At 33.8% G+C, this 71767-nt stretch overlaps 6 protein-coding genes and 1 long non-coding RNA gene across 13 annotated transcripts; 4 read left to right on the top strand and 3 right to left on the bottom strand.

Moving 5' to 3' along the window:
- The first annotated feature begins 16106 nt into the window (after positions 1 to 16106).
- LOC112283090 (uncharacterized) lies at positions 16107 to 17641 on the top strand. The gene has a single exon (XM_024521390.3). The coding sequence runs from the start codon at positions 16667 to 16669 to the stop codon at positions 17522 to 17524; it is 858 nt and encodes a 285-aa protein (XP_024377158.1). The 5' UTR covers positions 16107 to 16666; the 3' UTR covers positions 17525 to 17641.
- Positions 17642 to 29041: 11400 nt separating this feature from the next.
- LOC112283794 (metal tolerance protein 12) lies at positions 29042 to 32258 on the bottom strand. Of its 3 annotated transcripts, XM_090251284.1 has the most exons (3): positions 32015 to 32258; positions 31627 to 31686; positions 29042 to 31098 (listed from the first exon to the last, which is right to left on the bottom strand). In XM_090251284.1, the coding sequence occupies exon 3, from the start codon at positions 31011 to 31013 to the stop codon at positions 29478 to 29480; it is 1536 nt and encodes a 511-aa protein (XP_090107410.1). In that variant the 5' UTR covers positions 31014 to 31098; positions 31627 to 31686; positions 32015 to 32258; the 3' UTR covers positions 29042 to 29477. The 3 variants fall into 3 exon arrangements, with proteins under 3 accessions (XP_090107410.1, XP_090107411.1, XP_024378719.1); XM_090251285.1 differs by lacking the exon at positions 31627 to 31686 and having other exon boundaries at positions 32015 to 32158; XM_024522951.3 differs by lacking the exon at positions 31627 to 31686 and having other exon boundaries at positions 31748 to 32123.
- A 202-nt stretch (positions 32259 to 32460) lies between these two features.
- LOC112283795 (nuclear pore complex protein NUP35) lies at positions 32461 to 35328 on the top strand. 2 transcript variants are annotated; one of them, XM_024522954.3, is made up of 4 exons: positions 32461 to 32651; positions 33205 to 33939; positions 34145 to 34256; positions 34571 to 35328. In XM_024522954.3, the coding sequence occupies exons 2-4, from the start codon at positions 33281 to 33283 to the stop codon at positions 34874 to 34876; spliced, it is 1077 nt and encodes a 358-aa protein (XP_024378722.1). In that variant the 5' UTR covers positions 32461 to 32651; positions 33205 to 33280; the 3' UTR covers positions 34877 to 35328. The 2 variants fall into 2 exon arrangements, with proteins under 2 accessions (XP_024378722.1, XP_090107412.1); XM_090251286.1 differs by having other exon boundaries at positions 32472 to 32651; positions 33017 to 33939.
- A 90-nt stretch (positions 35329 to 35418) lies between these two features.
- On the bottom strand, positions 35419 to 36112 carry LOC149989156 (uncharacterized). Its single transcript, XM_090251287.1, has 2 exons — positions 35970 to 36112; positions 35419 to 35801 (listed from the first exon to the last, which is right to left on the bottom strand). The coding sequence occupies exons 1-2, from the start codon at positions 36072 to 36074 to the stop codon at positions 35565 to 35567; spliced, it is 342 nt and encodes a 113-aa protein (XP_090107413.1). The 5' UTR covers positions 36075 to 36112; the 3' UTR covers positions 35419 to 35564.
- Positions 36113 to 40133: 4021 nt separating this feature from the next.
- LOC112283769 (uncharacterized protein At4g15545) lies at positions 40134 to 44790 on the bottom strand. Of its 4 annotated transcripts, none has more exons than XM_024522885.3 (10): positions 44673 to 44790; positions 44170 to 44461; positions 43220 to 43288; positions 42795 to 42854; positions 42376 to 42430; positions 42015 to 42134; positions 41505 to 41741; positions 41297 to 41342; positions 41018 to 41096; positions 40134 to 40638 (listed from the first exon to the last, which is right to left on the bottom strand). In XM_024522885.3, exons 2-10 carry the CDS (start codon positions 44437 to 44439, stop codon positions 40543 to 40545), a joined length of 1032 nt encoding a protein of 343 aa, XP_024378653.1. In that variant the 5' UTR covers positions 44440 to 44461; positions 44673 to 44790; the 3' UTR covers positions 40134 to 40542. The 4 variants fall into 4 exon arrangements, with proteins under 4 accessions (XP_024378653.1, XP_024378651.1, XP_090107409.1 ...); XM_090251283.1 differs by having other exon boundaries at positions 40175 to 40638; positions 42021 to 42134; positions 44673 to 44756; XM_024522883.3 differs by lacking the exon at positions 44673 to 44790 and having other exon boundaries at positions 44170 to 44630.
- Positions 44791 to 45761: 971 nt separating this feature from the next.
- On the top strand, positions 45762 to 50701 carry LOC112283768 (alpha-1,2-mannosyltransferase ALG9). Its single transcript, XM_024522880.3, has 10 exons — positions 45762 to 46313; positions 47096 to 47189; positions 47432 to 47591; positions 47815 to 48038; positions 48264 to 48589; positions 48878 to 48995; positions 49378 to 49519; positions 49676 to 49872; positions 50069 to 50161; positions 50296 to 50701. The coding sequence occupies exons 1-10, from the start codon at positions 46054 to 46056 to the stop codon at positions 50437 to 50439; spliced, it is 1758 nt and encodes a 585-aa protein (XP_024378648.1). The 5' UTR covers positions 45762 to 46053; the 3' UTR covers positions 50440 to 50701.
- A 522-nt stretch (positions 50702 to 51223) lies between these two features.
- LOC149989155 (uncharacterized) lies at positions 51224 to 51845 on the top strand. Its single transcript, XR_016503340.1, has 2 exons — positions 51224 to 51358; positions 51557 to 51845. It is a non-coding gene; the product is annotated as an uncharacterized LOC149989155 (long non-coding RNA).
- Positions 51846 to 71767: the final 19922 nt, after the last annotated feature.

The raw sequence follows: 71767 nt of genomic DNA, 5'->3' as shown, positions 1-71767 counted from the left end.
ATGTATAAATAAGACTGACTAGGGGCTTTTTGGGCATCTGATCAGGTATGGCTTTGGACCTTCTCTCTTAGTAAAGTTTGATTTTACATCTTTTTGTTCAATTTTTTTTTTGTTCTATTTTCATTTCTATAGTTTTGTCTTTTGTGTCTTATTTTGTTTAGTTCTATTTAATTTTATTTTCCTCTATTTTGTCTTATTTTGTGATGAGGTTTTATGTAGCTATAGATTAAAAGAGTCTTATACTTTTAAGATAGATTGATTCTATTTTATTATTATCAAAATGAATATAAGATTTCTATTTGGTAGTGTGTCGATAGCTATCATCTAATTTGAGATCAAGTATTGTAGTCACATTAAATATAGTGTTGAAGCTACCTCAAGCTATTCTTAAAAAAATCAATCAAAAGATAAAAGGTATTATAATAGTAGAATTTAGAAAAAATTATAGCATAGGAGATATGGTGGAGCAATTCTAGATGGAAGCTCAAATACAACATCCTATAGGCCAGATAGCTACTTTGCAAGGGCAAATAGAAGCTTCTAGGATTGAAGAGAGTCAACATTTGCTAGTTTGAAATTGAGTAAGTCTAATACATACTCAGGGATTTTAAGACAAGAAGATGTATATCAATAATTCTTCAACATGTGACAATACCTCTAACTATTAAGGCAAATACCATTGAAGGAATTATATATGTAGCCAACTATTTGAAAGATGTGGAAACCATTTGATAGCAACATCAAGTTCAAAGCTATATAGCTCAAGATGGATTTTGTGATTGGAAGGAATTTGAGACTAAGTTTAGAATTCAATTTTGGCCCATCAATGCAAACAAGATAATTCATAATCAATTGGCCAATCTTACATAATTTAAGTCAATACAAGATTATATCTCCTAATTTAAGTCTTTTTCTTTTAAAATTCATAATATTTTAGAAGTAGAGATGATGGATTAATTTCTACGAGATTTGAAACCTAAGATCCAAAAAGACATGGAACTAGAGGATCTACAAAAGTATGAAGAGGTAATTAGGATTACAAAGATGGTCAATGCTATAGATTTCAAAAATTGTAGAACATGACCTATAGTACAAAATCTTATGCCATTGTTGTGTTTTAACATGACTATATGGTGAAAGATGATAATATGGATCTTATTATAAAAGAGCCAAGTTAAAAGAAAAGGTAGAAAAATATGGATTAAAGATAGGGAGGTAGTAAAACTTTTAGTAGTAATGCTGAAGTTAAGGTGTCTTTTTAAGATATACTACTATTATTTTGAGGATATAAGAAGTTTTATGATAGTTTCTAGAAATTGGAAGGTACAGCCGTAAGAATGATTTCAAGATCTATATCTTTTGTGGAAGAATTTTTACATTTGGAATTTGCATAAAGAAGTTATAGAGCATTAAAAACAACATATGTAATTCAAAGGTAATAAGTAAGTTGTTTTATTGATAGTATTGGTTGGAGCCATATCTTGAAATTCCAAATAAAGTTTTGGTTTAAAATTTCTAAAAGTGTGTATTATTAGGTTGAAAAGCTATATATCAAAATTTTATGGTATTTGAGTACTTATTTTGTGAGATATGAAGAAATTTACATACAGGTGTATGTAACTAAGGGTTTAAAGCTATAGTTAGAATTTTGGCAATATCTCAAGTTCCATAACAAATTTTCAATTAAAATTTGTTGTGATAATTATTAAAAGTACATATATACTTCATGTAAAATTTGGATTTGTTTGGATGGTCTGATCATGAGATATGAGCTGTTGAAGTTTGGAAAAAATTCACCTTAAGAATATAGAAGGTTTTATAACATTTTTATCATATTTTTGGTAATCTTTGATAATTAGGACTTATATATTGATGTAATTGCTCCTATAGAGAAATTTTATATATAAACTTGGTATTTTTTTTATTTTTTATCTAGAGGCTTAGTTGAACACTTAGTGATAGCCAGAAGTCTATCACTTTCTCAATATAATTTTTCTATATGCCAATAGTAAGTTTATAGTCTTGAGAATTTTCAAGCCAATAATGAAACAAAGTATGGAAATAAGGCTATCTAAAGATGGTGACACCTTGAAGTTGATCAAGAAGCTCATTCTTAATTAAAATGGATATACATTTTTAATAATCTGCTTATAGAGACTTTGATAGTTGATGCAAAGCCAAAGTCCACCATCCTTCTTGAGTGTAAAGATTATAAGTGCTTCCCATGGTGATCTGCTTTCTTGAATGAAGTCCTTCTCCAAGAGTTTGTTTAATATTTTTTGTAGCTTTTCAAATTTATTTGGTGCTAGGTAATAAATTGGTTGACTTGTTGGTTTGACTCCAGGCAATAGTTCTATTTGAAAAGGAGTATCTGGACCAGGAGGCATGCCACTAGCTAGGCCTACTAATATCAATGTCAAATGACTTGTTTTATTTTTTGGCTTTATTAATGCTCTAGCTTCTTTCATGGATTACATAAATAAATTATTTTTTAACCTTTTTGACAAGTATGTAATTATTTTCATTGACGATATCATTGTACATAGTAAAATCTTTGAGAAGCATGAGCAATATTTGTGAGAAGTGTTGCATCAGCTACAAGATAGTTACTTCTAATGTAAGCAATCAAAATATAAACTTTAGAAGTCAGAAGACACATTTTTAGAGCATTTAGTGTCTTCGAAAGGCATGTGCATGGAGCAAGATAAGGAAAAAGCAGTAAAAGATTAGCCAATCTCCAAAGATGCTTGTGAAGTCCGTTCATTTTTAGACCTCATTAGATATTATTGCCATTTTATTTGGTAATTTGCAAACATTTGTGCCTCATTGACAAATCTATTAGAAAATGGTGTTCCATTTGAATGGAAAATGGAAGAAAAAAGCACCTTTGATAGGTTGAATGAGACACTCATTACTACTCCAATATTACAATTGTATACTTTCAACCTTCTTTGTACACTTGATATTGATGCTTCCAGCTTTATTATTGGAGGGGTCCTTCAATAAGACTTTAGTAGGGGCTTTCAACTTGTGGCATATAAATCATACAAGCTTAAAAGGATAGAGTGCAATTACTTTGTACGTGATCAAGAGCAATTAGCAATTGTATATACCACAAATGTCTGACAATACTATTTGTTGGAAAAACTAGTGGTTGTTTGGACTAACCATCAATCCTTACTACACAATTTGCATTTAAAAATTATGAAATCATGACATCATCGTTAAAAAGAATAATTATAATTTTTTAATATCCAGCTTGACTACAAGCAAGAGCAACAATATATTATACTAAATAGCTTATCAAAAAGATCAAACTTAAAGGCAAAATTGAGAGAGAAGAAAAAAGTTGTTACCATCAATAGTTTCATTTCAAACTTAACCAAAGAGGCAGATTCGAAGAAAGCTACACATCAAGATGCTTATTTTAAGATGATTAGCAATAGGCTGAATATAGGCAATATATAATATCAAGATTATAGGCTTAATAATGGCTTACTTTATTTTAAGAATCAAATCTATGTACCTAATGATGCAATATTTTGAACATGCATACTTCAATAGGAACATAACATCCCAATATTTAGACATTTAGAGGAAAAAAAGACTTTAGAATAGATCTCAAGGATATGATTTTGGCTAAGTTTGGATCATGATGTTTGAGCTTTTGTGTGCTCTTGCAAGTCATATCAATGTAATAAAGCATGCAATCCAACGTTTCTTGGATTATTGCAGCCAATTCCACTATTTATAACATATTGGGAGTAGGTGACTATAGATTTCATTATGTGTTTGACGCAAATGCCTCATAATCACACCATGGTTGTTGTCTTTGCTGATCGACTCTCAAAGCAACTTTCACTTAATCATAGTACACTCGAATATTGATGCTCCAGCACTTGTATTGATCTTTTTTAATATTATCTTTTGTCATCATAGATTACCTTGTGTCATTGTTTTAGATTGAAATCTATTCTTCACAAAAATCTTTGGCAAGCCTTATTCAATCTATTAAGTATACAACTTGCCATATCTACAAACTTCTATGTCCAAACAGATGGACAAACAAAAAGTACAAATTAGATCTTAAAAGATATGTTACAAATATTTGTAGTAGTTTATCATAATGACTGAGATGAATACTTGATGTCCTTAGAGTTTGCTTATAATGATAGTATTTAAGCAAATATCAATCATTTATCATTTTTTCTTAATACTCGTCAACATTTAATTATGTCAATAATTTTCCATTGTTCCATCGACACCAACAATCAGCCAATGGAAGAGTTTATACAATAGCTTACAATGGCCTTATAAGAAGTTTGGCACTACCTCATTAGTCCACAAAATTGACAAAAGCACTATGCAAATAACCACCGGCAATACAAGCCCTTCCAAGAAGATGATAAGATATTACTTTCCAAGGCCAACTTGCAACTTGCTACATCAATCTAAATCCATAAATTAACACCTCAATGGCTTTGAATTTTTCACATTTTTGTAGTAATTTTTAATGTCGCATACTACCTTGAGCTTGTGCCACATATTTCGGTCAATCTAGTCTTTTATGTTTTGCAACTGAAGGAATTTCATACCAAGTCAAAGTGCTTTCTAGATCAATACCAATCACCACTACTATTAGTTATAGTTGATGATCAACAAAAATATGAAATAGATAGCATTTTAGAACATTGCTACTTTTTTTGTTGCAAAAGACGTCCACAACTTCAATACAAAGTTCTTTAGAAAGGTTATTTCATCTATAATGCAATGTAGGAATGTGCACAAAATCTCATCTATTGCCATGAGATAATTTGGAAATACCATTGGGAGTGAAACGAAGACATTCTACATCACTAGAAGGGATTTAACTGTAACATGGTATAGATAAGATATTTATATTATTGGATCAAAGGAATAGATAGTTGGAACTATGTTTGAAAAATTATAGAAGTTTCTAGAATTGAGGCTAAATTAGTAGACTACATAGGATCTACAGTAGAATATTCTAAAAAGAGCCTAAAGTAGTTATTTAGGTAGAATCCACCATAGAACCTTCTATAAAAATCTTAGAGTAGTTATTTAGGTAGGACCTCCTATAGAACCTTCTAAAAGGAGTTTAGGGCGGTTATCTAAATGGAGTTTATCATCTAAAAACATTCTAAAAAATCTAAGATGATAGAATAGGTATAAATAGAACTGGCTATGAACTTTTTGGACAACTAGTCAAATATGGCTTCAAACCTTCTTTCTTAATAAAATTTGGTTTTGCATCTTTTTGTTTAATTCTATTTTTTATTTTTGTTTATATAATTTTATCTTTCATATCTTATTTTATTTAATTTTGTTCAATTTTTTTTAATCCATTTTTTTATACTTTATAATGATGTTTTATATGGCTGTGGATTAGAAGAGACTTGGACTTTCAAGATAGACTGGTCTTATTTCATATGCCAAAGATGAAGAAGAACCTTTTTTTAGTGAGTAAACTTGTATTACATAGTTATAAGATTTAATTTGATATGAATGGATATTTTGTAAAGTCATTGGCTGAAAAATATATTACCAAAGGTATAAGAAATGACAACTTCTACTTCATCAATTATAAGAAGGTGAGTGGAGTTAAAATAAAGACATATGCTGAGTTTCTACAAAATGAAAATAAGTTTGGAATTTGGCATCAACAACTTGGCTGTTTGAATAGCAAAAGCATGAAGGAGCTTCAATCCATGATAAAAGGCTAGGATCTTAGTCAATTTAGTTACAATGCCACAACACTTACTTGTAAAGGTTGTATCTAAGGCAATCAACAAAGGATTTTATTTCCAAGAAGAATTGCAACATGTTCTACAAAATTATTGGAGATTGTACATTTTGATATTTGCAGAGCAATGAAGATCCCATCAATTAGAGGAGCAAGGTATTTTGTCACATTTATTGATGATTTTTCAAGTAAGGTGAGGATTTATATCTTTAAGGCTAAGAATAAATATTTCTTAAGTTTTAAACAATTTAAGGCACTTGTGGAAAAGGAATGTATGTATAAGATCAAAGTATTACACACAAATAATAGAGGTGAATATAAATTAAAGAATTTTGATGATTTTTTAAAGTTTTAAGGTATTGCAAGATAAATTTCTATTTCTTACCCTCTATAACAAAACGAAGTTGTTAAAAGAGCAAATCACACCATTGTGGAGATGACAAGGTATATGCCTTAAGTACAAAACTTTAGGCATAAATATTGGATAAAAGACGTGATTATAATAATGTATATATATATAATAAGTGCCTTACAAGTGCACTTACATCAATGACTTTACAAGAAGCTTAGAGTGGCAAAAAACCTTATACTTCATACATGAAGATTTTTTAATATATTGTTTATACAAAAGTATTGGATTGTATGAGGTTCAAGCTTAATGCAAAAGATATAAAATATATATTTTTTGCATATTTTGAAGGTACTAAGGCATATAGGCTTATGAGTTTAAAAACAAAGAAGATCATCAAGAATTGTGATGTAGAGTTTTTGGAGTATAAGAATACTTGTGAGTACTTAAAGATGTATCCAAATAGAAGTAATGATGTGTTTGTAGACATATCTCTAATTCCAACAAAGAAAGAAAAAAAAGATAATGACAATAAAGATAGTAGAAGTATGAATAAAGATGAAGTGCCAAAGAAGATAGATCAAAGTATGTCTATAATTGCTAGAATCAGCAATGAAGACAATCAAGACATTGAAGATGATGATAATAAAGAATATCAACTATTAATTAAAAAGAGATAAGTTTCAAAAAAAATTTGCAAAAGACCTTGAAGTACAAGAAAGTGAATCTTCATCAAGTAAAAGGAGATATCATTTGAAAGATAGAAAACAACTTGGTGAAAGGTATCATGGTGAAAGGTAGAAGAATCACATCTTTTCTCAAGTAAGTGAAGAACATATCAATATTACATTCCTTGTTGATCTATTGAATTCATATGATACAATAAAGTTCATGGATGCTATGAATAGAAGAATGCTATGGAAGAAGAGTACAAATCACTCATAGACAATAGAATATGGAAAATGACTCAACTTCTACTAAATCAATCTTCAATTGGTTGTAAGTAGGTATTTAGAACCAAGAAGGATGAAATGGATAATATTATGAGATACAAGATTAGATTAGTTGCCAAAGGCTACTCACAAGTTGATAGTGTAGATTTCAATGAGATATTTGCTCTTATAGCCAAATTTAACACCATTAGAATTATTGTGGCAATTGGTGCAATAATAGACTTAGAAATGTATCAAATGGATGTAAAGATGGCTTTCTTAAATGGAAGATTAGAAAAAGATATCTATATAGATCAACCTCAAGGATTTGTTGAAGAAAGCATGTAACACCTTCTTTGTAAGTTGAAGAAATCTTTATATATGTTCAAGCAATCACCAAAGACATGATATCAACATACGGACACATTCTTCTTCAATGAAGAGTTTAAAAGAAATAAAGTTGATCATTCCAAATACCTTTTGCATTTCAAATTGTGCCTTAGATATAATAATATTACTTTGTATGGTTATTGTGATGCAAATTAGATTGGAAATGCAAATAATAGAAGATCAACAACAAGGTATGTGTTCTTTGTTGGAGTGGAAGCTATTTCATGGAATTACAAGAGACAACCTATAATTGCAAGGTCAACAATAGATGCAAAGTATATGGTAGGAAGCTATGGTACAATAGAAGCAATATGACTAAGACAACTTTTAGAAGATATTAAAGTAGTACAAATGAAAGCAACTTCAATAGAATGAGACAATCAAGGATGTATTGCTTTTACAAAGAATCTAAAGTATCATTTAAGAATCAACTACATTGACATTTAACATTATTTTATAAGATAGAAGATTAAAATGTGAGTGATTGATATGAAGTATTCTGCAACAAAAGACATGCTTGCTGATTTATTGAAAAAGATATTATTAAAGCATAGACATCATATATTGATGAAGGCATTAAGATTAAAAGCCTTTGATCAATAGTAAAATAAGAGTGTTAAAATAAGTACATAAAAACAAAAGTAAAATAAGTTACATTGTAAAAGATATTACTTTAGATGAGTTGCTATTAATTAAAAGCTTGGCTCTTGATATGTAAGAAGGTCAAGAGATAAGATAGATGAAAAAAAAAAAGATCTTAAAGCTATAGAAGATATATTAAAGGCATATTCTTATAGTAGATAAGATAATTATGAATAATCTTGGTAGAATATTGAATAGATATATTCACCAAATGATGGAAGTTATCCATTAAGGCAACAGCCACTACCTTTAAGTAATGACTATTAGAAGTGAGAGATATCTTAGTTCATACTCTCTTACTGAGCAAACTTGCTGATGCTATATGTTGGTAACTTCAAAGGTTTTTTTATTCATTATACCATGCACCAACATCTTGATTTACTTGACCTTGACTTACTATCCTTGTACATGTACCATACAAAGCGCGATTGCAATCTTAAGTCTTTGAAATTCATGAGTAATCCCAAGGAGGATAATGTTTGCAAAAAGACATTTAAAGATCATTATCTTTACCCTTCTCGGGAACTGTTTAGAGATTTTATTTGTAGTTAAGTGAAGGGATTTCACTTCAAGTAGAAAGTGAATTATGTAAGCTTACAAAAACTTAAGGCAGTCGCACGTATATATATTCACTAACTCTCAAGATTTTGTAGGCTTGAGTGAGAACAAGGCAAATGGGACCATGTGGTAGGGGAAGAAGGGAGGAAGAGAAAGGAGGGCTAGGTGGCAAGGTTTGAGGATATGGATGGAAATGAAGTAGGAGATATGAAACTTGTACAAAATTGAATCATAAGGTAGAAAGAAGGTGTAGCTTTTATAAAGTTGGAATGTCGCTTTAACAACTTCTTATATATAATATTATTGTGAAGGACAAGAACTCAATGAAAAAACAATTCAGACGAGTGAGCCTTCACTCAAAGAGAGGTAACAAAATATATATAAACAAGTATATATATTGAAAGAAGAACTAGAATGGCTATTGCCAAAAGACAAGAAAACTAGAAACCCTTGAAACTAGACTAGAAGCAAGAAAGGAGTTGACAAGAGTGAAGAAACCTTCACTCTTGTCTCTATATATACTATCTAACTAGGGGCTACGTGGCGGCGTTCTATAGGACCTCCAATAAGTGTTGACTTTGTAGGACACATGCCTTGACTTATAAGGCAAGTTTTTCTACGTGTGGGCCACATAGTTAGCTTGATCATCAAGCTAACAACATGTGTGGCACATGGCCAACTTGTTGACCACGTTTCTAATCCAAAAAGTCAATTAAAGACACCTATGAAGTCAAAGCAGCGTCTATGAAGCTTTTAAGAAGCTTTCATATTAAATATTATAGAATTAACTTATTTTTATCTACTTTTACTTACTTCTACCTATTTCTATATGTAATTATTAGCTTACATGATTATAGCCGTGACATTACCCCCCCTTCTAGGGACGAGTTCTACGAGGAGCGGTCATCATATGTTGAGGAAATCTATGATGCGACGAATTGTATTCGCCACATACTCTGATCTCTATTCTCTTCGAAGATGATTGATAGGGCCTCTCAACCATCGGTAGTGTCCCATACCAGGGCGGGAAGACCACCCAGTTATTTGATCATTTTTGAGGCCTTCGTAACTTCCTTCGAATAGCATATTTGGAACACCATCAGGAGTTGTTCCTACCTCTAGTAAAATCACCAAACATCGAGAGTCCCTTCCCAAATCGTGATACCAAACGCGTTGTATCTCACCATCTATTCGAAGAAGAACATGTCGTTCTTGAATATCTTCATCTCGATTGCGTCGACTTGAAAGTTGTGACAATCGTAATGTCTCGTCCGGTAGGTCAGCAAATAAAGGTTCTTGAATTGAATCCGCTGGTTGTTGGTTCTCCATCTCTTGAGCGCCACTACTACAACGAAGCTATGAACAAAAATTGAAAGTAGAATGTTATCTTGCTTAGATGTTGTTTCTTTTATAAAGAAAGTTTTCATCTTGATTTTGATGGATGTCATCGATGAAAAGCCTCCACCGCCTTTGCTGCATTTGCAAGATTCTTTATTGGCTCCCATGTGCATTCACTAATACCATATTTGTGCCAATGGACAAGATATTCTAATTTATTTCGGCGCCGCCTCGAATCTAAGACTTCTTCTACTTCAAACTCTTCATTATTGTCTACTTCTATAGGAGGAGGTGGAGCTTGTTGTCTTCTTGATATGTCCACTGTCTTGTATGGTTCAAGAAGAGACACGTGAAATACTGGATGGATTTTCATTGACTCCGATAGATGTAAACGATATGCAACTGGATTGATTTGTGCAGAAATAGAAAATGGTCCCAGCCTTCGATAGTCCAACTTGTCACAAGGACGAGTGGTCTTGATATTGCGACGAAGTAGCCATACCTTATCACCGAAGACGAATGATGGTTGTCCCTTTCGATAGACATCCGCATTGGCCTTTTGTTATTGTTGAGCCTCTTTTAACTGTGTCTTCATTGTTGCATGTAGCTCTGATAAATGAATTGTCAAATCTTTCACAACTGGATTATCAACTTTTGAAAAGTCAAAAGTATCAAGTCGTGGATAATAACCATAATTAGCAAAGAAAGGTGTTTGTTTTGTAGAAGAGTGTACCGTGTTATTGTAAGCAAACTTTGCCAATGGCAAAAGAGTTGTCCAATCATCTTGTTGGTAATTAATGGTACATCTTAAATATTGCTCCAAAACTTAATTAACACGCTCCGTTTGTCCATCAGTTTGAGGATGGAATGCCGAAGATAGTTTTATATCCACTTTAACAATCTTGAAAAGAGTTCGCCAAAATCTTGATACAAATTGAGTTCCCCTATCTGATATAATATCCTTGGATAATCCATGATAGCGATAGATATTGTCAAGAAAGAGCTTAGCTGTTTCTTCACCTGTCATAGATTTTGTACATGGTACAAAATGTGCCATCTTGGTAAAACGATCTACTATCACGATATAGAGTCATAAGAACCTGAGATTGGAAGATCCGTGATGAAGTCCATAGAAACAGAAGACCATAGTTGTTCTGGAATGGGTAATGGTTGAAGAAGTCCAAAAGGTCGATGACGAGGAGTTTTTGATCTTGAGCAAACTTCACATGATTGTACAAAATCTTTGACTGTCTTCTACATTTGAGGCCACCAAAAATCCCTAGTTATCAGCTCCAAAGTCTTATTATATCCAAAATGTCCTGCTGCTGAGAAGTTATGACGAGCTTGAAGAGTATGTAAACGTGCTTCTCCTTTTGGAACATATAGGCGTCCTTCGAAATAGAGTAGGTTATTCTTGAATTCAAATTTAGAAGGATCCTGAGATTTAGAAGAATTATTCTTGATATCATGAACAAGAGGGTCTAAAGACATACTTAACTGGACTCGCTTAAGAAAAGTTAAATCAAAAGTCAATGTTGATTTTATTGCTCGAAGATGAAATTATTCCGGCTTCAAGAGAACCGTTCTTTATTGCTCAAAAGCTGCATCTCCTTCTTTTGGTGCAAGATAAGAACGTCTAGACAAGGCATTGGATAAACCTTGTTGTTTTTCTGGCCGATAAGTGATGATGAACTCGAATCTTGATAAAGACATGCTCCAACGAGCTTGGCGATGATTTAATACGCGTGCTGACATAAAATATTCGAGGTTCTTGTGATCCGTATACACGATGACTGGACTAGAAGCGCCTTCTAGATAATGATGCCATTCTTAAAAAGAATCCACAATTGCAAGAAGTTCTTTATCGTGGATCTCATAATTGATTTCTGCTGCTGAGAATTTTCTTGAATGAAAGGCTACTGGATGAAGTTTGTCATCTGTTCCCATTTGTGATAAAACCGCACCCAGAACAAAGTCCGATGCATCTGTTTCTATAAACAATGCTTTGGAAAAATCAACACGACACAAGATTGGTGCAGAAACAAACGATGTCTTCAAAGATTCAAAAGCAACTTCCGCTTCTTGATTCCATTGGAGTTTGTCTTTACAAGTCAAACGTGTAAGTGGAGCTACAACTCGAGAGAAGTCTTTGATGAAGATGCGATAGTAGTTGGCAAATCCCAAAAAACATTGGACATCTCATACCGTTTTTGGGATCTTCGAGTCTATAATAGTTTGAACTTTCTTAGGATCCATCATAAGTCCATCATTTGAAATGATGTAACCTAAGAAATCAACTTGAGTAGTGTGGAATACATACTTTTCTATCTTGGCATAGAGTCCTACATCTCTTAATTTTTGTAACACACGACGAACATGAAGTTCATGTTCTTTTGGATTCTTAGAATAGATCAAGATGTCGTCTAGATAACATACCACAAAATCGTCCAAAAACTCTCGAAAAACATCATTCATTAGATGTTGAAAAGGTGCTGGTGCATTTGTAAGTCCAAAAGGCATGACGTTGTATTCAAAATGTCCATACCTAGTTCGAAACGTAGTCTTCCAATCATCTCTTTCTTTGATGCATACTAGATTGTATGCTCCTCGAAGATCTATTTTTGTATAGATCTTAGCTTGATTCAATTGATCAAGAAGTCCGGATATTAAAGGTAGTGGATACCTGTTTTTGATGGTAATCTTGTTGAGTCCTCGATAATCAACACACATCCGCAATGATCCATCTTTTTTCTTCACAAATAGAATTGGAGCTCTTGTCGGAGATTTAGAATGGCGTATGAAATTCTTGACTAGATTTTCTTCAATATACCCCTTGAGTTCAGCCAACTCATTTTGTGATAAACTATAGATTGGTCCGAATGGCGGTTGTGCTCCTTCTTGAAGGTCAATTGAGCAATCATAGGGACGATGTTTCTGGAGTGTATCCACATTCATTTTTTCGAATACATCTTGAAATCCTTGATATTGGCTTGGAATGCCACTTGAAGTCTTTTCACCAGTAGAAATGCGTGTAGCATAAATAATGTATGGTGATTCTTTCATAGCAGCATGCAAGAAAGCTTTTGCACCTATAAATATGGGTTTAATTGAACTGGACTTATGACTCTCTACTTGCTTAACTACACTATTAGTTATACTTTCAGAGAAAGTGAGAGTTCGGAAAATCCAATCTATTTGAGGGTTGTATTTTTCTAACCACGATAAACCTAAAATGATTGGATTAGAGGAAGATCTAATGATATTAAATACTACAAAACTATTATGACCATTGATTATTACTTCTATAGGAAGGGTTTCGTGAGTAATATCTCGAGAAGACAATGGACGACCATCTATGACTTCTACATGAACAGGTTTAGTTTTCTTTACTAAAGATATGCTATGTCTTTTAATAAATTCTTCATCTAAAAAACACGTTGAGGCTCCTGAATCTAACAAGGCAGAGACTTTGTAATGTTTAGGTCCTAAAATAACATTTAATGTAAAACAAGGAGAGGGCTCTGAGGAGAGAATAGGACCTTTACTAGAAGTTGTGCAAGGTTCCAGCCGCACAGTCCCTATTGTAGCTGGACAAACTCGTTTTTTGACATATTATCTTCTTTCACAGCCATACTCCTCATTTTGTGATTGCGTCGTTTCTTTGAACAATGCTGAGCAGTGTGCTTTGGTTCTCCACAATATAAACATAATCCTTCTTGACGACGACGAGTCTTTTCTTGCTCAGTAAGAGGTTTGAAACGTACTGCATCAATTTGCATATCCTCTACTTCCGAATGTATGTGTTGAAGAGATGTTGGTATTGCCATTGAATTATAGTAACGTTGAGGTCCACTTGTACGGTTCTCAGATCGGAATTCAAAAAGGCGATTGTCGCACTTCACAGCAAAGTCAATTGCTTGACTCAATTTTTGAGGATCAGGTAAGTTGAGCATTAATTTTTTTACCTCATATTGTAATCCGTAGAGAAATTGGCTAATAAGTGCAGCATCATCCCACTTGATATCAGTTGCAAGTTGTCAAAATTATGAAACATATAACGTTACTGATCAATTACCTTGTCGTACAATACGGATCTTATTGGTTGCAACACGAATTGCATCATGTTCTCCATACATGGATCAAAACTCTGCCAGAAAAGCCTTTAGATTATCCAATATTGGATCTCGTCGTTCAAGAAAAGATGAAAACCACGATATTGCCGAACTTGAAAGAAGCGTACTAATGAATCTAACTTGTGATCCTGGAGTTGGATAGCTTTGGAGTTGAAGTTCAATCAAAAGTTGCACTTGATTGATAAATCCTCAAACTTTAGATCTGGTGCCATCAAACTTCTCGGGTAGGGCAATTCTTGGTTCTCTAACATTTGAAGGGCGTTCTACCATAGGAGAAAGGACATGGTTTGGTGCAGATGTTGAAGTAGCTCCAACCATTTCTATATCTTCACTTCCTGCCAATCTTGTTGCTCCTTGTGGTGGTAAATTGAGTTGATGCATCACAAGCATTAACTCCCTCAATTGCTCTTGCATTTGTGCCATTGCACTCTTCATTTCAAGAAGTTCTGCCATGATAACACCTAGAAGAGAGAAGATGTCTAATATCGCTCAAGACAAATAGAAGAGAGGACTTGCGGACAAAGAAAATACTAAGGACAATATCAGTTTAGAAGAGGGTAATCCGCAACTTCTAATACGCTTATATCTTATTAAGAAAAAGGGGTAATCCACTCTTAATCAAGGTTAGACAAAGCTCTGATATTGTAGGTGTACTCTTGTCAATCTGTCAAGGACAAGAACTCAATGAAAAAACAATTCAGACGAGTGAGCCTTCACTCAAAGAGAGGTAATAAAATATATATATAAACAAGTATATATATTGAAAGAGGAACTGGAATGGCTATTGCCAAAAGACAAGAAAACTAGAAACCCTTGAAACTAGACTAGAAGCAAGAAAGGAGTTGACAAGAGTGAAGAAGCCTTCACTCTTGTCTCTATATATACTATCTAACTAGGGGCTACGTGGCGGCGTTCTATAGGACCTCCAATATGTGTTGACTTTGTAGGACACATGCCTTGACTTACAAGGCAAGTTTTTCTACGTGTGAGCCACATAGTTAGCTTGATCGTCAAGCTAACAACATGTGTGGCACATGGCCAACTTGTTGACCACGTTTCTAATCCAAAAAGTCAATTAAAGACACCTATGAAGTCAAAGCAGTGTCTATGAAGCTTCTAAGAAGCTTTCATATTAAATATTATAGAATTAACTTACTTTTATCTACTTTTATTTACTTCTACTTATTTCTATATGTAATTATTAGCTTACATGATTATAGCCGTGACAATTATATTATAAACAAAAATATGGTATTTCATGTCTTGATTATAAAAATTATGACAAATTTTGAATACTTGAATTTTTTATAAATATTCATTTATTTATTTTTGGAATGATTTCTTGTATATTTGTAGAAAATAATCCTTTAGGTGGATCAAGTAAAAAATATTTAGAGGAACAATACTATTTATACCATATAAAAAAAATCAATCTTAATTGATTTTATGAAAGTATGAAGTCAATTAAATTTTTTTAAAAATATTAAAAAATATAAAAATCAAGTTCAATCCATCACAATGATAAATACACAATAATACCTGAGAATTATATGTTGCAAATTTCACAATAAAAAAAATGTAAACAATTCAATTATGTTCATTGATGCCTATTCTATGTTCAAATGTTCAATTTTGATAATTCTGCAAACATTCTACTTGCCAAAACAACAACATGACAACCAGAACAATTACAACAACATTACTCAATCACTAATCACTAGTCTTTAATGCAGGTCAAACCATTGATTAGTACATTAGAAAAAAAATATCAAACCCCCAAAACAATGAAAGTATTAAAAGAACACATAAACTAACATACAGCCACACACACACACACACACACACACGAGCGAGTGGTGGGATTGATTAAAGCAAGTGGTCCCTAATTGGCAATGAGTGGACCTGCCACCGTGTCAGCCCTGTGGGATCTCGTGGCAGGGCTGGGCAGCCTTCCAGTGGCAATGCAGCGAGGCTTCTTCGCTCGCACGAAACCCTAGAGCTCCAGTCGTCGTCGTCTCCGTCCTTCTCCTGCTTCTGCTCTCTTCATTGGGCCTTGCCTCTCCTGCACGCACCAGCACCAGCACTCGAACCCCAAAGCCATCGCCGTCGCCGCAGCTCTCGCTCGCATCCTCCTTGCCCTTATACGTTTCACTTGTTCATACCTCGTAGTGATCAAGGCTCGGCTTATCGTTTCGAGAAGAGCGCGTTGTGCGCCAATTCGGTGTGAGTGAGTGGTAGCGAGGGGCTTGTTGGTCGAGGCGGAGTTGGAGGTTGCGTTTGGCGCTGGCGTGGGATGTGGTGTGCTTGTGTCTGAGTGCTGCTTGGGTTGGCAGAACTTTGGAGGAATTTGGGACGAGGTGAAGAGGGAAGGTTTTTAGGTTGGAGCGGCGGAAGAGTGTTGGTTTGTGAATTATTGTGAGTTACGATATTAGGAGAAGGAGCATGGTACTGGAGTCGTGGAGGGATATCTGCTGTAGTAGCGGGTTGTGGAGCAGATTGAAGGGGGAGGGTTTGTGAGATCGAAGAGGGAGAGGGAGCGTGAGGGCGATTGTTGGATGCGATGTCTGCCGCGGTCTGTGGGAAGCGGTCGCTTTTTGAGGATTTGCACTGTTCACCGCCGACTTCCAAGCGCCTGAGGTTTGCGCAGGGGAATTCGCCCCTCTGGTTCGCTACCGCAACTTCAACGCCACCTTCTGGGAGTAGCCCGTGTTTCGAGCTTCGCCCTGAGGCGGATTTGCTGCTTTCGCAACTCCATGCCCTCTTTCCTGATATGGAAGAGCACGTGGTGGAGAAGGTGTTGGGCGCTTCGAATAATGATCTGGATTATGCCATTAAGAGCCTGAATTTGCTGCGTTTATCTTCGTCACAGCAAGCTGCTACAACGCTGCCTTCGGACCAGGATGCTACTGTACTGTGCCCTCCACTGCCCATATTCTCAGACTGTCCCGATGAGCTTAGTATGCAGCAGCAACAGCAAGCGGAATCCACATCTTCACCTGTTCAATCAGAGGGAGGCAAGTGGGTAGAGCTTTTGGTAACGCAAATGCAGAATGCGAGCAATCTGGATGATGCCCGTGCAAGGGCTATGTGTACTCTGGAGGGTTTTGAAAAAGCCATATTGTCCCGCTCTGCGCGCGTCATAGAAGACGTCGAGAAGGAAAATGTAGCGCTGAAGGAACAGAATCGTAGACTGATTCATGATAACCAGATTCTGAAAAGAGCTGTTACCATTCAACATGAGCGGCAGAAACAACACGAAGTGCGAGCGCAGGAGCTGCAGCAAATGAAACAACTTCTTGCTCAATACCAGGAACAAGCACGAACCTTGGAGTTGAACAATTATTCCCTGTCATTACACCTTCGACAGGCACAAGAAGGAAGTTCCATGCCTGGACATTTTCACCCGGATGTATTTTAAGCTTCTCTTTTCAGAGGTGAATTGTGAGAGACTTGTTTGACAATTGATGTCTAACAATTTATTTGTAATTTGTAATCTATAATTTTCTAATTTAATTTTATGAGGTTTAGGACAGCACACGCACGCCTAGACTTTTTTGCTTGTGGGACTTGAAGTTGTGTTCAGTTTGTGCCTGTCATTCCTAAGCTTCTGACCATCTCCACGTACTCTCAGCTCAAGAACTTCGAATTGTCCACGATTGCGTTGCATTGCAGAGACATCATCCTTAAGCTCTATTTTTTGGGATTTGTTCAGCATCGTACTTGCTAAGTATTGAAGAGACTCCTCTCACCGACTGTTGTGCCCATTTAGGCTTGGACTCTGTTTGGACATACAAATAGCTTATTGAACAATAACCTTTCACACTATCTTTCACCTCTGAAAATGTTCGAAAATTGGGTGGTTTTCATGCTGTGTCGATGTTTTCTCCCCCAGAGTAAAAGATTCTTTCAATGCAGAAAACGCCAAAAAACGTACAAAATGTTTGCAACTTAATTCGTGAGTGACATTTTCGTGAAATTGATAAGTTCATGATGAAATGAATCACTAGATAAAATATACTCTAGGTAGTTAGGTTTAGATGGAGATTTGAAACAATCCATTTAATTAATTCTAGTAATATTATTTTTGTTCAAAAAAATATTTTACTTGATGTCAAAGTTCACCACTGTTGATTTTACAAATCTTTCAAATGAAAGAAATATATTTTAGGTCAAATCACAACTAGCAGATTAGATGTTCTAAATGTGACAAAGAATTATATTCTTATTTAATTGTATGTTTTTTTTTTGAAGATATACACTTGAAGCAGAATTAGTCACCAAACAATATATTTGCAAGCATTCATGTCACATAAAAGGTTTGGTAATAATTAAGGTTAGTATCCATTTAGATTGGTCAATAGACACTAAATGAATACTAAACTTATTAAGTGTTACTTGGCAATAGATGCAATACTATCTAAGTTCTATATTATTGTTATTTATTACATAATTTTTTTTTAAATAAAAATAAAAAAATATAATATATTTCTTATAAACTAGCTTGCATGATTTTATGTGTTAAAATAACTAAAATAATTATAAAGATAATGTGTTTCTTCATTGTACAAAAAAACAATCAATATTTACATATTTATGTATTTTGAAGTTGATTATGATGCCTCCAATACTACTATTTAAGTAATGACACACTAATAAAAATATTAATAATAAATCAATCATAATAAAAATATAAATATAAAAATATAATATATGTTTTATTTTTATTAATTTGAATGTAAAATTTATTTAAGTGATTGAGTGTAAACAAAAAAACAAAAACAACAATAAAAAATAAAAAATATATTATGTTTTGAATAATTAATAATAACAATTGCTACCGAAAACTAAAGATACTAATTTTGGAATTTTTTTTTTTGTATTAGTCAATCTCTAAATGATATTGTATTTAATTCACTTAATATACATAAAGATTAATATTATCAAGAGAAAAAAAAAAAAAAAAAAAAAAAAAAAAAAAGATATAAAATATTTCAATTATTTTCAATACTAAAATATAACTATATAAATCTAAGGTCTGAATTAATATTTTATTAAAAATTTATTTTTAAAAGATGAAGATTTTAAAAACAAGATGTTACTTGATATGATTGGTATAACAGGGTATAGATAAGATAATTATATAGATAGTTAGAACCATGGAAGTTTATAGAATTGGAGTTAGTTTAGTAGATTACGTAAGATCCACAATGAAACATTCTAGAAAGAATTTAGGACAATTATTTAGGTGGGGCCTACTATAAAACCTTCTAAAAAAGTTTAAGGTGGTTATTTAGATGGGATCCACCATATATGAACATTCTAGAAAGTCAAGGGTGGTAGGACAAGGTATAAGTAGGACTGGCTAGGGCCTTTTGGAGCATTTGGTCAAGAATGGCTTTAGATCCTTTCTTTTAATAAAGTTTGATTTTGCATTGTTTTGTTCAATTTTGTTCTATTTTATTTCAATTTCTTCAATTTGTCTTTCATATCCTACTTTGTGTAATTTCGTTGAGTTCTGTTTTGATGTGTATTGTTTTATTTTGTGATGAAGTTTTATGTTGTAGAATAAAATGATCTTGGGTTTTTTAGATAGCATGGTCTTGTTTTGTTGGTATTAGAGCAAGTGTTAGACTATTTACTTTTGGTAGCATGTCAATAGTCATCATTTAATCCAAGGTCAATTGTTGTGGTTACACTGGATATTGTGTTGAGGCTACCATGAGCTATTCTTAAAAAGTCAATCATGATGTGAAAAGATATTATAATAGTATTGTCCAAAGGAGAAATTACAATGTGAAAGATATGGCAAAGCAATCCTAGATGGAGGTTCAAATACAACACCTCTTACATCAGATAGCTACTTAACAAAGGCAAATAGAAGCCTCCCGAAGAAGAAAGTCGACATTTGCTAGGTTGAAAATGACTAAGCCTAGAACATACTTTAGAACTTCAAGACAAAAGGATGTATGTCAATGGCTCTTCAACATGCAACAATACCTATAATTATCTAAGGCAAATACCACTGAAGGAATTATATATGCAGCCAGCTATTTGAAAGATGCGGCAATCATTTGGTAGCGACTTGGAGTTCAAAGTTATGAAGCTCAAGGTGGATTTTGTAATTGAGAGGAGTTTGAGATCGATCACATGAATGGATTGTTTCAAGACCTTTTGGATAAGTATGTAGTTGTCTTCATTGATGATATTCTCCTATATAGTAAAATCCTTGAAGAGCATGAGCAACACATGTGAGAGGTGCTATGCCAGCTGCAAAATAGTGTTTCTATTGCAAGCAATTAAAATGTAAACTTTGGAAGTCGGAAGTCACTGTTTGGGGGCATGTATTGTCCTCCAAAGGCATACAAATAGAGCAAGATAAGATGAAAGTAGTGGATGATTGGCCAACCTCCAAAGATGCTTAAAAAATTCGCTTATTTTTAGGCCTTGGTAGATACTATCGCCATTTTTTTTGGCGATTTACTCACATTGCTGCCTTATTGACAAACCTATTGGAAAAAGGTGTGCCATTTGAATGAAAATTGGAGCAACAAAATACCTTTAATAAGTTGAAGGAGGCACTCATTACTACTCTAATATTACAACTATATGATCTTAATTTCCCTTGTATGTTTGGCATTGATGCTTCTAACTTTACTATTGGAACGGTCCTTCAACAAGACTTTGATAGGGGCCTTCAGCATGTGGCATATGAATCACGTAAGCTCAAAAGGGTAGAGTGCAATTATTCTACACGTGATCAAAATTAAATAGTGATTGTACACTCCATAAAGGTGTGGCAATACTATCTATTGAAGAAGCTAGTGGTTGTTTGGACTAACCATCGATCTTTGCTATATGATTTGCATCTGAAAAATATGAAATCATGGCATCATTATTGAAAAGAATAGTTCCAGCTGTTTGATATCCAACTTGAGTACAAGCAAAGGTGACAACATATTGTGCTAGATAGTTTATCACAAAGACCAGACTTAAAGGACAAATCGAAAGACAAAGCAAAAGTTTCTACTATTAATAATATCATTTGAGATTTAACCAAAGAGGCGGAATGAAAGAAAACTATACAATGGGATGCTTATTTCAAGATGGTTAGCGATCGACTAATAGTGAACAATATATGATATCAGGATTACACTCTTAATCATGGCTTTCTTTATTTCAAGAAGCAAATTTATGTATCCGACAATACTAAACTCCAAACGCGCATACTTCAAGAAGGACATGACGTTCTATTATTTGGACATCTACAACGAGAGAAGACTCTAGAACGGATCTCAAGGACATGATTTTGGATAGGTTTGGATTGTAATGTTTGAGCCTTTGTATGCTTCTACGAGTTATGTCAACATAACAAAGTGCACAACGCATCGTCTCCTAAACTATTGTATCTAATTTTGCTACCTAAGGCTCGTTGGGAGCAGGTGACTATGGATCTCATTACATGTTTGCTATAGACGCCTCATAATCATATCGCAGTTGTCATCTTTGTGGATCGATTCTCGAAGCAACTTCACTTGGCCACTATGTGCTTAGTTATTGATGCTTCAATACTTGTATTAGTCTTTTTTGATACCATCTTTTGTTACCATAGATTACCTTGTGTCATCATTTTAGATCGAGATCCATACTTCACGGGAAGTTTTTGGCAAGTCTTGTTCAAGCTACTATGTACATACTTGCTTGTCTATAGCCTCTATTCCCAAATAAAGTGTACAAATTGGATCTTGGATAATATATTATGGGCATTTGTAGTGGTTCATCATTATGATTGAGATGAATACTTGTTGCCCTTGAAATTTATTTACAATGATAGTATTCAAACAAGTATTGGTTATTCATAATTTTTTTTAAATACCAATCAGCATCCAATTATGCTAGTAACTCTTCATTGTCCTATTGACACTAACAACCTGATAATGGAGGAATTTATACAATGGCTTACAATGGCCTTACAAGAGGCATGGCACTGCTTCATTTTAGCACAAAATCGATAGAAGCAGTATGTGAATAATTGTCAGCAATACAAGATCTTTTGAGAGGATGATCAGGTGTTACTTTCCAATGCCAACTTGCCACTTGCTACATCAATCCAAATCTGTAAACTAGCACCTCAGTGGCTTGGACATTTTCCCATTTCTGCAGTGATTTCTAATGTCACATACTGCCTTGAGCTTTTGCCACATATTTGGATTCATCCAATCTTCCATGTTTCACAATTAAAGGAATTTCATGCCAAGCCAAAGCGCTTTTCAGATCAACACCAACCACCACCACTACCAGTTATAGTTGATGATCAACAAGAATAGGAAGTAGACAACATTTTGGAGCATTGCTACCTTTGTTATGGTAGTGGACGTCTACAACTTCAGTACAAAGTTCTTTAGAAAGATTATCTCATTTACGATGCAATGTGAAAACTTGCATAAAACTTCACCCATTGCCAAGAGGTGATTTGAAGATACCATCGAGAACAAAACGAACACATTCCGTGTTAATGGAGGGAGATTAACTATAACAGGATATAGATAAGATAATTATATAGACAGTTAGAACCACAGAAGTTTCTAGAATTGGGATTAGGTTAGTGGACTAAGTAAGATCCATCGTGAAACATTCTAGAAAGAATTCAGGATGGTTATTTAAGTAGGGCCTACCATAGAACCTTCTAGAAAAAGAATTTAAGGCAGTTATTTAGATGGGACTCACTTCCTAAGAACATTCTAAAAAATTCAGGGTAGTAGGATAAGATATAAATAGGACTAGCCAGTACTCTTTAGGGCATCTAGTCAGGGCTTCAGATCCTATCTCTTAATAAAGTTTGATTTTGCATCTTTTTGTTTAGTTGTATTCTATTCTATTTTTGTTTGCTTAGTTTGTCTTTCATGTCGTATTATGTTCAATTCCATTCAGTATTTTTTTGGTTTGTATTATTTAATTTTGTAATGAGGTTTTATATTGCTTTGGAATAGAAGGATCTTCGGTTTTTTTGATAGTTTGGTCATGTTTCAATTAGTGGACAAAAGTAATATTAACTGATATAGGATATTAGATTATTAAAATAAGATTATAGCAGTTAAAAATAAAAGCCCTTTTGTATAGTCACTTGTTAGTTAGCACTACTATTTAATAACTACATGTATCAAAACATGCCTAAATTAAATCATAGAAATGAAAGATATAAACTACAAAATTATACTTTTCTTTAATAATATACCATCTCATGGAATAAGTCATTTGGACTTTGCGCATATTAAAATGGAATTGCTTTCTTTCAATATAACATTGAAACTACATCCAACATATATTAGAATAATTTTGCTTTCAAGTGGCATTATCAATGCTTTTATTTACAAAATACAATTGATAGAAATAAACCAAGAAAAAAATATATTTAAAAGGTTAATTAGTTAACATCAATGAATTGGATGAAAGTCACTTAAAATTATATGCTTTTATTAACACTTGCCAAATATATTTTTATACTCAAATTTGTTCATTTGTTGTATCATGGATATATCAACACTAATAAAGATGAAAAGAATTACATAGAAGTATGTAGAAGTCAATAAATTTGATAATATCTTATGGAAAAGCTTCTTATAAGTATTATAGATGTAGATTTGACTTTCCTAAGGTTCATAAGTAATTGATAGGTTAAAAACATGGCCCACAAGTTGAAAATGTATTGCACATATTGGCCACTTCTAATACAAGTTGGCCATGTAGTGCACATATTAGAAACTTGCCTTGCAAATTAAATACACATCTTGTAAATTAATCACATGTTGGATGACTTATAGAATGTCGCTATGTAGCTCCTTAGTTAGATAGTATATATGGAGGCAAGAGTAAAGCCTTACTTACTCAATTCTATAGCTTCATTATGTTCTTGTCTTAACTCAAGAATCTCTAATCTCTTTATATTTGATAATAATCATTATAGTTCTTATCTTATACTTATCTTTCATTTGTTTATCTTTTTTTTTTAAGCATTACAAAAGTGTGTTGTTTCTTTAGAATTTTATTATGATTCATGTCGTTGACACACTATTCTTAAGAAATTCAATGTTGCAAGAATAAAGACATAATTAATAATAATCTTTTAAATAGCATTCAAAGACTATATATCTACAATCTAATGACAACAAAGGTTTTTTTCAACCTTGTTGCAAAAGCTTTAATGGGACATAAATAATTCACTAATAATAACTTAATGGCAAGCATTGCAAGTAGAGATGTTGAAGATAAGGATGAAGAGTTAGAAGTTGAGCTTGATCACAAGGTGCTAATAAAAAAAATAAAAAAAATTATCCACTATGTTGTGATTATATATATATATATATATATATATATATATATTAAATACATCAGTTTTATGCATGATCAAATAAAATATTTTTTATTTGAATTTTTTTCCTTGATCATAAAATATGAACATAACTACTGAATTTAAATATTTTATTTTAATAAAGTATGAATATTCTTTTGCACACTTCATAGGTATCTGATATACAAGCATTTTTTGTTTATATAAGAATTATTAACCATAAAATAAATAAATACATAAACAAAATTAGTTCTTTTTATAATTATTATAACAATTCTATTGTAAAAGCAAAACTATGTTAATCTGAGTATATGTTATTTTTATTTTTTAAAAAAAGAAGTATCAAATTCATATATTTTAAGTATAAATTTTTAAATTTTATTAATTTTATCTTTTTAATAAGTCAAAAATTTAAAAGATAATCCTCAATCTATTAAATTAAAATATTATTAATACATTTCAATCATAAAAAATCATTAATAAATTTTAAATTTTAGATTTATATTATAATAAAAAAGATAACCTTTCAGTTACTAAGAATTCAAATTAAAAAATATTAGGTTTCTTATTTATAATTTAACAACTAAATAAAACTAATTTTTTTGTATTATTAATTTGATATTGTTATATAAATATATTTATAATCTTAAAAAATAATAAAGATTATAATTTTTTCATTCAATTTTTTAAAAATTACAAAAAAAATTTGGGCAATATATATATATATATATATATATATATATATATATATATATATAATAATTTTTTTTTTCAAATTATAATCTTTATTTTTTTGAGTGCTTAAGTTAGTAAAATAGATTTTTTATACATATGATTCGTTTTTTTCTATTAATGAGCTTAATATTTGAACTCAAAATGAAGAATGTATAATAACATTTCTTAAGAAAAAGTCATTTATTAACAAAATATCTTCTTTCTTTAATAGTATGTGCCTCCTACTAAAATGAATAATAGTAAGTAATATGATGGTCATAGGATTGTAATATAATGCATAATTAGTAGAGGTCAATAGTAATAGATACAATACAAGATTTTGTAAAAAAAGATATTTTTTATATTGCTATTTAGAAAAATGTGATTAGTATTTTTATAATCTCTAAGAAGTTGTTCATCATTTTAAAGCTATTATATGGAATGATTTGATTTTTAATAAAAAAAAATAAACAAATTATATATACTTTTAATAAGTAATATAACCATGATAATTGCAAAAATATTTGTGACAATGATAAATAATATAATTGAATGTTTTTTATGAAACAAATCTGGCTTATTAAATCATGCTACTATTTGAGTGTCTACAAAATATTTTCTAACTTATAGTTAGCAATTGCTTTATAATTAAATCCATAGTTTTAATTTATACAGATTTTTAAATTAATCTTATATTTAATTTCACTTGAAATCATTAATTAATTTCAATGATTATAAATATTCTTTAAATTAAGTTTTTATTCTATATCAATCTCTATTTAATACAACATCTTTTAATATTCATTTGTATTGTGAATTCATGCAATAGAATCTAATATGTATATTAATTCTTGATTTAATCTAATTTCTTTTTAGATCTTATATTTAATTAGTTCTATTATAAAGGTTTATTAGTTTAATAGAGTGAGATTTCTTATAAGCACCAAATTAAGTTCTAAAGTACTACATTTTACACACACAAAAATAAATAAATAAATAAATAGAGACTAGATTTAAATTATGATTAAAATGGTTATTCATGGTTTATTTTGCTCTTGTAGCAAGTTATTGGCTTGTAATGTATATTAATTATAATCGGCTACTTTTATGCAATCAACTATCAAATGAATTTCTCAACTACAAATGTTTTTTAGTCTTGTTATAATCTATCATGTTATGTTAAGTTTGTTTTTGTATGTTGGTAATCAATTCCACAATTTACATATTGTGCATGTTTCTAGAGTGACATTAAATGTAAAGAAGAAAAACAAAATTATTCTCATGATTGTTTTAGCTAATTTATAATAGATTCAAAAGATAGTTGCTAGCTTGTTGTTAAGCACAAAATTCGAGATTATTCAACCTTTTTTTTTTTTTTTTTCTCATTTAAAAAATAAAAACAAAGGTAACTAACTGATTGTTATAGGAAAGCACTAGTTCTATCTATACCAATTCTTATAGTATTATACGTGGTGTAATTGTGACCATACCTTTTTACAACCATCTAATCTAATTTATTATTTTACTATACTAGTACTTAATCAAACAAAAATTAACTACCTAATTTTTACTTCCTGAAAATCATGATGAATACCTTTCTTCTTTTTTTTGTTTTTTTTTGGTGACAACTTTGTAACTTAGTCCAAATTAAATGAAATTCATAAATCTGTAAAAGCATGGCGTGGAGTTCACAAGTATGAAAAAGTAAGTAATTAAGCAATGAGATATCAATCATATAATAATAATATAGGGATGCCGTACATGCACACAACATTTCATTCATACTACACACTTCCTGCACACTTCACTTTAGGTTTAGGGTTTGTTCCTTTGCACTGACGATTGCCTAAAGTAAAGCTGGATATCTGGATCTAGGTAAGTGTTGCCTCCGCCTCACTCTGCGGACACAGATTTCTAACTGAAGGATCATGTTTCGACATTGCCCAGCTTCGTCATATGCCTCCTTGAAGTTCATCATAAGTTGATCTTCTGTCTAAAAAAGAAAAAATATTCTCGTACTCAACTTTTTATCTGCGCCACATCGTTGCTCTTTAATTTCTCTTCCAAAGAAACCATCTGCGGTCCTTTGTCCAGCCGTGCAGTCGGACGTTTTAGGGCTGTCAAGGTCTAGAGAGCTCAAAATTAGAGAATATGTCAAGCCCGCTTCGACCCTCTTCAACTTCTCCGTTATACATTCAACTTGTTCCAAAACATACAGATTCGCTTTTCCGTGGAAAGCTTAGCACACTGTAATTACAATGCAGCCACACGCTTGGTGTCTTCCTCCAAATTTGCCTTGCCTTGACGCGCTTCACCTTGTGCCTTACACAATTCTTACATTAGAGCATTCGGAGATGATGTCACCACCATCGCCAACAAACGGAATACTACATGAAGTCAAGGGTATACGTCAATCTTCACAGAAACAAATGAACCCCAGGTTTCGAATCTCGAAGACTATGTGACCGGCCAAAGCAGAAGGCCAAGTCCAATGAGCAGGCATTCACTTTCAGTGGGACATTCTTTGAGGGACAAGCGCAAGCAGAGCCGAATCCACTGCTTAGCTAGCACAATTGAATCCTCTAAGAGATTGAAAGGGGAATTGTTGATCTGCAATGAAGGAGATCAAACGCAACCTCTTCTCTCGAAGGTGGTTTCCACTATGGCTCTCTCTCTCTCTCTCTCTCTCTCTCTCTGCACGGCGATGTACAGCAGCCATGGTAGATTTCAGGAAGTCGAGCTCACTCTTCAATGAAAGGTCATTAAGAGATCTCTAAATACATCGTCGTCGATTCTTCCAACGTTAAGAGCCTAAGAGATTCTGCTCCCCAACAATCCAAACTAAAAAAGTAGGAAAAACAAAAAAAAACAAAAAAAAAAAAAAAAAAAAAAAAAAAAACTTCATCCTTTCATGGTCCACTCAGAAGTCCATCTCTCAAGTGTGTTCTTCACCTGGATCCCTGTAGTTTTCGGCTTAACAAACACCTCCAATCCAGGGGAGCAACCTTGTCGGAATCTCGCTTTTTCTCCACAAACTGGGCCGCAAGGGAAAATCACTCTGTAGAATGATCTGAATCACAATGTGCAAAAAGAATTCTATACTCTTCATTTTACTCAGTTCGATATGCCAATCACTCTTTAAGCCATCCTTCACTTCTATCTAAACCTGCAAGCAGGGAAAAGTTTGGGCAGCCTTAAAGCCCTTGTAACAGCAGCTTATACTAACTTTGAATGCTTAGTCCATGTGTTTTTTGGTGTTCATTTTCATTTCTAAAGTTGTGAACTTTTTATGATTTTGTAAGGTTTTCTTGAAGGTTTTTTTTTAAAAAAGTAACTTCTTCTCTCTTCTACTGTTCACTGGTAATCTTCTGCGATCTTCGATTTGCTTCTCCAATTGTTACTATTCAGTTAATTAAATTTTTTACATCTTCCACCCTTCTAACCTTCTTTTATTTTTATTTTGTTCACTTGTGCAAGTCTGGACATAAATATGAAAATTTCCTAAATTGATTTAATTCTACATTGAACCACTAAAATAAATTTTAACCTATTAGTCAACAATTTTGACTCTTGGATAAATAAAAACGTGCTCCTAAAATTCCACCTAAGCACCATTCTTTTACAAGGAAACTTCTTGCGGAGATGACTCTACCCTGATATCAATGTTGGAATGCAATGAAATAAGATAAAACTTTGGGTATAGGTAATATAGCTAACTTTTTCATTATTTAATACCATTAGATTTCCTAGGATGCACGGGTGGAAAAGGTGATTTTTAAGCAAGTTGGCAAAAGCACGTAGTCTATCACAAAAACTTTGTCTGGATGCCATAATAACCTTCATGGAGCCCATTAGAAGACGTGCAAAAACTGGACAAAAGGGGAAAAGAGATATGCTGAATGATCATGCTCTTTTGGTAACTCCTAGTACCGAGTAGAAGGGTCCAAATCTAGAACCTGACTAATCACCAGAACTACCACCTCCCATACTCCTTAATTACACAAACGTTTTTGCTAGAAAAGCGATAATGATTATATATGGTTACTGACATAAATAAATTCAAACTAAATTCGAGAATCCTAGCTGACGTCCATCCAATTGTGCATGGTTGTTTTACACCACTGAGATGTTCTCGCAGTGGAAATTCCTGATAACTATGAGCATCAAATATCTGCATTACATGCAAAAGAGATATGGTGTACTTGCAATCCATAACCCCTTTTCAACTCAAGCTCCACTAATGATACAGGACAAGCACACTGAAGTTGTAGCATGGCTGCAAAAAATTATCCACCCTGGAGGAGAAACGAACTTACACCGTCTCAACCTGAAGAGTGAGATCAGTAACTCCTGCTTTTTTCAAAATACCAGCAATTGAAATACGTAAACGCTCTCTATCAGCTCCTCTGGTAGCCAGGACGTGAAGACTGCCAATAACCTCGGCGTTGGTGAAATTCCAAATATGTAAGGCTTTACAACTCCACACACCGTCAATACCTTCCACCTGTTTCATGGAGCGCTGAATGCGACTCTCAGTTGCTCTTGGCATTCGCTGCAGAAGCATCTCAGCTGAACCCTTGATTAAAGGAATCACTGACGCGATGATGAGTGCTGAGATGAAAATGGAACAGATTGGATCCGCAAAGTACCAGCCTTTGTACTGAATAAGTAATGAAGAAACCACAACCCCGATGCTACCTAATGTGTCTGCCAAAATGTGCAAAAACATTCCTTGCATATTGTGATCTGTGTGATCATGTGCAACATCGTCATCAGAATGATGATCTTCGTGAACGTGAACGTGATTGTGCTCATGCCCATGCCCGTGATCGTGATGATGTCCATCATCGTGCTTGTGCTTGTGCTTGTGCTCATGCCCATGCCCGTGATCGTGATGATGTCCATCATCGTGCTTGTGCTTGTGCTCATGCCCATAGTGATCGTGATCATGCCCGTGCTCATGACTGCAAGAGCTGCCATGTTTGTGATGAACATCTTCATGTTGGTGTCTGTGATGAACGTCATGGTTATGAGCATGATCAAAACCTGCACCCTGTTCCTGTGCCCTATGTAAATGTGCTAGATCACCGCACCCATGGTAACTCGTATCATAATGAATTCCCACCGAAATACATTGATGATTCTGTTCAGCATGATGATCATGATCCTCCATATTAAGAACTTGGTAATCTCCACCTTTCGCTCTGAAAGCCTTCTCATGTAATGATTTTCCTTTCTTGGCGTGAGAATGCCCACACGAGCTGCCCGTTGGATGATGGTGATGTGCTTCGTGAAAGAATATCAAGCCTATGACGTTCACAAGGAATCCCCCTATCGACACTACCAACAAGCTGTCTGTTGAAATCTCAGGTGGGTCGAGTATCCTTTCCAGTGATTCCAAGACAATAAGAGAAGCCACCAAAACGAGGAAAACTGCGTTCATGTAGCCGGAAATTACTTCAAATCTGCCGTATCCATAGTTAAACCTAGAGTTGGCTTGAAGCTTGGAGATATAGGAAGCATACAGACCAATAGCCAATGCCGCACAGTCGAAGAGCATATGACAGGCGTCAGATACGAGTCCCAAACTGTTGCTGTGGAACCCATACACAAACTCCACGACCATGAAAATGATGCTCAATAGGAGAAACATAGAGATTCTCCGAGTTTTGGAGTCGGATATGATGAATTGCAGGGGAGATTTTATCAAGGCGGCCAAGTTTGGCGCTTTCGTCACATAAGGAGATAATTGTTTACCACGGATGACATTCCGAAACAAAGCTCCCACAGTACCTGGTCCTTTCGACTTCGATGCAGGGCGAGGCGTGCGAACCGCTCGCTGTGCCATGGTGAAGTTCGAATGCCCTGTCCTGATCAGTCACCTTAAAAGTGAGCAGGAGATATTGCCACCTTCACCAAAAGTTTAATTTTGCCTACACCACGCATTCACCAACACGTTCAATTGGTTAAGAGCAGAACATTGATATTACTCCCATTCTTAAATTCTACTCATAAACTCTGTCGAATTATCAAACACTCCAACAAAGAATTAACCAGCAGAGTACATTATTTAGTCTTCATATAACAACTCTACAAAATCAATACGAATACTCTGAATACGAATATGACGCTCAAGAAGGAATCTGATCCACTCGCTCGGTTCTAGCCCGACTCAACACTGAGCGCGGATTGCTTGGAAGCAAAAATTTGCTAAAGACGTTAATTTTAGGTTTTGTTCCAATGGCACTTCTTGAGATACATAGAATTAGCTATCGAACTCGTAGAATGCTGTTCCTTCGACAAAGGCCCTTCCCTGAGCACAATTGCAGACATTCCCCAGATACACTCTCCAGAGATAAAAAGCAAAAAGACGATTGCGTAGCAACAGACACGGAAGTTCAACAGTGTGCTTCGCATCTCACACTCATTTCAAAGTTCACTCACACAACAATTCACTTAACTGGATCAAGTTTCAGGATCCTGAAAACGCCTTCTCCATTGTAGGATCGCACACGAATGACCTACGACAAAATTCAGAGGTTGTTTCAACGCCTAAGTAAATAATTCAAACAGAATTCAAACCTGCGATGATCTGATGCCTCCTTTCTCCCACTCTCAGTGCTCCACTGCTCCCCCCCGGTCCCCTGCACCGACATCTACCCTATTCTACACAGCATCTGTCTATAGCATCGCCGAGGCTCCCGCCTCCGTTCAAACCCGTCATCCTCGCAAGCCCTTCATCCCCCCCCCCCCCCCCCCCCCCCCCCCACAAGAGCTCAAACCACAACCCACCCGCCAAATCCCTCGACCCAGTGGATCTTTCACCACATCGACCCAATCTCACAATACCTCAAAACCCTCCATCATGCGCCGGTCTCCGCACGTGAGACAATACTCATCTGGTAAGCTTGATCAGTATCGGAGCCCTTCCCTCACGTCACCCAACGTCACGACAAGCAAAGCCAACACTACTTGCACACACCTACAATTCTTGAGTGTGAGCAACTTGTTTCAACGCACACTATTCCACCACATGTGCAGTGCAAAAAATACCCAGTAACTGTAAAACCTCGTATACAATTTTCGTTGCCAAAGAGAGCTGCTGATGCTGATGATAGTTACCCAAATCCTCAAATGACATCTCGGAAAAAGCACAAACAACGAACAGAAAATTCAATGCAGAATGCGAAAACCCTGGAGCAAGATAGTGCCTCAAAGCTGGGTTCTCATTCCTGGGAACAAGGGAACATCACCCTTCCAAACCCCTACTTCCCCTCTTTCCATTCAAATATATCACAAGCCCTCGGTGAGTTTTAAAGCAAGGCCTGCCTCAGTTTTAGGGTTTCGATTTCCTCCCTGGATCGTGCCGATCCATGGCACTGTGAAGGGGTCCTTGTGAATCCTGAGCTGCACTGATGTCAGCCAGTTTTGCGGTGAAGAGCCTACGTCGTCGTTGGCTGAGAGGTGGATTGCGGTCTTGGTACTGGTGAGGTTTCTTGGATATTAGCCTCACGATGTTGGTAGATTTGTGATTGATTAAGCTGCGATTAAGGCTCCTTCTTCTATCAATTTCGTGATTGGGTTTTGTTTTTGTTTATGTTTTTTGTGTTTTTCTCTTCTGTCGGGTGGATCTTGTTTAGGGCGGTTTGCGGGGATTTTTGATCTGTTCTTTTATGGCGAAGTTTTCCTACACGCGCTTGGTTTTTAGCGTTTATGGGTGCTGATGAGGATTTAAGCCACATTGCCCTGATCGTTTTTCCACTCGAATCATCACGTGTATTTGATTCTGTATCGTCTTTGTAAGGACTAGTGTTTGGGATAGTAACTTCAAGGTGCATTGTACTGTAATAGAGTACAGATTCAAGCGCAAAGTAATCGTCCTCTGCGGCCCTGCCTTGATGTGGGTTGTTTTCTGGAAATGCACTCAGAAGACGGTGTAAGATACTCGCAATGTAGGCCGATTAGTCTCCACATTATTGTGAAAGTCCAAGAGTGCATTTTTTGGGAGTTGATCTCATTCCATGCATTTTCATGAGCAGGTGACAAACAGATCAGACCCCAGGGTTTGTTGTCGTCTCTTTCCAGGGGACTGTAATTGAGGGGAAAGATTGAGCCATGAGTACCCCAGGCGCGGCGCCACGGAGCGCATCTAGAGGTGGGAAGTCACAATCTCTATTCTACAGAGATTTATCAGCGTCTCCAATCACTAGAGCGCCAGCATCTCGCAGAGAGCTTGGAACGCCAGGGCAAGCTGCTGCTGCAGCAGCACTATGGCGCGAGAACATCGGGGGAGTCGATCCACCTCCTCCCATGTTCACCTTGGAAGATCGAATTGAGAGACCTGTGGATGCTGCATCCGTGGCCGACCAAACATACCGTAATACAGATTCTAACAAGTACATGGACGGAAAGTCTCCTGTTAGGACCCCGTTGAGCAATAGCCCAGGAGGCTTTAATAACTACAATTACCCTGACCCAATCATGAGTAATTCTATTTTTTCTGCATCTCCCCCAACTCCCCCCCAAAATCAATCAGCGGGAAGTCCAATCTGGTGGTCATCTTCGAAGGATCGTAGCATGCATGATGGCATTTCAGGAAGGGCTGGAGATAAAGACGGAGGAAGTCCTGTGTCCGGAGTTGTGCAACCACAGCAACAGCAACCTGGAGGCTTACTTGCTTTAGAGCCTCCTCGAGATATTGTCCGGCCCAAGGTCCAGCGCTTTAGAGGTGCCACTGATGTTGTGGAAGGTGATGAGTGGGTAACAATTTTCGGGTACTGGTCCGCCCTTATCTTATTGCAGGCTTTTTGTTCTTCACATCAACGATGCGAAATTACACATAGTTGCATAATGGCGGTGGAGTTTCTTATGCTGGTTATTTTTCCAGTCTTATAAGGAGTTGTATTCAGAACTTTGCGGCAACAGTGCTTAATTTCTTGCTTAAGGTTGCTGAAATTTTGGCTGGTGGTTTTATTGCAGATTTGGCGCAGAAGAAACAAATACAGTCATGCGTGAGTTCGAGAAATGTGGCCCCATCGTGGATTATGTCTCTGGACCTGGTGGAGCTAATTGGGCACACATTAAATATCAGGTCGGCTATTATTTCTCGACCTGATCTCTAATTTAGATAATTTTGATTGTCTTAAATACTTCCTTCAGCGATTGCATTCAATGTGTAGAATTAGGAGTATGCTGGTTTAGTCTGCGTCTTCCGTCGTCCGCAATTGTATGTGTTGGTCTGGTTTCATTTCTTTCCATGTTTGACTACTTTTCAGAAATTCAAGCCTTAAAGGCTTGCTTTCAGCTTTGTCCTGGGCAGCCACTGTGTTTTTTGTGATCATAGGCACTACTACACTCGGGCAGCGTCTCTACATTGGCTTAAGAGTGGTTTTTTGATTTTCACAGAATCGATATGATGCTAAGAAGGCGCTCCTTAAGGATGGAACGCTGCTAAATGGATCTCTTATCGTTGGTGTCAAGCCCTTGGACCCAGCACAACTACAGGTACTAACTGATAAACGAGAACACCCAGCGTCCATGACTCTTCCCCCTCGATCAACTAGTTGGGGAGCAGCTAATGCCAGCGGGCATGTGTCACAGCGTCCCTATTATGTGCAGCGTACAGAAAGTGGAAACCGATCTGCTGGTGTGCTTGCTACACCAGCCAAATCCACCGTCTCTAAATTTGTGGATTTTGTATTTGGTATGTGACAAAAAGCTTTGTTTACGTGGAAGGTACGAGTGGATGAAATTACATACCAGTGTAGGACAGATCAGTATGATGTGAAGGTTATCTGTTCACGTGTCTGAGTATCAAAGGCGAAGTTTGCTTTTGTCGGCATTGCCCTTCAGCCTGCTATTTACGAGAGCTAATTTAGATAACAAAAAAAAACAAAAAAACAAAACGACAACAACAACAACGACAACGACAACAAAATTAGGAATTCATGTATTCTATTAGTTTGTGTCTTCCATTGCGGAGTCTACATAACATTAAGTGGCCTTAGGCACATTGAGCCTATTACTTGGAAAAGAGCTCCTCAAACAGGATAAATCCACAAGTGGGTGCTCTTTTCAATGATTAAATCTGCAATCACAGAATGTTACTGGAAATGTAGTAGAGCAGTCCCAAAGAAAAAACTCCGAGTTCTTTCATTGGGGCATATCATGTTGTGAAAATGCATGCTTCTATTATGGGTAATCAGGTCTGTTCCTTCCCTGTTCTTCATGTGGGAGCCGAGTGCACTGTTTTTATTCATGTTTCACATGGTAATACGAGCCAATCATGCTCTCGTTCCTCAGAAAAACTATGTTTCTACCCACTACACACCATCTGTGGTTCGATGTTACAGTTCCGGTCTCTCTTTAGTGGTGTTTATTCATCGAACCAGTTGTCAAATCACACGACGAACACAATCCTCGGAGAATCGTGATGCCCAGTTGCTGTGATTCGCAGCAAAATCAGAATAAATGGTGGACATGTCATGTGAAGCGCAGCAGCCCAACGTGCAACAGAAAGCGTATTCATCGACGGACAAAGACCACAGAAATGAATAGTTATGGATACTCCCAACAAGGATTTGTCCCAACTGACAAAAATAAATGGGAGGAGCAAAATAAAGAATAGCGGACCGACCTGCAATAGAGATGTAACTCTATTTGTGTCAAAAAAATAAAATAAAACAAAATAAAATAAATTGCGGACCGAAAATGCACGGCTTTGAGCCCAATAGTAGTTGCAGTAGCAGACCAAAATGTCAATTCTGCCTGCTCACGACGTCTCTCAACAACCCCAATTTCTCACCATTTTTGAAGTGCACACAGCATTTGCCACGATGAGGTTGTAGAAAGTGGCTGTACTCTCCGAAGTAATTGACCAAAACAAGTCTCCAAAGCTCCACAAGTCCATTTATTTCAGAAACTGCAAACAAAACAAACATAAATGACTCCGTGGTCCTGCACAGAATCATGCAAGTCTTTCAAGTCTCTGACATAAATCCTACAGTGAAATTTAAGCTTTTGGAGGCAGAAGTGAACTTCAATTTTATTTATTATTATTATTATTAGAATACGTATTATATTTATTGATTTATGAGTATTAAGATTAAAACAAACTTGAACAAAAACCAATGTGTTTTTTGTTTCTAAGTGTGTGTTATTAGATTATTGTACAATTAGTGGAAGCTTAAATAAGTTTATTGTGAATAAGTTTCTTTTTAAAAAATAAACTAAAATAAAAGGCTCAAAACTAACCGAATGTTGATATGTATTTATATACAAATACACATACATGAATGCAACTTTTTTTTCTTTATTTCTATTAAATATAATTGCCTGTCAATGTAAATGTATAGTTTTAAATCCAGAAAAGTCATTATAAATAAATTGTAAAGGCTTTGTATTAAATGAGATGTTTTTTTAGAAAAACGGCTCCCTATGAATTTTGTCAATCATGGCCACAATTGATTCTTTGTTTAGCATGTCGTACAAAGTTGAAAAGTTGATGGATGTGATTACAAGTGTCATTTAAGCAAATATTTTAGTAGTATATAATAGTTGAATGAGATCTAAAATACTTGAATGGAAGTTTATTTTAGAGTTTGTAGTGAATTATTTGATGTAAATAATATGTTACTTTTATTGTTTATAAATATCAATTTTTAGAGTTAAAGATCATTTTGTGATCTATGTTTACAAATTTTTATATTGAAACTAAATTAGAGCCTATTTTGCAAATAAAATAAAATATAACTTATATTGATTTTGTACACGTAATATCAATAATGAATATTTTTTTTTTAATAAGAATTAGAATGATTTTTTGTAATAATTCAATATTTCTAATTTTACATGTGTTAAACTTTGAAACAAATTCTTATAAATTTTGACTTGTTGGCATGTGTCCAAATCAAAATATTAAAATTATTTTGCTTGAAAGAAATTTATCCATGAATTCTTTTTTTAAATTATTACATGATTGTTAATCATCTTAATAAATCCATGAATTCTTTTTAAAATATATATTAAGATGATTAATTTTAAAATATTAGAATCTGCTCAAACTTCAATAAATAAATTTGATAATATTTTCAAATTCTTCACAATATAGTTTAATTAGAAAACCTAATAAAATAGATTTTTATTTGACATTTTTACACACAATGTTTTTATTAACTACAATGATAAGACTTGGAAATACAAGTAAATTTAAAATAACTTGGTAATTGTTTTACATTCAATAGTCTGTACTACAAACTTCTTTCATGATTTCAACAATTCACTAATTATATGTTTTCATATGTATATATATATATATATATATATATCCTTTTAAGAATATTTCTTTTACTTGAAACACATAATCATCTTAATATATGTTTTTAGCAACTATGCATATTATAATTATCAAGAACACAAGGCAATTTACTTCTTTTTATAATTGATGCAAAGCTTGGAAATCTAAACAAATAACGTTGTATTGAAAATGTAAGATTATTTTATTATTTTAGCACGAATTTCAAGATTGATAAAATTTCACTGTAAAATCTATCAAAAAACGTACTGATTTCTAATTCTATTGGCAAAAATATCAAATTTGAATATCAATACATGTTAAGATGTATCAAAAGAATAAGTCTTTACAAGGATTTGGCAACGCTACTGTCTTTGGACAATTTTGTATCTTAACTTTCGGTTTTTTGAAATATAAATTAAAAACAAGGGTTCATGAAAAAAAAAAAAAAAAAAAAAAAAAAAAAAGTTTTTAAAATAAAAAATTGGTGCGAAAGATATATGTTCATAAATATATTGAACAATAAAAAATTTACGTTTGTGTTATTATTTTCAAAAACATGGTCAATATCAGTTGCTTCACAATATTCTCGTACCCTGCATGAAATCTTGTTTTGCATGTTTCCAATAAACTAAATATTATATATATATATAGAGAGAGAGAGAGAGAGAGAGAGAGAGACGTATATTAATCTGTTTGTGTTTTTTCTAGAGATAATTCTGAAGTTTATTCAGCTCAAAACCTGGTGTTTAAGATATCATTTTCAGATCTAAACATCTCAAACAGTACATTTTTCTGTGTTTATTTAATCTTTTTTGAAGTTTAAATAATCTATAAATTAAAATTTTAAAGAAAAATAAGCTTCACAATTATAACAGCTAAAATGCTGAAAGAAAGACAAGCTTCACAATATACACAATTTATTCATTTTTTTGGTCATTGACAAAATTTTAACTTGTTTCTTTTTATGTTTATGTATTGATGTTTCTTTACACCATATATTGTTTAGTTCTCATGTAATGAGTATATACACACATATTAACAAAGATATTAAATAAATATGCTTGTGTTGAATATACACAATGATTATCGATTATTAATTCTGTAAATGTATCAATGATGTTTTATTTTTTTTTAGTTTTTAGTTTTGACATACACAAATAAAGGTAACATTCAGAACATACTTCACTTACTAGTTCCTGAGCATCATAATTTGATTTTTATGATATGCTTTTTGGATTAGCATTCAATCAAAATGTTTATTTAAATATATATATATATATATATATATATATATATATATATATTTTAATTCCTCAAACTTACATGAAAGACAATTCAACTTATATACACAAAAAATTTAATAGTAAAAACCTAAATCAAATGTAACATAAGGAACCATATTTCAACACAATCTTTTTTTTCTTAGTCTTTTTCTTGTCTACATACAACATTTCTCTTCATTTAAAAAATGAAATAAAATTAAGTGATTTCTTTTTCTTTTTCTTTTTCTTTTTCTTCTTTACGTCAACTTAAAAGAACATTATAACACTTAATATATTAGTTTTTATATGTGTAAGTGACTTAAGTTGTAATATTAGTTCATATCAATTATTCAATGATAGAATATTTTCTCAAGATATAATTTATATGGATTTAATCGAAATTCAAAAACATGAATAATACTAATCTTTATAAGTATATTTGGTTGTATTTAACATCAAGTCTTGATTGTAATCCATTTTATTAAAGTACAAATTACACTGTCTTTATTTTATACCTCAAAGTTCAGATTGATAAATAAAAAAACATATGAATATATATGATATAAATAATATCCAAATGTTGTATTCATATTGAATGGTAGAAAATGTACAGTAGTATAAAATCATTTAACAGATTCTTTATTGAGTTTTTATGAATATGAAGAATAAGTTTAATTATGCTTTAAATGTTAATGCTATATAATCACAGTAACCAATTAATACTATGCTGATTTTTTTTTTGAAAAACCATAATGGTTGCTGCAATTGTTCTTCTTCAATTGTATTATTTCAGAGAAAAAAATCCAAGTTTCGAACTTCATACTTCGTTGTGTCGTGTTGGTATCCTGACCTTGTATGTAAAAGTATATTCACTTGCATGAAACATCATGATCACCACAATTCCAACAAAATTTAATTTTGATGCAAAGAATAAAAATCAACTGAACACTCACAACAGACATACCAGGCATGTGGAATTCGGGAAAAATAAGGTACGAAGAACTCCAAGAGCACATTGATTCGCTTATTTAGACAGAATCTCTACTAATACAGATATTGGTGTTGTGGTCACATACCAAGCAGAATGGCATACTGCCAGAGAATTTCCTGCTTACTTCAGGAACAAAACCTTCTACGAAAAGCACACAAGTCCCTCACCTATACAACCCATTGAAGCCATTAGCAGTACAAACTCGGTACAAGAGCAGCTAAATGCTTTGTTTACTTCGATTACAAGGAACACTAATATTTAAGTGCCGTGAGAACTGAAATCTGAACCCATAGTGATCAGTACCTTAATATGATAATCATTGTATTGAAGATAGAAAAGGTGACTTTTAATGCACAGGATTAATTTGATTTTAACTATTGTGGCTTATCACAACAAGTCTAGACATAACACAATACCATAGCGTGTTATTTTGACTATGTTAAATTTAAAATGAGAAACCGTTTATGAAACTTTGATATCGTTTTACTGATTTACTATTTGTAAACACTTATTTGACCTGTTCAAACCAAATTAGTATCAGCACTACTATTTAATACTCCAAGAATCCAGACAGTGCAAGGGCAAATTACACAATCTAGATCCTTGTAGTAATTGAAATAATCACGGTGCAACCCACGCGCCCTAAATTGCACCTCAGTGCAGATGATACAGCTTACTACATTACTAGAACTAGAAATCTTGGTTGCAAATTAACCTCGTCACCTTGGATAATGTGATCCATCAAATACAAAAGGCTGTAGAAAATTTTGATTACAATCAATGAAAAACTCGAGTTGGACCCCCTCAAAGGACTTGAAAAGTTGCAGTCCTAAGACGGAAGGTGACGACTCAGAAGGCCCTCGAAGGCAGAATACAAGTCCTTGTTGTCTGGACCAAAGGTTTCCTGAGCTTTTCGGAGTGTTTCCTACAAGGGATAGAATTAGAAGACCAATCAGCACTCGGTTCTGGATGCTGTTTCATACTTGCACATCTTGACACATTTCAACTGCTACTTATAACACTCTCAGAAAGCTCCAGTACTGACAATAATACTCGATGCGGCTTCAATCAGACAAAATGGCTGTAGAGAAATTCAGCTTGATCCCATGAAGTACGATACCATTGCAGTATAAAAAAAATGATCAAAACCACGATGACAAACAAGATCACTTGGGCACGAAGAGGAGAACCAGAGTTAAATATCCTGTTGATAAGAGTTATGATTAAGCAAATATCTACGTCAGCTCATTGACAAAGACTAATAAAAAGACTACTTTGACACTGCAACAAAGGGAATAAATTACCTCTCGTGTCTGCCGGTGTGCATTAAGTTCCTTGATGTTAGCCAAGAAAGCACTAAATTGCTCATATGATAAACGGTTCCTGCACTCATTTGACAATCGAGAATACCCTTGCAATCAGAGTACCAGTAGATGAAAGTTCCGAAAACATTTTATTTGTGGAGCTAGTCTCATTCTAGCAGCAGCACAAATAAATGAACAAAATCAGCACCTGAAATTAGAAAATTTGCAGACCTCAGACTCTTACAGGACAAGCTGAGGTGGGCGTGTCGTGTGAAATACCTGGCTTGACGAAAGAAATCCTTGCCATCAACTCGTGGCGTCCGTGCTGCAAGACAAATAACAGTGAGATTTGAAACACTCTGCAGCTCCCCTTTTCACTGACGATAGATTTCATTGTGAAGGAGAGGGAGAGAGAGGTGGGGGGACCTTTATAAATCCTGCATGACGATTATAATATGAAATGTCAATAGTAAAGAAGACAACATACATGGCATGGAGCCGGAACTTGGTGGAGAGTTTGGAGCAGTGGTGGACTGGCTAGTAGCTTTTGACGATGGAAGTGAGATTCTGTGGGAGTTTTCAGTCAAACTCATGCTCCGCTGTGGGGATCCTCTTGCGGATTGCTGTTTGGGTGATACACTTGGAGTCAATCTTGGACTCAAACGTGGTGTACCTCGAGCAGAATTCTGTGCTGAATTTTGATAGCTGGTGGGTGGCCTTGATGCTGCATAGGAGTAACAAAAAAAAAGGATGTTAATTAGATGAATGAACTTGTCTCACATACACTACAACTTCGCACTCCTATTAAGTACACCAGTAGAAATTTCAAACTGGCACTTGTATTTAATAAATCACGTAATCAGCACAATAAATTCTGAGAGCGGCTGAAATGTTTTAACGTCCTGTAAAAAACTTCATCAGTCATCTTATTCAAAGGTTCCGAACAGTACTTGAACATCCATTTGGAAACTCCCTGCAGATAGGTCAATAACTTTACCCTCACCATGCTGATAGCCACGCTCCTCACTAGTCAAAGATGAATCTGTATCATAGGATGATTTTTCTGATTGGTAGTCGTCGTCTGAAACTGGAGTTCTGCTAACGGTTGATTCAGCTTCTGCAAACACATGATTCAACAATTTGCTTCAACACTACTGGCACCGCCACCTCCACTCTGAGAAAAATAAATCAATTACAAAGAATAAGTGCTGGTTACAGCATACTGCACAGGTAGTTAATATGACATAGCAAGAACATGGTCCATTTCTACCATAAGGATTTGCGATACACGATGAGAACATGACAGAATCACACCGCAGTCCTCAAGAATATGCTATCCCGAAAGGTGTAGAACTCACGAGATGCTCTCTTTATTGCCAAGCTTGGATTTACACCTCGCTTCCCTCCTTCGCCCTGAAAAGAAGGAAACCGTAAATAGTAAACAAAATTCAAACGCATGCTTCGACGACCCAACCCAAAACATTCAGAGTCTTCACAAATTAAGAAAAAACCAATCAATCGCAGCCATCCAAGTAATCACTGGCCAGATCTAAACTGCCATGCCATTAGTTGCCAAAGTGTAAAATTTGCGACCAAAAGCAACTGCCATGCCTTCCAGCAGACAAAGACATGTCTTGTGTGCATTTTCATCCATTTCTGACAAAAACATCAAGACACTTCATCCATCATGTCTTGATGTTTGTTTTCAGAAGAGGCATTTTCATCCATTTCTGCCCACATGACACTTCCCTCTCCTAGAGCAGTAATAGAAACGTACATTGGGACTTTCATCATCTTCCTGAAGAGAATTCATGAGCGTTCGCTTGAATGTCTCGAGCTGCAGAGTAGAATGAGAGCAGAACAAAAAAATTGAAGTTAAGAACGCTGATATTGTTTCAGAAATCCATGAACGATCTTGGAAACCTCTGGTTTAAATGCTTACATTAAAAGAACTTATGAAGCAATTATTCCGTCACAAGTTACAGTGATTCAGTTAATCAAACTCTGAGGTTGCTAGTTCATTTCAGTTCTCTAAAACCAGAAATACTTTGTACAACTCGCAATTCCCTAGTGGGATATTCAAGAGCAGCTTGTTAAAGAACATTTCCAGTCTCTTTCCTAGGAGAAGTATAGCGTTTGAAAAGTTCAAATAAAGTTTGGCGCATTCTAATTAACGCTGAGACGACAAAACGTCTAACTCACCTTCGCCACATCCCTCGTCAGCTTTTTCACTTGAGCGACCAGCGCATTCTTCTCACTTGCCAATTTGTTCTGTCAAAAACAGTGGTCCACAGTTTGAGTGAAATTGCCAAAAACATTATCGTCTGTGACAGAAATATGTATGATACAAACCCAGAGCTTCTCCAGTGCGCATTAGGTAAAGATTACGTTTGCACAGACGTTCTCTGTTGCCAACTTTGAAAGTCTCGAATCGAGCCCAATCAAAGGTCTAGAACGTGAGAGTAGTGAAAACACCATGAAAGGCCCTACCAGCTATTACAGCGACGTGAAGACTTCAATAGCCGGGCACTATACTGCGCCAGTCTCCCAATAGATGGCACTGCTCTGATGGATTAGATAATTAGTAATACTTCTAAACAATAAATTCAAGAGGGTTTCACAGAACAAGGTCTACTGAGTAGAATTGCCATTGAGAGTGAATTTCTAAACCATGCTCTAGAAATGTGACAGGCCTAAGTTTCCAAACCATCTAGATGTCTAACCCGAGAGAAAACCTTTACGAAGTGAGTGAACGCGAATGATCCTAAATGCAAGGAGCCGTAACTGGCCACTGGCTTTATCGGTTGGAATTTAAATCCGAGCAACCGATGAAGTACGAAACGATTGATTTACTGATTGAATGTTTTCTTGCGACTGTTGCCATGAGGAAATACCTTAGTCTTTTGCAACAGATAGAGATTAGACGATCATCAACGCCAGAAACTCGGAGGGAGAGAGATGCATCCACACGCAATGTGCACAGTGGCAAGCAAAAATAAAATAAAATAAAATAACGTATTGCATTCCGTCCTACAGCTCATCCGTTCCAAGTCTCCCTCTCCAACTTCCAAATTCAAACTACAAAAGAAACCAATTCACATTGTCAAGCGGGAATCACACCAAAATGCAGCGCAAACAACACAGCAACACACCTGCACATCCAAAGCAACCGACAGCCTCGCACTCGTCTCCTGCAAGGTGCTCTGAGCCTCCCCGATGCGCTCCTGCAAGCCGTAAATGAGATGCTCCTTCTCCGTCAGCTTCTGACGCAGCTTCACCGTCTCACCCTCCAGCTTCGAAACTCTCGCAGCAACGGCCATACCGGTAATCCGCCTGGCCACCTCGAGCTGCTCGTAGGGATCGGAAGGAAGCACGGACAACAACTCCTGGGAAATCTCGAACTCTCCTCCTCCATTGCCCATACTACTTCCCGCGTTAAACCCCCTGTTCTTGCTCATCATACACTCACAGCCCCCCTAAAAATCTTCTTCCACACCTTAACCAAACTCTTTCGCAAAAATGCGCCCTAATCAATACAAGGCAAGCTGAGACACAGCTTGAATCACACAATCACACAATCAAGCAAGCAATCAATCAAGCAATCAATCAAGTAATCAATGAAGGGGGACTGCGTTTGATGCTTCGAGGAGGAGACCTGGTGTGTGTGTGACCTAAGGCCCTCCTCCTCCGTCCCGAGCTGCCACACCGGCCGGGCCATCCGTGATTGACGTTTCGCTCGGCCCAGCCACCTCAGATTGACCTTTCACGTCCGCGACCTCGGAAGTCCCAGTCCTGAGAACTCTGAGCGGCCGGTACACACGTCCCGGATCCATCCATCCATCCAACCCTTTATGGCGCCCTCTGTGGATTCATTTCATCCAACGCAGATCTGCAGGTTGTGTGTGTGTCGCATGATTTCTTACTCCACATTCTTTCCTAAAAAGAGAATTCAATAAAGAAATTTACATATGACTTTCTAATATGAACACTTTGACATTGTGAACAGTGGTCTAAAGCTATGTATTAGCTCATAATTTTGGTTCTAATCTAGAATTATATTTATCTTGTATTTCTTGATCTTGTGTTTCTTGATCATTGCATCTATGATTATAAATATTATCAAGATTCATTTTATTGTTTTTATTGTTTTATAATGTTCATGAAGTTTTTCTATTATTTTAAACCTTAGGTGTAGGAAATGGAATCTCATTCAACATCTATATTTTCACATAAATAGTGATTTTTTAATACCCACTCAAATAAATAAATGAATAAATTTTAATACCAAACATTTATTATAATTATTTTCCCAAGTTTTGTCTTAATTGGTAGATTAATAGTATGCAAATTTCACAACAACAATACACTCGGTTCTAAAAGACATACATGAGAGATCACATTTTTACTTTAAAATAATTCTGTATTAAAATGATATGCTTCTAATGACAACAAATTTTTATGTTTTTTAAGTTTGGTGTGTAAACTAAATATAAACATTTGTTAGTAATTCCGAAGAAAGATCCATCAATATTGTACACAACCACTACTATACTATCGTCGAGAAAGTAGGCGAATACATTTCAAAAAGACAACATCCAACTTTAAAGTATCCACGCCCGTGCCATACACTTCCTTGGGCCGAAAAGCAATTAACCCGTATTCCAAAACAGTGAAACCGAAACCGAAAAAAACGTTATCACCAAGAAAGTGCCCGCCAAAACGTAAAAGACGCTCATTTTTTTGTGTGTGCATTCGAGGCGGGAGGTAATGCTGTGGGTTTCTTCGCATCGCTCACCCGCTCCCACTCTCGACTGTATTGAGAATTTGCAATGCTCGTGCAATTTGTCGGTTGTTGCGAAGGATTTTGCTTTGCGATCCGTCATTTGTCGCTACCTTGAGGAAATTCTTAGTGAGGTTAGCGAGGATCAGCTTTCTTTTTTCTTTTTTCTTTTTTTTGATATTAGGGTGCATGAAGTAATTTAGTCGTAAGGGAGAGAGGTTGAAAGCCTTTGAGGTGCTTGGTGGTATTGGCGGCCATGGCGTCGGATTTGCGGAAGCGGAGGCGGACGGTGGAGGAGGAAGTGCCGCCGAGAGACAGAGAGAAGGAGAAGGCGGATGAGGTGGAAGAAGTGAAGAGCAAAGGTTTGGGGTGGGGTGGAGCTTTCCTTCTCCTCATGGTGGCCCGTTATTACAGTGTTGTCTATAATAATATTCACGACTGCGACGAGGTGTTCAATTACTGGGAGCCGCTTCACTACCTTCTTTACAAGTCCGGGTTCCAAACCTGGGAGTACAGGTAACTAATCGTCGTTCTACTGAATCAGAGAGAGGGAGAGCCTGTCGTTTTGGCTTAGGGCGAAATTCACCTATGAAAATTCGATTTCTTTTTGAAACAACTCATCGTCTGGGTTCGGGATGTGTGAGATCGTTTTGTTATTGCATTTTGATGAGCTCTGTGGGCATCCAAATTCCACTTCCCGACTGCAGCTGATTAGGAATGGATTGTCGATGGATAGATTCATGTTCACTGTTCGCTTGTATTCTGTTCAGTTCGTTATTTACATGCTTCCACTTGATGGAAGTGTATATTCTGCCTTAGTCGTGATTGAGACTGCGATGGGTTACTAATTGTCAGTTTACGATTAATTATCAAAACGCGTATCCAATGTCACTTGTTTTGATGTTACAGTAATCTGTTCATTGATCTGAAACACTGAGTCGTTCTTTTTAATAATGCTGCTAGTATAACCTACTTTCCTTCGCGTGAAACTCAGTGCACGTCATCTTGCGCGTGGTATAAATTCTCAACCCTGAACTCTAAACTTTTCAATATGAAAGGTGGAGGTGTGGCCTTGTCCAGGATGTGAATCTATGAATTTCTGGAGCTGATCGCTGGATCTTAAGCTTTTAGCCTCGAAGGTTCTGCATAATTTATCACCAATTTGGCTCTTTAGTAGTAAATGCTTCGTACTTGGGATCTAGACGTACAGTTGTGCATGCTAATAGAATTGGCCAAGTGGAAAGAATAACCTAGCTTGAAGTTACACTGAAGCATGTTGGTTGATATGTTTGGTGCAGTTCCGAATTTGCACTGCGGTCATATTTGTATCTGTTGCTTCATGCTGTTGTTAGTGGACCTTCTTTGTTGCTGTCTAACGCAGGTTTTACTAAGGTCAGTCTTCACAAACTTTTATTATGGTTTTATGTGACGCATCTTAGTTGTTCAGGTCGTCCAGGGGTGTAGGTAGGCGTCTTTATGAGAGAGTCCGTGTGAAGCAGCACATTTTTACCATCACCTTGAAAATGGGGAGATATAGTAATTCAAATGCGTCGAATTAAGAGAAAAATGGGTATCGCAGTGTGGCTTTTTATCATGGGAGCTTTCATGATTAATATTTGAAGAAGCCAATGCAGATGCACGTGTTCTATTCGGTGAGACTCGCACTGGGTTTAGTATCAGCGGCTACTGAGGCTACTTTAGTGAGTGCTGCTAACCAAAAGCTAGGACCAAGGGTTGGAATGTACACATTAATGCTCCTTTGTGTTAGCAGCGGATGTTTCAACGCAAGCACCAGTACGTATGTCTACTACTTTGCTTTTGGTGTCGTCTTCTCTAGTTCGATGTACAAATATTGATCTCGCCCTTCTCGATCCCGTGTTTTAAAAAAAATTAAACATTTGAGCTCGTACTGTGAATTGAATATTAGAATTTGTATTCTTACTGGATCAAATGCAGGTCATATGATAGACAAAAGGGAACTGCGCAGGAAACTGACATTTTCGTCGGAAACTTTCAGGTTTCTTACCGAGCACTTTCTCAATGTATGCAATCACACTGGCATCAGCACTGGTTTTATTGGGAGGCAGACATAAAGCAGTTGTTGCAATTAGTGCAGCTGGAGTTCTTGTAGGCTGGCCTTTTGCAGCTCTGGCTGCTGCTCCATTGGTGGTTTACTCGTTAATAAGTGGAGGCTTTTTTCATGTGTTCTTGGCCGGATTGCTCTCAACGCTATGTACAATGGTTAGTTCCACTGTTTCTTCTTTCTTTCTTTCTTTCTTTCTTTCTTTCTTTCTTTCTTTCTTTATATATATATATATATATATATATATTTTTAACCGCAACTTCTTAGCTCAGGTTCTCTTTGTATCGCAAAAAGAATCATGTTTTGCGAACCGGTCATTTGTGGGATGTTTTTCTCTTTAGGAAATTTTTAAAATGCCGTGTGGCAATGGATGAGTGAAATAGGTTTTATCGGTCCTGGCAGACCGCCACTTCTATGGACGATGGACGTCTTCGGTTGTTAATCTGGTATTCTACAACGTATTCAGTGGAGAAGGAAGCACCTTATATGGAGTTGAAGGTCCAACGTTCTATTTTTTGAATGCGTATAACAATTTCAACTTCTCGTTTGTGCTGGCTTTACTGTCTCCAAGTCTGCTGTATATTGAAAGACGAGACTATGACAGCCTTCCGCGTAAACCAAATCGTGGATATCCCAGGCTGCTTGTTGCAATTTCGCCCCTTTTCATCTGGGTTGCCTTCATGTCATTGCAAGCGCACAAGGAAGAGAGGTTTGTGTTTTCGAACATAGTCCTTACTGTAATCATTTCCCATTTCTCATGCATGAAGTCGCTGTTTCGGAAGAAAGGCACTGCTACTGCACCTCTCTTTGTATCTTATAGTCTGTTACTACATAAGTTGGGAGCTTAGAAACTTCGGTTCAGTCCTCCCGTTACATTTAATGTCTAGTCCTTCATTTTCTTGCGTCTCAGTGGTACATTTACATCAGAGTTCTTTTGCATGGAGCAATTGCCTTGTGCCTTCAGCTCTTGTAGACCAACAGTAGAATGGTATTGCAGGTTTCTGTATCCAATTTACCCGCTTATTTGCTTGGCTGCAGCAGCAACGATTGAGAGGCTTCATGATTTTCTTCCAGAATCGTGGAAATTGCATGAATACCTTTCTTGGATCACTTGGGTCAGTTAAACAAATCAATCATCCTTTTTAATTACTTGGTTCAAACGTTTACGCTTGGTTTTTAGATTAAAATGGTTATTGTGTAAGTTTACTGAGTTTATTGTGCTGGTAACTGTGATACGTGGATATTCGCGCATCACTAGTGTCAATTTCGCAAGCATTATCTTGTCTTATGCCCTTGCTTGCGGTACTTCGTTTGAGTATACATGATTGTTACTTTTCAAGTTGAAAAATGATTAGCTTATGTAATAGTGCCATTGAGCTTCTTAACATGTTGGAGGTTGGATATGTGGTGGTCATTATATTTAACACAATAAGCATCTGCATGTTACTTAGGAGCTTCAAGGAACTTACAGCAAATAGTTGCGCTGTGTCGTGGCAGTGGGTGAAGAGAGCTCGACCATTGGTACTAGGAGGCATTCTAGCGCTTTCTTATTGCAGAACTTTGTCGCTGTTCCATGGCTATTCTGCTCCTATGCAAGCTTACCGCCATCTTCCTCCACTGAATGCAAACACCACTTCTGGTAAAGAAGTTGTCTATGTTTATCGTTATGTTGCATTTGATGTGATCAATGTCTGTAGGTGTACGTTTCTGACCTCCATCAGAGTTTTGTTGATTACACATTTTGCCTCTTGTAAAATTAAGCTGGTTATCTGAGAGGATTTCTGTTGGAATGCAGAGGCGACTGTCTGTATTGGCGACGAATGGCATCGCTTTCCTTCTTCGTTTTTTTTGCCCTCTTCACACTATCATGTAGCTTGGCTCAATGATGGTTTCACCGGACTTCTTCCTCGCCCTTTCGATCCTGCCCTTGGAGGAACCACAGCCGCACCTCGACATTTCAATAGCAAGAATAAAGCCTCAGCAGATCAATTTGTATGCACTGATATTTCAAGGGTTTATCCGTTCCATTTCAGCTTCCATGTTTATATGTGTGCTAGTGCTTTGTGGTGTGACTCAAATTAGACGGACACAGTTTTCTATGCTTAACTTGAAAATTTCCACGTGGCACTTTCTATTTTCCGAAGGATTGTCATGCTTCTTACTCACTTCCTGGTTATCCCAATGACAGTTAGCGGACGAGAGCCTTTGTGATTTTCTAATTGAGCTCGAACTTAACCGGGATGATAGAACTTACAGAAGCCACAACAAAGAATCCTGGAAGGTATTAACTCCGCTTTCCTGATCCTGTCCGAAGTTTCCAGGAAAAAAGCTCGGTAGTAATTAAAATTGATTGTGAACTTTGTAGTAGTGTATAAAAGGAAGCTGAAGCACTATGATGGTGGTTGTTTTGTGCAGCCTGTGTACGAGCTCAGATTCTTGGACAAAGAGTTGTCGCCTGCCAAAACTCGTGCCTTCTTTTTTCCATGGATTTGGGAAAAGTCGAACAAATTTGGAACTTATAGATTGCTCAGGCGCATGAACGAGAGCGCCAGTATTTGAGCTCAAGGTTTTCTGCTTCTGCAATGTGTTGTCTTACCAGATATTAGTTGATTGCTTACATGGACATTTTGAAATATATATATATATATATATATATATATACATTCAGAAGGCTTCAGAGGAGCCAAAATTTTACCAAACAGTGTCTAGCGTATGTTGGTCGTAAGATGACCAATCATTCTTTAAAGTACTGTGGATCTGCAGGAGCTGGGCCCCATTTTTGGACAGTTTACCATTTTAAAGTCCCCTACTTTTCTTTTTCTTTGTCTTCTTTTTCCTTTTTCCTTTCTCCTTTTTCTGGTGGGAGTGTATGTGTGATTTGTAATTGGTGAGCATTCACAGGATTTTGGAAAGCAAGCATCTGATGTGTGCACGCGATGCATTCCAAAGTCAGTTGCTTACTTCACTTTACTCCAGCTAGTCTACACGTTGAGACAGCTTCGCTGGGACATGGATTCCAACGAGTGGAGTTTTTCTCTGCATGTTGATCCCGGCACACCAAATTATTTCACCTGGTTCTTCTAAAGCGAACACTTGCAGCGGCTCGGTGCAGCAGATTACAAGCAGGCAACTGCTCTTCCCCTGACCATGGCAGCAAACGTGTCCTAACGAGATTCTCCACATGAGTATCACGATGCCTTGCGAGTGATTGTCTTGGCAGCACATTAAAACAGCAAATATAGGCTCACTGAGGACTGATTTGATCTGGGCAGACAACCTTTTATCATATTAATAAATAAACCATATACTATGTGTTAAAAATATATCTATTACCTTCCAGGAAGCGCAAGGCAAAGGCCTTGAGAGGAGGGTATACTTGAAGCGGAAGTAATTACATGGAGGCCATGGACTGCACCTTAAACCCAAGCTGGGGGAGTGCTCGTACACACTTCGGCCCTGGATATAGGCGCAAGTCCAGGTACAGTTTCACCATGTATCACTAGATGTGGATGCACTGAAACGGCTCCCTGCATTCTTGCCGGAGCAGCTGAGTATAGAATATATTTACACATAGCAGTGATTGCGCTGTGGATGTGACCGTGGAATTTGGTCCAGAATTGCACAGAATTCCTTTTATGCCTCATCTGCCTAACGAATCCCTTTCGGACAACCGCAGAGTGGGTCTGATCCTCGCCCTGCAGAAGTTGTGTGAGCTTCGTGAGGGATCACGTTGCGGTTTCATCAGCTTATTGCAATCAAATAAACTGCTTAAAGCAAGAGAAAAAGCGCCCCTGTGTCACTATTTGCTGGGGAGCTTTATTGATTACTAAAGTGGGGGCATTCCTAACCCGAATCGGTACACGGTACTAGGGCCAAGATATAATCTCTACAGTAGATTCTTCTAAGCCGGGGGCTGGCTCGATGATTTTGTCGCTTTGGTCTCGTATGTGTAGACTTTCCTCCGTTGCTTCCTCACAGAATCAGCGTTTTTTACTGCAAGGTGAACCCACTTCGAAAAAGAGCAACCTCACCAGCGTAACCACCATCGTTCTAACTCTAAAAACACAACACCGTGACTTGTCTTGGAAAAACACACTGATCTGGTTCTTTGGTTTCAAGCCCCTCTTGTGAATAATCAACTACTGGATGTTGGATTTCGACCTCACGCACTTTGTGTGGTGCTGCTGTAACCACGTCGCAGGTAACTGTCAATTAGTGCAGGGGATTTGGAATTCCTTTGGTCCACAACTGAAGCAGAAAAAAAGCCTTGTAATCTGAATCTTCTACATTTTTCATGCTTCAGCGCCATGGTATGAATCCACCGCATTGGATTTCTTCGAAGTGGAGTAGTTTGTTTATGGGTAATCTACACAAACATACATGTAGATGAATTAATCCAATTCAGTTTCTGATTGGAATGTAAAACACTTTGACCATCCAGTTTTCTGGTTCTTGCACTGATTAGAATGGGCAAAGTTTGTGCATAGAATAGATTTATAGTGGGGTGGGTATCTATATATATATATATATATATATATATGTTTTTTTTGGAGGTGCTGTAGAGTGGTGTGGAAACGAAGTCAACAATGAGCTGTAGGGTTACCATAAGTTAACACAAGCTTGGCAAGAAAGGACCACTGGCAACACCAAATGAAAGGTACTCACTCCAGCCCAGATTGCTTGGCTTGCCAGCTCAGCCTATTTATTTGTAGGTTTATTTATTTATTTATTTATTTATTTGTTATAATATATTTTTCAATGTAAAAGCCTGGTTGTGTTTTTCTCCATTATTATTGAAAGTTGCAAATCGCTTTCTTGAATTTTCTCTAGATTTTCCAAATATTCAAAAGACTTTATCAACTGTCCTACATCATCTAGGGCCGCTGATTAGACTTGTGGGAGATATAACTTGTACCTTTCCTCTCACAGTCTATGCATAACTAACGAGAAAATCACTGATTTTACACACACAACCTCAGAATAATTGAAAATTAAAAACAATAATTAAACAAAGAAGGGGAAATTACTATTATGGTTGTATTGGTTAATTTATTGTGCATTTGGGTGTCTTTGTGAGTAAGTGTGTGTGTAAACATACACATTTGATATTAATTTACTTATAGAATATACATGTAATTTTTAAAATCAATATATTATTTTAAAAAATTGTAAGAGCATAAATGATCAACCTAGTTCAAAAGATTCATTAAATCTTGTATAGTTTAAAAAATAAAATAAAATAAAAATTGTTCAATCCAACTTTTAACAGCATTGTAATTTTGTTTTCTTTGGCACATGTTTATTGTGATTAATCACAACATTTATGTTCAATGGGTTATATTTGGTGTTCTTTACTTTGTCAATGTAGATCACGATTTTGCTTATGGTTTTGAAGTGTACAAACCATAAAATATTGCTAACATAAGATCCACCATATCTCACCAACCTTGTCCATGAAATATTGCCCAATGATGCCCATAATGCCATACAAATCCCATGTTATGAGGTGCCATGTTTCAAACTATTGTAGCCGCTCATTACATGTATTTTTAGCATTAAAATCCCACAAAATGCATGTGTAGGTCACTTCAAGGCCATTAAGTGGTTGCAGACTGTGTACTTGTCATACCATGGAGTCAACTGAAGAATGTTACAAAGACATATGTGGATTTTCTTTTGTTTAAAAATTAAAACCAGTTACTTTATCTTATTTATTTCATTGAAAGAAATGTAGTTACTAGAAATATTCTGTGTGTGAAATTGTAAAAATGCACTTATCTCATTGACTTTAATTTACATTTATAATACCGTAATTTTTACAATTTATAATACCTTAATTTTTATTTTTATTATTTTTATTATTATTATTCATAAAAAAGAAAAATATATTAGCATGAAAGGAATAAAGTTTCAAAGGATGAACTTCAGTATAGATTTGGACTTTTTAATATGCAATTAAAAAATCAACTCACAACATTTAATTTATGTAAAAATATTACTAACTTTTTCTTCTTCTTTTTCTTTTGATATTTACAATGATATTCTTGGTATGAAATGGTAAGTTTAGACAAATGTAAACCACACATATTATTTTCAAGGAACTTGTGTATTTGAGCAATGAACATCAATCTATAAAATTATATTTTCTATCATAAATATTTATTGGTTTAAAAATTTTGGCTTAATTTTTTTTGGATGATTAAAATAAAATTTTCAAAAAAATTAAATAAAATAATAAAAATAAAATAAAATAGTGAAGAATCAACTCAAATTTGCAATAGTTTTAAAAATCTCACTTGTTTAATTTTTTAAGTTTTAACATCATTTCTTTTTATAGAATTTCTAAGAAGTTTTAAAAAAATATATTAAGAGACTTTGGTTAGGTTTTAGAATCATGGCTTCATAAAATGGTCTTCTAAGTATAAAGGCCTCCTAACAATCATGTTAATTTATAATCTTTTAATTGATGTAGCATATTAAAGTAGATCCTAAAATAATGTTTTGGTTTACTTACTAAGATAATATAAGTTACAAAATATAAATATATTCTAAAAATAGAAATTTAATAATATAAAAAAAACTTTACATATTTTATGATATTAAATCTCATTAATTCAATTTCCAAAAAGAGTAAAAGAAGTAAATAAATAAATAAATAGTTATAAAATAAAAAGAAAAAAAATATCACATACTTCTTCAAAAACTTACTTATATAAGTGCATTTTTATCTTTTATATATTAGATAAAAACAATCTCTATACATACTGATAATAAAAAATAGCTTACAAATATCTTGTTGGATAAAAGTAATTTAAATATTAATAAAGTAATTATATAAAATAAGATATTTTATTACTAAAACTTGTGAATTTCTTCACTGGTGTATAATATTAAAATCAAATATGTATTCTATGTACTCCAAGTCATACTAGAATGTTTTTATTAGACTAGTATTTTTGTACCTCCAAAAAGTTAGAATAAATAAATTTATCATTTTTATGATATTTTATTATATTTTTCAAAAATAATTCAAAAAAATCGGTCCTTAATATAATAAGTGAGGTCGTATAAAAAATATATTGGTAAAACTTTTGTGTAAAAAAGCTGGAAAGTTTAAATTATTTCTATTAAAATAGTTTTCTTGGCTATCTCAGAGACACACAATAGCTTTCAATCACCACTATTATATTAATTATAAATTGTACCATAAAGATTACTTTAAAATCTATAACATGTTAAACAATATATATATATATATTTATATTTATATTTATTTATATATAAGAAAGTGAAAGTTTTTACCTGGTGCACTACTCTTTTAATAAATGTAACATTTTAATTTATAAAAAGAGAGGATATATATATATATATATATAGGTATAAATATATAATTTATATTATAAAATTATGCCTACTAGTCACAACTAGAATAAAACCTTATTTTTTAACTAATAAAGGATATATTAAATTTTAAAATTATTATTTTATTATGCTAAATTTTAAATATAGTTGGTGCCTTGGTATTTTCTTTTCTAATTAGGTCTTGACATGGTTTTTATTTATAATTTCTTGTAAGAAAATAATATGATTCATAATTTACATGAATACTTCATCCAAAAATAATGTAGAATTTACTATCTTTACGTATTAGCATCAAAACTAAATTATTATACATGTATTTTAAAAATATTTATTTATTTGAAAGGATGCAGCTTAATGCCAAAATAATTTTAAATGAGTGTATATATATATATATATATATATATATACATATGATTATTTTAATAAATAATTTTAGCTTTTGACCATTTCTTTTTTATTCATTCATTTTGAGTAATGTATTCAGACAAAATAGTTATTATTGCATGGCTTTGTGACATGAAAATGCTGCAATTTTACAAAATCAAATTTCATAAGTTAGACAAGGGATAAGTGTGTTTTCTTTTTCTTTTTCTTTTTAAAGCATGATTTCTTTCTTATGTATTAACCCGTGTAAAACCATCTCAAATGAATTTCCAGAATGCTTTTAAGTATTTAAAATCAGCAAAATATTGCCCAACATAATATTTCTAAAAGTCAAACAAGGAGCATGTTTTTCAACAAAACATTCTTATTTTCCTAGATTTATATTTAGCTCAATCCCCTTCTATAATGTTAGAACCTAGTATGTATTGCACTTCAAGTTATGCCATATAGAAATAGTCAATATTTATTTCAAGAAGTATTACACAACATCATTAAAAAAATAACAATGAACTTCCTAAATCTCTAAGTATGTATGTATATATATATAGTTAAGGTGTTATTTTATTAGGTAACTTTAGCTTTATAAAGCAATATGAAATAAATAAATTTCAGTGTACTTTATTAATCATGAATGTTAAGTGAGATTATAAAGTAGATAGAGGGGAAATCCTAAATAAATCAATGTCAAAATGTCCTACATCCTTATCTCTAGAGAGCCTTAAAATTAAATTATAGCTTTTCTTTCTTTTTCCAGTTCTACATCAAAAATACTATCTCAATTGGAATTGTGAACATGAAGTCAGGGGTTTCAAAACAATGTTGTGACTAGTGGTAGCAAAGATTCTTGTTCCATCACTAAGTACAAATTATTTAGAGAGGCCCAACATCCTTCAAAAAAAATGAACTGACCAAGTAAATATCAGAAAAAATATTTATCTGACTCATTCATATTAATCTGATTTTCCTTACAAAAGTGTGTTGAAAACAACACGTCACCATGGAATTTTAAACCCATGTTATGAAAATATCAAAAATAAAATACAATAATAATGTACAACATTGACTGAGTAGTGAGACATGGTGCAAGTGAACCAGAGCAAAAATGGAATGGTGAAGCCAACACTAAGATTATTTTGCAAAAGCATTTGTGAAGTGGGTATAGTCCAAACATGAATCCCTCACTCACTCTTTTGTTGCATGCACCCACAAAAACGCAGCCTCACTCAGCAAATGGGGAAGAAACAATAAATGAGACAAAGAACAAAATGGAATTTGAACTGGTTCCCCTCTCCCTCCCTGACCAGGGGAACAGGATGAAACCCTCAAGACTCTGAAAGAATGAAAGAATATTTATTTTGGATGTATATATTTATCCAGAAAAGAGAGAAAGAAATGAATCAATGAGGGTGTGGAGAAGGAGTTTGGCATAATGAACCAGCAGCACCACCAAGTGCAAACCAAAACAAAAACAAATCCCTCCATCCAGAACAACAACCCTAGAGCACCTCCCAGGACCCCCCCCCAAACAATCTCCCTACTTGTGTTGCTTTCACTTTCCTGTGTTGGGTTTGTCTCTGCTATCCAGTGTCTGTATGTCCATTCCCTCAGTGTGTGAAAAAAATAATCCCTGAACTGAGGAAAAAATGTAAAAACTATACAAAAATAAATAAATAAGAAACACACACACAATAGAGAAAAAGACGAATGAGAATTGATGAATGGCCGGTGTTGAACCCACTTGTGTCCACCGTGGAATCCTCAACCAACTCCAAAATAGAACACTGCCAGAGTGGCAGTGCCACGTAGGCCGAACCAATATTAGGGTTAGAACAATGTGTTGCCAGCTCAGTCATGGAACTGGGTACAGTCATCTCATATGGGGCTCCCTCAAAGGTTGCTCCTTTGGGGAGCTGGCCATGAATGGATGGGGCTTTCCATTCCTTCTTCTTCGTCTTCTCAGCCTCCTTTATTCCACCCCCCCAAATCGTGCTTCTAAAACTGGGCTACACTATTACTGATAATGGGGTTCATTACCATCTGATTCTTCAATGGTTCCTGATCTCCATTTCCCACAATTGGGTTTCCTTGGAATGATTCATGTTTCAAATTAAATGCCAGATTCTGTGAAATGGGGTTTGGCTTCCACAGAGAGAGAGCTGTCCAGATGTGAAAGATTAGGGTTATTCATAGGTGCCGTTGAATCACTCTACTCCATTCATGACACTGTGCACCCACACACACTGTCTTGTGTTTTATTATAATGGTGATGTTTTCAACATAAAAAACACTTTCATTCTCACCTTGCATGTGCTGTTTTCATCTTGTCATCTTCTTCTACTCTGCTTTCTTCATGTGTAACTTTAGAAAGCACTGCATTTGCTTGCACATGAATGAGTGTGTGTGTTTGAGATAGTTAATTATTGTAGATGGGTTAGAGGCCTTATTTGTGTGCCAAGCTTTGAATGTGCTGCTCTGGCTGCCTCCTGTTGCATAGCCAAACACATAGCCAACACAAGGCAGCCAGAGCAGCACATTCAAAGCTTGGCACACAAGGTGTGTGATGCCAGCTCTCTTCACATGGGGAGGGGGGGGGGGAGTACTGGGTAGGTAAAGTTACATTGCACTGATTTCTACACATATAATAAAACAGGGAACCTAAAAAAGGAAATTAAATCTTTCAAAAAAAAAACAGTGAAATTGTTTAAATGCAGGTTGAATCTCAAACCTGTGCCTGGGAATAAACTTTGTCAAATTTACTTGCTTTCTTTTTAGTGCAAGACTTACCACTTATAGACTGGTTTTGATACTTTGTGTAAAGAATGCTTTAAATTCCAAGAAAAGATGTGGGTGATCTAATGCAATGGGCTATGGTTGCCACAAAATCTGATGAAGCCAGCACACAAACTTCAAGCTTTGATAACCTCAAAGTTGAACTGCTTTTATAGTTTCCTAGAAAAGAATTATGTGATAAACAAAAAACTATATGTATATATATATATATATATACATACATAATTATGTTGGGGTCTAACATGGGGGATGGATCTGGAGTGGAACCTTTGCCATTCATTGGAAGAGGAGTCAAAGGGGGGTTGAGGACTAGCCATATGCCTTATCCATTTAAAATCTTGCTGTTCTGGAGCACCAAATCTATTTTTGTCACATAATTACCTCCTGGTCAACCCCAGAAACTTCATCAAAGCATACAGAAATATCACATATTTTATAATAAAACAAACATATATATATATATATATATATATGTGTGTGTGTGTGTGTTAGAAATGTTGATATTATTATTAGTATGTTTTATTTTATTTCTTACCCATTATTTGATTCCAAGAGGAGTGGAGGATGGTCAATGTGCACAATTTTAATGACCCCAAGTGGGTATTATCCAAGGACGGAATGCCATGGGAGATTAAAACATTGGGTTGTGGAGAAATGGTGATTACAGCTCAGTTCCACTTATGCTGTGAAGCTCAAATTAGAACCCAGTTATTTTTCATGTTATAGGAAAAATGCCTTATTCTCATTTTGGCTAACAAATATAAATGCCAGTTACATGCAGCATGTGGCCATAGCTACAATTTCCCGGTGATTATTTATTGGGTTGAGTAACTATGTTAAGGTATTGGGACAGCTCATGTTTTGGTGTCCACATGGCTTGAACTATTATATATATATATATATATATCAACAAGCCATCCAAAGTGTGGAGTGGACTCCACTAGTGATTCAAAGTATGTCATTCTGCATGCTGCTATTTGTTGTTGATTGATTGTAAACAAGGGAATCTAAACTTTCAAACACTAAACAGAACATTCAATGGATTAATGTCTCTCTAAAAGGATGTTGGGCAGTAAATAGTGCATGTATACTTAATAATTTCTGTTTCTAAACTCTTGCAAATGAGGTGTTTACTTGTAAAAGTTTTAGACAGTATTTTGAAGGTTGTTTCCAAAAGCCATAATGGAAGAGATTTACAATAATTGTGTGCTAGGTGAGGAAAATAATTCTTTCAAGAGCTGTAGGTTTTGGAGACAATATGAAGTAAGAAGAGGTAATGAAATGGACTAATTTTTTTATATTGAGTATGTATGTGATATCTTGATTATAAATTTTATATCACATACGTATATACAAACACACACATATATAAAATGCATATTTTATTTTCATAAGTTGATGTCTCTAAATATGAAACCAATGAAATGAGGGTTCTTAATTTTAACCAATTACAACCCTTGAAAATTGTAGCTTCTTGTGTTCTCCTCTAATCATGCAAATTATTTGTTCTTGAAAATTTTAGTTCAAATTTTACAAATGAAATTAGTAGTAATTTGATGGATAAAATAGTTTTTAGATATGAAGAAGCATTTAAGAATCATAGTTCTGAAAACAAAGATAAAATAAATAAAATGAAAATTTATTGAGAACTTGGCAAAAATAAATTACTTGTTTAAACAAAATATTAATGTGTTTCTATTATTTTATTTTTTTCTTAAAATCTACTAAATTCACAACATTAACTAATGTTCTATAAAATTGTTGTTAGATAAACTAATAATTGTACATATACAAAATGCTTAGAAGCATGGACTAAAACTTTGAATTTAAAAAAAAACTATAACAAAAAAAAAGCTAAGATAGACACTCAAAATAACATGTTAGAATTAAACATCATAATCTAGAATTTTAAGACCAAATTGAAATTATACTATTTGATTTTTTAAAATTAACAACTAAAAGTTTTAAAAATAATGCATAAATCTGAATTTCAACTATTATAAGAAAATAAAAAATAATACTTAAATTGATGTGTATATTTATATTAATTTAATAAAGTATTTTTTTAGTTATTTAGTAGAATATAAAATTTTCATTTTCTTATTTTTAGCTTTATTCTGTAAAAATCTTGAAAAAAAAGTTTTTTTTTTTTTTTTTTTTTTTTTTTTTTAACTGAGTATGCAATTATTAGACATTGATAAAAAAATTGTAATATTTTGTAAATTTTTAAAAATTAAACTTCATATAATGTTGATAAGATTCCTTGATTTACTAAAGAAATAATAAAAAATATATTAAATATGACTAATTCAACATCTATTTATATTTTTAACATTTTACATATTTTTTAAAATATTAAAACTTAAATTTTTAAGATTGAAATTTACTTTAAAATATAAATATATAGAAAAATATATTTTTTACAAAAAAGATTTATAGTTAAATGTTATTTGTACAATTCCAAACGATTAACAAGTTGTATACTTGGAGCAATCATTAAAATAGACATAGAATTTCAGCTTAGATATTTTGCAAATTGAATTGAAAAAATATATATGTATAATATAAAATTTAACTAGTTTATTTATTTATTTATTTTTTTATTAAGACTAATTATTTATTTTAATTGAATTTCAAAAATAGCTTTTTTAATAGGCTAACAAAATATAACATAAATTAAACTTTGATTACAATATAATATTTATATTTCAATTAAATAATGAAATACAATCACCAATTTATTTATTTTGGAGAATATTAAATTGACCCATCTAAACAACAAATTGACTCAAAACCTGTTGTCAAGTTTCCCCTTCTTTAAAATGAGTATACACATTAAAATGGATGGTTTTCAGATCATCATTTTGAGCTACAAATTTTGCAATATAAGAGTCATAGAGTAAAGTTTGATTGATGTAAGTTTGGCAAAAGATTTTGGATCGATTGAAGATTTAAGTGGGTCAATTTAATATTCTTCTTTATCTTTAGAATTGTTAATAAATAGTACTAATTTTAATTTTAGCTGATTTTATTTAAAATATATATTTTATATATTTTTACATTATATTCTAAATATCTTTATATTTTTCACTGTAGAGTTGAATCAAATTTCTCTTCATTTCCACTAATCTTAATCTAATTTTTTTTCTAGACATTATTCAATTTTCAAATAAAATTTTTATCTCAAATTTGAGAATAATAATTTGCATAAGCATAAAGTATATATTTGATAATAAATTTTTATATGAAAATATAAGATTTACTAATTAAATAATATATTTTTGCAAAATATTCAATATATTTTTGCAAAATATTCAATATATTTTAAAAATACAGCAAATGGTGCCAACATGTTGTAATCTCATTTAAAACCATGAATATTATAATCAATAATAATAGGTATTCTGGAAAAAAATTATTACCTATTTATATTATAAAAGAAGGAAGATGCAAGAACTAAAAATTGGCTATGTTTTCACTTTTACAGATGTTTTTCTTAAATAGAATAGTGGTTTCATTTTTTAAAATAACATTAATGGTTATTTAACAAAATGATTATAAAATTTCAAAGATAATATCTAAAAAACAGTTGTGTGGAATTGTAATTTTTTTATAAAAACTTGATATTTATTTAAGACAAAATAAAATAAAATAAAATAAATGTTTCTTGATAAAACATTTGTTATAAGTATAAAAACAGACCATCACATGTAGAAACATAAATTGTTGTAAAATATAAAGTTAATTAATATCTCCATTAAAGAAGTATGTTGTAGATAATATATAATTAATATTAATAAAAAAAACTAATTGTGGTTCTTCAAAAACAATTAGGTCACTTACATTGATTTATATATGTAAATTTATTTATTCAATACAAAAATTACTGTAGATAGAATTTTGTACATATAGAGAAAATATTTTGCTATAAAGATAGATTTGATATATAAAAATCAGATGTGGTTACATATGTTGAACACGCTTTTATATTAAAATAAAAATTAGTATTTATCAAAAAGAAGATGAAATTATAAGATTCTTTGCATTTTATAAGGAGATTATAAAATGCAAGTTCGTTTGCACTGATTAAAAATAATTTGAAAAGAAACAATATTCTGTTGGGAACATATTTTAATATTCTAAAATAATTACAAAACTTTTATGAAGATTTTGGAGAATAATTCCATACCACCAAAGTTATTTCGAAAGTGTATAAATTGTTTTACAGTAAATGATAGTTTTAAAATTGCACTGATTTCAAAGAAATCTTCTTGGAAGATGGCATGTGTTGTGTTTGTACAAAATGTTTTCAACATCCATAATTAAGAATAGAAGAAAATTAAATTATTACGATTGAATAGTAAAACATGTGTTTGTCTTTCTTTTTTCTTTTTTATTTATTGTAAAAGCACTTAAAATTTTAGTGAATAAAATTATGTAGTATAAATAATAGTTAAAATGAAACTATGATGATAAAAGACTTTTTTCAGTATTTTTTGAGAGCTAGCATGAATATTGTATAAACGAATCGAGATTCCAATTTTTCACTAGAGGAATCACCTACAATTTCAAAAGATAACTAAATTGAGACTCTTACAGTAAAGTCAAGCACACAATTAAATCAAAAGCAGATTTGAAGCCAAAAATAGCAGATATCATTGTAGATAAGCAAAAAGATTAAATACAACATATAGTATATCTTTAGGTTATCTTTCCAACAATGTATAAATAGCATTATAGTTATTTTAAGATTGTAGCAATTGCCAGATGACCAATTGGATCAAAGCAACATAACAAATACACATGAAGAAGTATTCATTCTATTTGATTATTATTTCTTGGGGATTGATTTCTAAATATATTACTGCATTGAGATACAAAATCTAAACTAGACACCACAATCCATGGCAGTAGAAGCAAATGGAACCATGATACACAGTAAGAATGTTGTAAGAGTGAGGACATAGAATGAATTTTATAAATTTCAAAATTAGATTTTGCTGACAAAGCTTCTTACATATTCTTATGTAAGCAGTGAATGTGATATGGAAATTACAGTTTCAATGGTGTTTTGATTAGATTTATGTCCAATGTAAAGAGTCTTGAATAAAATCAAATATTTACATATACAAGGCTTTGAAAGGTTTGGATTCATTTACATTTGTTGCAGTTACAAAGCATTTGTGAGGTTTTGGAGGTTAGCATTAGCTTAACCTCAACACACATTGCCAACAATTTTGTTTTGTTTTTTTTTTTTTTGCTTCTTCTTTCAATCCACAAACAAAGTCCCAAGGTTTTGTGGTTCAAAATATGGCCAAATACCATATTTGAAATTTGTGGCAGCAGTGGAATCCAAGCAAAGTTCAACTTCTTTCAAAGGCCACATTGAACACTGTTTTGCCTATTTCTGACACAAGGAAGGTTAATAGTAATATGCAAGTATCTAGTGTTGATTTTTGAAACTTGATTAGTACATCAATCAAGGCAATTTTTTATGGCACCTGTTCATTTTGTCTCACATCTTAAAACCAGATTGGTTGTGAAACCATTCCTCAAATGCTCCAGAGATAAGCTCCAACTACCAAACTCATTTCTAATTCTTGGTGCTTTAATAATGTCACACACCACAACACATCATGTTACTACAAGTTCATTATAGAATGAGATCTCAATGACCAAGTGAAAACACACTGAACTTTTACTATCCTTATTTTGAGAAGAAAAAAAAAATAGATATATATATATATATATATATATAAAGTGGTAATGTTAAAATGGTCATGCAATGAATTATGTACATACATGATCATTTTGAAGTGGTGATTATGTATGTAGTCAGCAAAGCAAAATGTGACCATCAGATTGACCCAATTCAAGGCTTCTGCTTCTTCAGCAGGTAGTTCCCAGTCCCACCAGAAGAAGCACATTTGATCCAGTCAGCTTGGTGACCATAGCAAGTGTTTCTACCTCTGTGGTCACCAGATTCCCCTCCCCCTTTTGTTTGCTAGTGACAACTATTAACTTTGACATGACATTATGGCCAATTCCACATTTTTTATGGAACAGAATATTATTAGAAGTTTCATCTCCATCAACTCCACTTCCCCATGTAGTCTCCTCGTTGAGATACTTCAGATAAGAGTATTAGAAAAATAAAATAAAATAAAAACCCCTTTTCTTTGCATGTAGCTCCTTTTGAGTAAGAGGGATTATGGTTTTATGCAGTCACTGCAACCACCACTTTAAAGCATTTCATTAATATATATATATATATATATATATGTATATAAATAAATATATATATATATATATATATATAGTGAGTTTCCGATGATAGAAATGTGACTCTTTTTTCGTGCAAGGATTGGAAACAAACTTTTCATAACCTTTTTGTGTCTTCAACCACTTGCTTGTGGCTCTGTCATGGCTTTTTCTTTTCTTTTTCAGATCTTGGGTAATTGACCAACACATTTCCTAGAATCCAGAATTGATGTTTCTCCTTGGTTCTCGGATTGAAATATGGATGAATCATTCAAAAAGGTGAAACTAGGGTGGATGGATTCCAGGCCAAATAATTATATATAACTATATATATATATATATATATATATATATATAGTTATATAGAAATGCAAACTGGTCCAGGGTATGTGACAAAATGACCACCCATGCTTCAGACTCTGGTTACACCCAAGTCTGTGGGTGAGCTGGATCTGTGAAAAAAGCTTCCAACTGAGTTTCCAGTGTCAAAAAAGCTGAGAGACTGACTGAGTGCATTCTAGGTTATTGAATATTGTTGAGGGGAAGTCTGGTGAGGTGAGTAGTCCACATACATACACAGGGGATGGGGGGGAGGGACAATCATCTACTGACTATAAATATATGCACACATATATTGAAACAGCCATCCATCCATCCATCCAGCTGCCAGCCCACAAGCTGAGCTTGCATGGAGTTCATCAACATGACAGGCATCAGCATCATTGATGCACAGGAGGGAAGGAGGTGATACTCAAGACTGCTCTGAGCAGCCTTGAAAATAAATAAGTAAATAAACACAAAAAAACACAAGAACACACGAAAACACAGCCTCTGCTTTCCCAGAGGAGCCGAGCTGTGACTGGGTTTGTGCGAAAGCAAGTATGCTCACAAACACTTACAAAGGAGCTGCATTAATTGAAGAGAAGAAGGAGCAGCACCAGTGTTCTCATCTGCTTAAAGCCCCCCCCCCTCACACTAATTTATATATATATATATATATATATATGTGAATGTGCCCCACTCTTTGTTATTCAGCCCAGGGACTGGAAGCACTCCTACTACACTTACATACTTTCCTGAAAGAAACACATGGGATTTGATGACATTACTACACTAAGTGAGTTCTACCCCAGTTTTCACCTTCACATGAAACCAGCTGGGGGTGATAATGTGGTGTAAAATGACAAAAGCAGGCTGCTGCACACCAAAGAGGAAAGAGAGGAATGGGTGAGTGAGTGAGTGTGAGGGAGGGATAAGGAGAGAGAGAGAGGAAGGGACATCCCAAATCGTAGTAGTAGGAAGAGGTGGTAGCAGTAGTAGAGGAGCAGCAGCAGCCAGCCAGATTCTGTTGTGCTGGTGATAAACCCTAATCTATCCCCTAAACCCAGCAAATGAATTAGTAGCGTGATTCCATATTCCCCCATGTGTGTGTGTCTTTCTGATGTCTTTCTGTCTTTCTGTCCCCCCCAAAGCACAACCCAACCCAAACTCAGCACTAAGTTAGCACACACACTTTGGGGGGGTGGTGGCTGCTCCCCAAGCCTTGCAACCAACAAACTATCTCCATCACACTTACATTCATTTATATCTGTCTGTCTGTCTGTCTGACTATCTATCTATTTATATCCATTTGTATATCTGTCTATTTATATCTATCTATCCCTGGTGGGCAGATTCCAGTGTGTCAAACTAAGATCTCCATGGACCCCAGTACAGTTCTGGGGTCATGGGGACCCAGCCCAGCCCAAGGGGAGCTAACTGAAGCTGAGCCTAGCCTACCTTTACTTAATCAATGAACGAATGGATGAATGAATGATACGACAATATAAGATAAGACAAGATGAGAATGGGGGTTGGGGATATTGGGCTTATAATGTGGGTATCGAAGGGAAGGGAAGGAAAGGAAAGGAAGGGATGCCCGTGTGTGTGTGTGTGTGTGTGAAGGAGGAGGTTTTAGCAACACACACTCACACACTGTGAACATGGGTCCCTGGCCTACTTGGCAAAAGAAACACACCCTTATGGCCAAAGTAGCATCACCACCACTACCATGAATGAATGTTGATCTTTACAGTCTTGTACAGGAATAATTTTTTGCAACCCCTGTTTGTAGTGATCCTAGCAGAAATTTTAAAATATATGTATATATATTCATACAACAGTTGGATATATATATATATATATATATATATGTGCTTTTTATTATCATTATTATTGATATTATGCTCTACAGGCACAAGGAATAATTATTTGAGCTCCATGCTGGAACAAACACCATAAGTGATTTGATTGCAATTTTATTATTAACTAAGTGTTAAGTTTATTCTAGTTGAGAGTTTCATCATAACAATAAATGAAAAATTCACTTGTATTTATTTTAAGCTTGTGTTGTTTTATCTCCTTAATTATGTGACTGTTGTTGTTGTTGTTGTTGTTATATTTATTTTTCAAGCGTTTTTATTTTTATTTTTTAAATAAAATAATCATGGGAGATCTTGGGTCAGAAAATTTACAGTCCTGGAATCTTTCTCGTAAAAGCCAGCAATGCACTTTGTTGATAACTCTACTTCTTACTTGTTAGTATTTACCATTTGGAATATTTTAAGCTAAGTGGATATTTGGTTAATCAAAACCTAATTGCTATTGATTTAAATCTTTAATCAGTATAGTTTGTAAAATTCTTAACATAAGAACTTAAGGAATACATGATAAAATTTTACATGAATACTGATAAAAAAATATGATCTATGCATTAATAATAAAATGAATACGTGATAAAGACATATTTAGATTTGATTGTTTATATTAGATAGTGATGGAACATGCACTCAAATATGTATTTTAGTGCATCGAATTAGATGTTATTGACTGTTCAATCTAACTTACAGTAATAAGACAAGTTGACAAAATAGAAAAATTCTTTAATAGGAATTGTTTGTGATTTGATTAATGGATTCTAAATTCAATTACTGGCCACCATTATACAAGAAGAATTCTCCAGTGCAAATTGTTTAGTCTTTGCTGCTAAAACACTAAATTGAATAAATAAATAAAAACAAGTTGCCAAATCTTTAAGAATTGGGTTGTCTATAATCCATGTTTATATTATTTTGAACGTTCCTTGAAACATCATGTCCAAAATGGTTGCTCAGATATGTTTTTTTACAATGCTTTTAACAATCCATGTCGTTTTAGAGGCTGAAATCTGATGAAAAAAACTAAATCAAAGTAGTGACTAAAAAGAAGCAGAAGAAAAAAAACTAATAAATAATAGTAATACTAATAGATGTACAATACAATAGTTGTTGGTTGTTAAAAAGTAGATAATGTCTATGGATATTTAAAACCTGCATTATTTCTTTTAAAGGTATATATACTTTGTTTCAAAATAAAAATTATTTATTAATTTCTTCCTTGATATATACTCAATTGTTCAATTCTACCAGGAATGATAGCAATATTGAGTTCATAAAGAAGTCATGACACTAACAAAATTAAAAAGCACCTTTTTGTTAATTTTTTTCAAAACATCAATACTTAACGTACAAATATTAATATTTCTTGAGTTGTAGTAGTATGTATATATATACGTTTGTGGTAAAAATATCTAAAATACAATTATATCTTGTAAGATTTTCCAAATAGCATCAGATTAATGTTCGTGCATCACATTATACTCTATCAATATAATATCTATTTCTTTTAAAAAGAAAGACATTTAACCTTGTAAAATCATTAAAATTTTCATAATAGATTAAATTTTATCAGTTGAATATCAACAGACCTATAAAATATATATATATTATAGATAAAGAAAAGAATATTGTTTTCTTTAATTTTACCTATCTAGTTGAATGTAAAAATAATAAAGAATAATATATATATATATATATATATATATATTTATTATTATTATTATTTGATTTGTTACAACTTCACTTAAAGTGTGTGTGTTTTTTTTTTTTTTTTTTTTTTTTTTTCTTGTTTTGTTTTCTAAAGTGTTTATTTGATCCAATTGCTGTAGTTTTAATTTATAGCTAATATGTTAATGAATTTTTTAGAAACATTTATGCTGTAAATACTTATAGAATAGAAAGATATATTTTTTGATAAAAAATTAATTACATTTACATTACTAAACATTATATTTATTATATATTTCTAATTGTGATCTTAAATAATCAAACTCTAAAATTATGCAATTAAAATTAAATTTTGATCATATTATAAACTTCATATAATTCAAAATTAATTGTAGAAATTTCAATATAAAGCTCAATAAGTACAAGTAATTGTTATAGATTATATTAAAAAAATTGAAGAAAACATTTGCAGTATGTAATCAATTGAATCTTATTTCATAATCATGATAAAATTGATGCATAAAGTTATTTCAAATTTATGAATTATTTATTTTAAAATAAATAAAATTCAACTTTAAATAAAAATTGATATATATATATATATTAAAATAAAAATTTAACATATTTAAAATTTAACATTCTGTAAGTCTTTTTTCTAATTTCAAAAATCAAAAGACAAATCAAGTAAGACACAACAGGAGAAGAGAAACATGAGTTAGAAATTTGAAATAACTTTATGCATCAATTTTTAGTAGACATTAAATTTAACCGTGCAGTGAGCTCATTCTACTTGTTAAGATTATGGATATATGTATATATATATATATATATATACACACACACACCCACACATGCATACAGAACTGGGTGTGTTAATACAATTGTGAGTGATTATCTCCTGTACTAAAATTTGTAGAAAAGTAGAAGATGGGATTTAAAAATATACACAATTCAATTAAAGAACCATTCTTTTTATGTTTCATTTGAAAAATAAAGATGGATTTGTATTAGGTCTTTGTGATGTATCCAATGTTATTTAATTTTGATGATAATTATGATATGGGAATTGATGAGTTGATCGGGGTTTTTACTAAATTGATCCTACATTATGATCCTTTATATATTGCACAACCAAAATATAAGCAAAACTCTCTACTAAATAAATAGGAGCAATATTTTATGAGATCATATGATCAAAACATGTGATTCATATTTGATTAAGAGCAAATAAAGACCAATTGATCTCACATCATGATTTGATAAAAATACCATTTTTGCTCTCTCTCACATAAAAAGTAAACTAATTATTTTGACCATAATATGACAACTTGAACCTCGGCTTAAATGCTCAATATTGCTTCAAATGCAGATAGAAATGTACCTAAAAATTGTCACACAAAAATATTCAAAAAAGTAAAATATCAATGTGACCAAGGTTTACAACATCCAAGATTACCATGAATTAAGAATGTTACGTTGATTCTAAACTTATTAGAAAGCAAGGCAATTGGATTAATCATGGCGAGTTTTATGGCAATGCATGTATTATTGTGAATTTGTTATCTTATGCTCAAACAATAAAGGATCTATTTGAATATTTGTAGGTTTATTACAGACTATAATAGGTGTTGGATTAGTGACAAGATTGTTTGTAGTTTTTGAAATGCTCATAATTCCATCTATGAGCCTATGCTATTAGCCAAGCTATAGCAAGTCATACATTTCATGGACATGCTCTAATGCAATACTAAGCATTACAGGTATTACAATTGCAACTACCAACAATTCAAGCCACCAATGACAATCAAAATCATCAACTACCAAAGCCTTTTCAACTTGCATCAATTTCTAGAATGTATACAGACAAGATATATTCATCAATAATTTAATTATACATGAGCAAAATGTAGTTAGTGTTGATATACTTTGTGCTTGCAAAAATTCCTTTGGAGTTGCTTTCAAGGCATAATGCAAAATTTAACAAACTACCTTGCATTACATAAGATTGGAATACATGGTCAGGTAGCATGTAGTGTCAAAAACTAGTTTTTGTCAAATTTTAGGAAGTTGAATATTAATGGCCAAGATGATCTTCTTATATATATTATTGAGGTTTTTTATGGATACCATGATCCAGTCTTTTATTGCACCATGAAGGCCATCATTCTACAATGTTGTATAATTGTAATAACAATGAATTTGATAATTCAAAGTTTTATAAATTTTATACAATATAGAGACAACCAAATATAGATCAAATATTGTGTTCTTATATTTGAAAAGATAATGTCAATTGCATGCATCAATAAGAGCTCACAATCAATTACAAAACCAATTAAAAGTATCAATATAAATTTAGACTATATCTACATCATATCTCAAATTTAGTCATCTTCTTTTTTCTCTCACATAAAAAAAAAGTATAATAAAAAGAATGATTTGTGCTTGTACTAGTAATAACATGAAGTAATGGTATTCAAAAGTAATTTATCTTATATGTCAAGTCTAATAAGATAATATCAAGTATATATTTGTATCAATGTTCAAGTTCAATTGCCTCAAAAGGTACAAAGTATAAATAAAAAAACCTGCCATTATTATCAAATTTCTTGTATGGAAGATACTATTACTTTCTAACTTATGTAAGAGTACTTCTAAAAGAATTATGTCGTCAAGTTCTTCTTATCTTAGGGCATTTTAAAGGTTGTATATGTTTCTTCAAATGCATCTGATATCCTAGTTTAATTGCATAATTCCAACATAGATGACTTGGAGAGAGGTACTAATATCAATTGATAAGATTCTTTTTGATGAATAGATTGTTGCATGAGTGGTTAGCCGTGATTGTGGATGAATTTACCATATAGAACATCCATGTTGCATTTTTTTCTCGTGAGATATATTATAGTTTTATTTGGAAGATACATTGATTTTATCTAAATGCAATGGTTTAATTTGTAGCATTGGTGGTGTATTCGCCTTCATGGATGCAACAAAAAATGACAGTGTATATAAATCTTGTGTTGAATAATATGTGGTTGCATAGTTATTGAAACGCAAATCTATGATAATGGATAAAATCTTTTAAATCAATCTTTCTTTTTTTTTAATGTTGTATAGATCTACTCAACATGTAGCTAAATTTGTTATTATTGTTGTTGTTCAATACATGTTGTAGTTGCTATTGGTACCAACATAAAAAAAAAAAACAAACAAAAGAAACAAAA

The sequence above is a fragment of the Physcomitrium patens genome, chromosome 6 (assembly GCF_059467195.1).
Source record: "Physcomitrium patens ecotype Gransden chromosome 6, ASM5946719v1, whole genome shotgun sequence".
In the NCBI taxonomy this organism is placed as follows: Eukaryota; Viridiplantae; Streptophyta; class Bryopsida; order Funariales; family Funariaceae; genus Physcomitrium; species Physcomitrium patens.
The sequence above is the reverse complement of the archived record's forward strand: the minus strand, read 5'-3'. Positions and strand labels throughout refer to the sequence as shown.

What these genes read in the sequence shown, in the direction of transcription:
- LOC112283795 (XM_024522954.3), top strand. Translation starts at nt 33,281, where the DNA reads ATGAGTACCCCAGGCGCGGCGCCACGGAGCGCATCTAGAGGTGGGAAG. An exon ending in GAGTGGGTAACAATTTTCGG is followed by an intron (nt 33,940 to 34,144) that starts GTACTGGTCCGC and finishes GTTTTATTGCAG; the next exon opens with ATTTGGCGCAGAAGAAACAA. An exon ending in GGGCACACATTAAATATCAG is followed by an intron (nt 34,257 to 34,570) that starts GTCGGCTATTAT and finishes TGATTTTCACAG; the next exon opens with AATCGATATGATGCTAAGAA.
- LOC112283090 (XM_024521390.3), top strand. Translation starts at nt 16,667, where the DNA reads ATGTCTGCCGCGGTCTGTGGGAAGCGGTCGCTTTTTGAGGATTTGCAC.
- LOC112283794 (XM_090251284.1), bottom strand. Translation starts at nt 31,013, where the DNA reads ATGGCACAGCGAGCGGTTCGCACGCCTCGCCCTGCATCGAAGTCGAAA.
- LOC149989156 (XM_090251287.1), bottom strand. Translation starts at nt 36,074, where the DNA reads ATGGACTTGTGGAGCTTTGGAGACTTGTTTTGGTCAATTACTTCGGAG. An exon ending in CTGTGTGCACTTCAAAAATG is followed by an intron (nt 35,802 to 35,969) that starts GTGAGAAATTGG and finishes TCTCTATTGCAG; the next exon opens with GTCGGTCCGCTATTCTTTAT.
- LOC112283768 (XM_024522880.3), top strand. Translation starts at nt 46,054, where the DNA reads ATGGCGTCGGATTTGCGGAAGCGGAGGCGGACGGTGGAGGAGGAAGTG. An exon ending in CTAACGCAGGTTTTACTAAG is followed by an intron (nt 47,190 to 47,431) that starts GTCAGTCTTCAC and finishes AAGCCAATGCAG; the next exon opens with ATGCACGTGTTCTATTCGGT. An exon ending in ACCTTTCTTGGATCACTTGG is followed by an intron (nt 48,996 to 49,377) that starts GTCAGTTAAACA and finishes GTGTCGTGGCAG; the next exon opens with TGGGTGAAGAGAGCTCGACC.
- LOC112283769 (XM_024522883.3), bottom strand. Translation starts at nt 44,478, where the DNA reads ATGATGAGCAAGAACAGGGGGTTTAACGCGGGAAGTAGTATGGGCAAT. An exon ending in AAGATGATGAAAGTCCCAAT is followed by an intron (nt 42,431 to 42,794) that starts GTACGTTTCTAT and finishes CCTTCTTTTCAG; the next exon opens with GGCGAAGGAGGGAAGCGAGG. An exon ending in CACACCGGCAGACACGAGAG is followed by an intron (nt 40,639 to 41,017) that starts GTAATTTATTCC and finishes TATCCCTTGTAG; the next exon opens with GAAACACTCCGAAAAGCTCA.